General features: G+C 37.9%; 3 protein-coding genes across 4 annotated transcripts; 1 reads left to right on the top strand and 2 right to left on the bottom strand.

Moving 5' to 3' along the window:
* Positions 1-10,672: 10,672 nt before the first annotated feature.
* Positions 10,673-23,048, bottom strand: LOC121377216 (proteasome inhibitor PI31 subunit-like). Its single transcript, XM_041505123.1, has 7 exons — positions 22,865-23,048; positions 21,818-21,970; positions 19,486-19,565; positions 16,123-16,308; positions 15,246-15,404; positions 13,879-13,941; positions 10,673-11,244 (listed from the first exon to the last, which is right to left on the bottom strand). The coding sequence occupies exons 1-7, from the start codon at positions 22,997-22,999 to the stop codon at positions 11,193-11,195; spliced, it is 828 nt and encodes a 275-aa protein (XP_041361057.1). The 5' UTR covers positions 23,000-23,048; the 3' UTR covers positions 10,673-11,192.
* A 70-nt stretch (positions 23,049-23,118) lies between these two features.
* Positions 23,119-47,761, top strand: LOC121377157 (tRNA (guanine(10)-N2)-methyltransferase homolog). Of its 2 annotated transcripts, none has more exons than XM_041505061.1 (14): positions 23,119-23,256; positions 26,876-26,944; positions 28,309-28,382; positions 30,530-30,611; positions 31,441-31,533; positions 32,550-32,690; positions 33,920-33,980; positions 36,361-36,456; positions 37,828-37,908; positions 38,670-38,837; positions 39,739-39,811; positions 41,860-41,991; positions 45,636-45,756; positions 47,360-47,761. In XM_041505061.1, the coding sequence occupies exons 1-14, from the start codon at positions 23,176-23,178 to the stop codon at positions 47,513-47,515; spliced, it is 1,428 nt and encodes a 475-aa protein (XP_041360995.1). In that variant the 5' UTR covers positions 23,119-23,175; the 3' UTR covers positions 47,516-47,761. The 2 variants fall into 2 exon arrangements, with proteins under 2 accessions (XP_041360995.1, XP_041360996.1); XM_041505062.1 differs by having other exon boundaries at positions 23,188-23,325.
* Positions 47,762-60,276: 12,515 nt separating this feature from the next.
* On the bottom strand, positions 60,277-63,674 carry LOC121378147. Its single transcript, XM_041506249.1, is given in 2 exon segments — positions 60,277-62,726; positions 62,728-63,674. Coding segments are annotated over 2 exon segments (1,893 nt in total). The 5' UTR covers positions 63,551-63,674; the 3' UTR covers positions 60,277-61,656.
* Between the last annotated feature and the right edge of the window lie 7,458 nt (positions 63,675-71,132).

The raw sequence follows: 71,132 nt of genomic DNA, 5'->3' as shown, positions 1-71,132 counted from the left end.
GTGTATTCTAGTAATCAATATAATATCACCAGTAGAATCATTCAGCTCAATGTATACGATTTGAAGGTCTGGGACCCGTTCCACAAAGCGATCTTAGCACTAAGATCACCTTAAGTGCAGAGCTACCTTATGCACTAAGGTGATCTTAGTGCGACGATCGCTTCGTGGAACGGGGCCCTGGGAGTTTACATAAGTTACATATATAATTTCTATTACTGAGCTTCCTGGGTTATTAAATCACAGTAAAGTTAAAGTTTGTTTTGTTTACCGACACCACTAGAGTAGATCGATTAATTGATCATCGGCTATTGAATGGCAAACATTTGGGTAATTTTGATATAATGTAGTAGTCTTAGAGAGGAAACCGGCTACATTTTCCTATGTTTATTTCAACTTAATTTCGTGCTTATATCCAACTATGTTTCACGCAAGCTGTCCTTGGCACACACGTCAGCTATCTGGGCTGTCTGTCCAGGACAGTGGGTTTAGTTGTTAGTGGTTGGTGAGAGAGAAGAGGGTGTAGTGGTCTTACACCTACCCACTGAGTCGTTAAAACTCACTCTGGGTGGGAGCTGGTACCGGGCTGCGAACTCTGTGCCTATACCAGCCTTATGTTCGATTGCTTAACCACTACACCACCGAGACTGGTATTTTTCCATTAATAGCAAGGTATATTTTATATGCACCATCCCAGAGAGAGGATAGCACATACCACGGCCTTTGATATACCAGTCGTGGTGCACTGGCTGGAACCAGTAGTAACCCAATGGACTCACCGACTGTGATTGATGCCATACCAATCTGATTAAAATTGGCTCTACTGGGTCTACCCTGGTAGATCTAACAGCATTGCGTAGACTCCCATGTCCAGGTGACATTTCATCTATAAATAACAATTCAAATATCGACCAATTACACTTCGTCGTTTATAGCGTTATTCGGGAGCATAAAAATTCTAAAAATATCGGGCGAGACTATTTATGTAATAGGCGAACTTGTTCGTCTATTTCAACATAAAAAAACCAGGGGGGAAGTGCAGTAATAAACTTTAGATTGTATACTAGTATAAACAGATTTTATGGCTATACCATCACGGGTTTTTTTTCCGTCTTAAAACGAATTTTATATAAAATTTTATATTGAAATTAGTTTCCGGCATACTTCGTAATTCACCCGAATCATTTCGTATACCCTCGCCATAATCCCGAATGTTTTCAAATTCTTTTTAAATCACTGGCATGATTTTGCAAGTAAGGTTTTGATTGGTCGAATGAAAGGTCAACTGGACATGAGCTCCAACGAGCTGCTGTTAGATCCACATGTAATAGTGGAGCTAATTTTAATTAGATTGATGCTAGACCGACCGCGCATTAAGCCAGCGCTTTACCACTGGGCTACATCCCGCTCTCTCGAACAAATATAATTATACGATCATGATTATTTATATTAAAAAATTGAAATGGTGTTAAAGGGACATTCCTGACTTTGCTGCATTGTAAGATATTTCCGACATATAAAATATTTTCACGATTAAACTTAAATATTAAATATATTTTCTTGTTTAGAATATCAGTGTCTGTATATGCAATGTATTTTTGGTCGTCTTAATATTTGTAAGAAGCCCAAACTGGATTTTTTTTTAAAGCAATAAAATGAAATCTAACCTAATACAAGTATTAGAACGATCAGAAACACGTTTAATATACAGCCACTAATATTTTATGAAGAAAAACATATTTGATATGTAATTATAATCGTTAAACAATCTCTGTTAGTCAATAACTGTCTAGCTGTCTCTTTAAGGGGTTACAAGGATAAACTGCATTTGCACTACAAATTACCGCATGTAACAGATCACATTCGTCTTGCTAACACAGATATTTGCTTTCTTTTTCGCCTTCATCGTTTCCTCGAGGTAATTTTTAATACAGGTTTGTTCACAGCAACTGTAGATCAGCATGTGTCACATGGTAAAAAAAAAAAAAAAAAAAAAAAAAAATTAAAGATGTATCTGAAGTTTATTTTATTTTTTATTTATTTAAAAAAGAAAAAAACCAGAAACATGTCTGTAGTTTACTGTGCTGTAATGCAATCTCATTGTATAAAAAAAAAAAAAAAAAATTTTTTATTACTAGGCGTAAACCAAAAAGATTGTTTCCGGCAACTTGAAAAATGGCCGACCCTATTATTTAAATATGTATTTATTTGTATTATGTATTTATTTGTACTATTTATTTATTTATTTCTATGTATCATTAATTTATTTGTATTATTTATTTATTTATATTATTTATTTGTATTATTTATTTATTTGTTATTTTACGGCGTGTAAAGTGGTCCATACTTATATGAACGTCATAATTAAGATATTCAGTGAATGTTCAACGACACCCCAGCACACAAATTAACTTTGGCTATTTACATTAAAAATATGCACATGTATACTAAAACGCAAAAGAAACGCAGGTTCTCATTAAATTGGATATAAAATATTAAAAAAACAAAACGAAATGAAGATTTCAACATTTATTTTGGAGCTACACCAATTCGGCACACATTGGTGTTGGAAATGTTTGATTGAATTCCTTTTTGGCTATTGTTTCATGTCATAAAGTAGGGTGGGGGTCCATGTTAAAAATGTGAAAGAGACGACCTGTAGCATTGTCAAAGTCAGTATCGCGTGTGACCACCCTGGGCATTCAAACAGGCAGTGCAACGTCTCCTCATTGAGTTGACAAGCCGTTGAAAGAATGCCTGAGGGAGTGAGTTCCATTCATGGACCAATGCTGCCTCCAGCGCCTGCATATTCTGAGGTTGTCCGCGAGCCTGAAGGCGACGTCCGATTTCATCCCAGACGTGTTCGATAGGCGCCATGTTCGATTGGCAGCAAGCGCACACGTGGGTGAGCGGCAAAGCAAGGCAACGAGCGTGATTGTTGATGACGTCATTTTGGTACACGGCGGCATTAACGCGTTGTCTGAACACATGAAGTTGTGTTCTGTGGTTGAATGAGAACCCACCCCACACCATCACACTACCCCCGCCCCATCGGTCGGCCTGCAGAACGCAGCAGTCGGAGTAACGTTCATGTCGACGTCGCCATACTCGGATTCGGCCATCAGCGTTGGAAAGATTGTAACGGCTCTCATCAGTAAACAGAACTTGTTGCCACTGGCCACGTCGCCATCTTTGATGTTGTTGCGCCCACTGTTGACGTTGTTGGCGGTGCCGAGGGGTCAATATTGGTCCCACATAAGGACGGCGGTTACGGAGTCCTGCTGCCCTCAGACGGCGTCGGACGGTATCGGCGGACACTGGACCACGTGGACCACGCACCTGGTGAGCGGTGTTAGCTGCTGGCAGCATCCGATTCCTAAGGTGGGTCACCCGGATGTACCGGTCTAGGGCTGCGGTTGTCACCCTCGGGCGGCCGGTGCGTGGTCGATCGTTCACAGATCCAGTGATTTGGTGACGTTGAGAAAGGCGTGCGATTGTCGAAACATGACATCCCAATTGTCTGGCTACAGCAGTACGGGTCTGTCCGGCTTGCAACATCCCGATGGCCATCCCTCGCTGGAGTTGCGTCAGTCGCGGCATTTTTAAAATGTGATTCTGTTGTCTGTCACTACTCAAATTGAATTTATGCGATTAAATCCAGGTGTGTAGGCTTTATAAGCATTTCAATGAGTGTGTTTGCACTGGATTCATGATACGGATGATCCAGCACGTGCAAACAACGTGTTTTGAGAATTCGTGACGTCACACAGGTAATGAAATTGACACGCAGGTGGGACTGCGGTGTGGGTGTGTGCCATGTCCTTTAACACAGTTGAGGTTCAATTCCACCAAAGATACTGCTTTACAAAGTGCAATTCTTTCGCATTTTCAGGACCTGCGTTTCTTTTGCGTTTTAGTATATATATAATTATGTAAAAACAGTGTAAAGAGATGTGGGGGAGGGGTATAATAAAATACAAATATCAAAGTAAGTATATTTTAAAATTATATTATAGAGAAGTGATTTTAAAAACTTTAAAATTAATTCTGGGTGGTATTTAAAAGATTCTACCACATTTCTGTTACCAAATATATCTTTTCTTGTCGGCTCCAAATGAATGAATGAATTAATTAATGAATGAATGAATGTTTAACGACACCCCAGCACGAACAATACATCGGCTATTGGGTGTCAGACTATGATAATGAAAACAAATAGTGATGATCAACATCAATATAAAAATTCAAAATTTAAATAAAAACAGTGTAAAGAATTGTGCAAAAATACAAATATCACAGATAGATACTGACTTTTACACCGTCAATGTTCACACTGAGGGGCAGTGTTCTTTTTCATAATAAATAAATGCGTGAGATGTGTGTGGCCGATTGTGAGAACTTCATCCTTAATTTACCATCTATAGGAGGACTGCCGCTCTCACAGGACGCCATCCTTATTGACAATGGAATGAATGAATGAACGAACGAATGTTTAACGACACCCCAGCACGAAAAATACATCGGCTATTGGGTGTCAAACTGTGGTAAATGCAAACATGAAGTGATATTGGCAATGGATAAGAACACACACACTTTCGTTACAACATCCCAGCCGAGAGCATCGCCTACTAGTAAACAACGATGCAGATGACTCACATTTTCACTTCATGTGTTTCTCCGCTGTTTTGTGATCTTTTCTCTTACACACCCGCGGGCGGGACGTAACCCAGTGGTAAAGCGTTCGCTTGATGCGCAGTCGGTCTGGGATCGATCTCCGTCAATGGGCCCATTGGGCTATTTCTCGCTCCAGCCAGTGCACCACGACTGGTACATCAAAGGTCGTGGTATGTGCTATCCTGTCTATGGGATGGTGCATATAAAAGATCCCTTGCCGTTAATCGAAAAGTGGCGACAGCGGGTTTCTTCCCTCAATATCTCTGTGGTCCTTAACCATATCTCCGACGTCATATAACCGTAAATAAAATGTGTTGAGTGCGTCGTTAAATAAACCATTTCCTTCCTTCCTTCCTTCTTACACACCATTATAGTTCAACAACTTCTCTAACGTAGGCTTATCTTATTGATAAAGCAGCTAGGGATCTTTTATATGTACTTTGCCATAGACAAGACAGTACATACCACAACTTCTGATGTTGTAGGAGAAAAAGAAATCCTACAGTAAATTATTCATTAAAGGGACATTCCCGAGTTTGCTGCATTGCAGATGTTAGATGTTTCCAACTAATAAAATATTCTACGATTAAACTTACATATTAAATATATATCTTTTTTTTTTGTTTAGAATATCAGTGTCTGTATATTCAATGTGTTTCTGGTCGTCTTAATATTTCTAAGAAGCCCAACTAGATTTTGTCTTCAAATAATTTCGTACGTACGAAAAACAATATTTTTTTTAGAAAATAAAATGAAATTTAACTTAGTACAAATATTAGAACGATCAGAAACATGTTTAATATACAGCCACTAATATTTTATGCAGAAAAATATATTTGGTACGCAATTACAATCGTTAAAAGGTCTCTTAGTTGATAAAATCTTAAAAATTGCAGAAAAATCTGGAATGTCCCTTTAAAAAAACAACACATTTTTGTAGGAGGATGGGACGGACTATAGGTCAACATGGGTGGCTACGGTTGTGGGTTCGACACAGAAAGGAAGCAGGAGGTGCGGCTACGTACGAAATCCAAGGAAGGCAACTGGCACGTATCTTACCCACTGGTGGTAGGCTGAGGAAGTGTCAAAAGTACGGACTCTTTTGAGCTTATGATTGGAATGAGTACACTTTGAATAAAGTCCAAATCTGGTGCGGTAATTTCAACTCAAATAGCGTAGATTTAACAGTTGTTACAGTTTGAAAGCTCGGAATTTGATATGGCGAGAGAGAGAGAGAGAGAGAGAGAGAGAGAGAGAGAGAGAGAGAGAGAGAGAGAGAGAGAGAGAGAGAGAGAGAGAGAGAGAGAGAGAGAGAGAGAGAGAAAGAGAGAGAGATAGATTATCAAAATTATGAATAAAAAATGAAGTCTTTGAAAACATTATGCAATTCTTCACAATAACACCCTCCCCCAATAACGTTTAATAACGCATCTCGTCATCTCCCTCTCCTTGTCGGTGGTCAAGAGCTATACAATCTACTACCACTCTCTATGAAAGACTACCCAAACAGCACAAAGAAAATGAAATATAAACATTGATTTATTTAAACAAGAAAATGTAGCAGTTCTCAACTATCTATATGTAACAAATGTATTTACAGAATTCCATGTCACGGTAAAATATCAGTAGCATATGTACATCATCGTAGGTATCAATATTTACAGATTATTACTGGCCGTCAAATTAGGTGATGGCCAGTAAACATTTAACATATTTTAACAATCCATTGCTGGCCCGAAAGAACATTAAGTGGAGGGGAGGGGGTGCATACGCCCATGTTGGGCACATAAACAAGAACACGCACGCACATATGCACTCGCACACACACATAGAGATGAAAACGGTCAAGTGTTTCTGGCCTCATGTGGTGATTACAAATCAAATCTTTATTAGTGTGAATTTCACAGCTAATAGATATGAAATAATATACAATACATGTACATACAAATAGTGACAACACGGTGAAGGAACGTTGAAGAATATAAATACAAATGACTAACCAAATACGCCCCCCCCCCCCCCCCCCCCCCAGTTCCTACGAGCCTGCATTGGTGATAGACCACTGAAACAATCGAAGTGATGTAATTCTGTAAATAACTTACTGTAAATTGAAGGAACCAACTTCACAAAACATCGTAACTTTACATTTGCGGTTAGCAGTCAAGTATTTGACATCTATTTCAGGGCGTTCCAGCCAGTGCTCCACAACTGGACTGTAACAAAGGCCGTGGTATGTACTATCCTGTCTGTGGGATGGTGCATATAAAAGATCCCTTGCTGCTAATCCAAAAGAGTAGGCCATGAATGGTGTGTCACTGTGTGTGACATGAGAGTGGGTACTGCAAGTCCAAGCTTTACCCTGTACTGTGTTGTTTAGACTTGTAAGCAGCATCCAGAATGTTTCACAGTAAAAAAAAAAAAAAAAAAAATTTTATTTAACGACGCACTCAACACATTTTATTTACGGTTATATGGCGTCGGACATATGGTTAAGGACCACACAGATATTGAGTGAGGAAACCCGCTGTCGCCACTGTTTCACAACAAAGAAACATCCTGTCAACATCATTATATACTAGTCACAACTACATGGACACTGTGTCTGAAAGGGCTTGCCAGTGGTATGGAAACGCTCTTGCAGTTGATGGATGACGGAATGGCTGACGTGCAGGCATCTCACTACTTGTCACATGGATATGCTATCATTTAGACATGGCAAGGCTCGACCACGGTCCAGAATGTTCAGTTTATGTTTTGGTGACATCGTTATCTGAAGCCAGATTGCAAAGAAATGTATACCCTTCCATCCCTAATCAAACATGAAAAGTGTTAAAATAAAAAAGGAGTTTCACATGTATCATGCAATTTTCAGACAGCTGCCCTTCTTAGTCAGAAAAAAAGTTTTAAAAAGTCAAAAAATCTTAGATTTGTTTATGCATTTGCCATACACTTTCTACGGGCCACCAAACAAGTTGTGAGTAAAAGACTCATGTACATGCAATCTAAAATGCTTTATTCAAGTCTGTATCCTACTTTTCATTATTTTTTTAAAATAAAAAATAAGGTAAAATTTTATACTGGCCCTTAACTTGTTGTGACTAGTATAGGTAGCTGCTTACTTTGCAAACTTTGATTTGTCATTTCAGTACAATATAACTATTACATGTATACTTACAGAAATAAAAAGAGAATGTACACAAAGTAACACCAAAACCCTCATCCACAGTATCGGGAAGTTAACGGTCAATCTAAACCCTCGTCCACAGTATCGGGAAGTTAACGGTCAATCTAAACCCTCGTCCACAGTATCGGGAAGTTAACGGTCAATCCAAACCCCCGTCCACAGTATCGGGAAGTTAACAGTCAATCTAAACCCTCGTCCACAGTACCAGGAAGTTAACAGTCAACCCAAACACCCGTCCACAGTATCGGGAAGTTAACAGTCAATCTAAACCCTCGTCCACAGTATTGGGAAGTTAACAGTCAACCCAAACCCTCGTCCACAGTATTGGGAAGTTAACTGTCAATCTAAACCCTCGTCTACAGTACCAGGAAGTTAACAGTCAACCCAAACACCCGTCCACAGTATCGGGAAGTTAACTGTCAATCTAAACCCTCGTCTACGGTATTGGGAAGTTAACAGTCAATCTAAACCCTCGTCCACAGTATCGGGAAGTTAACGGTCAATCTAAACCCTCGTCCACAGTATTGGGAAGTTAACGGTCAATCTACACCTTCGTCCACAGTATAGGGAAGTTAACAGTCAACCCAAACGCTCGTTCACAGTATCTGGAAGTTAACAGTCAACCCAAACCCTCGTCCACAGTATCGGGAAGTTAACAGTCAATCTAAATCCTCGTCCACAGTATCGGGAAATTAACAGTTAATCTAAACCCTCGTCCACAGTATCGGGAGGTTAATGGTCAATCTAAACCCTTGTCCACAGTATCGGGAGGTTAATGGTCAATCTAAACCCTTGTCCACAGTATCGGGAGGTTAACGGTCAATCTAAACCCTCGTCCACAGTATTGGGAAGTTAACGGTCAATCTACACCTTCGTCCACAGTATAGGGAAGTTAACAGTCAACCCAAACCCTCGTCCACAGTATCGGGAAGTTAACGGTCACACTAAACCCTCGTCCACAGTATCGGGAAGTTAATGGTCAATCTAAACCCTCGTCCACAGTATCGGGAGGTTAATGGTCAATATAAACCCTCAACACAGTATCGGGAGGTTAATGGTCAATCTAAACCCTCGTCCACAGTATCGGGAGGTTAATGGTCAATCTAAACCCTCATCCACAGTATCGGGAAGTTAACCTTGTTACTGACTTTCAATTCCACATTACATCTGTATTTTATACAGGCATAACTACTGGTAGTAATGAAAGTTTAAGTTTGTTTTGTTTAACAACACCACTAGAGCACACTGATTTATTATTGTTAATTTTGACATATAATCTTAGTGAGGAAACCCGCTACATTTTTCCACAGTAGCCAGGGATCTTTTATAAGCACCATCCCACAGACAGGATAGCACATACCATTGATATACCAGTCGTGGTGCACTGGTTGGAATGAGAAATAGCCCTTATTTCTTTTCGCTAGTATATTATGAAACAAATTTGCCAGTCATGGTTTATGTAACACAGTCATATATATATTTCCACTTTTTGTTCAATAAATTGAATCATTTATCTAACCAGTTATTCTTTATGTGCAATGATAGGCCTGGGGGGTTAACATGTGATTTAGATAGTGCTTCATTGGTCAGGCCTCGTAACTTTTCATATGACAACTTGTTTGTGTACATCCGCTGTAAAGGACATGGGACGTTTCGTACCCGATTTGTTTCGTTCCTGGATGTTTCGTACACACTGCCATTTTATACCCGAGACGTTTTGTCCCCTGGTCATTTAGGACACATTTATATTTCTTAGTTAATGTATTCTTTAAAAATCTTTAATAGTTTAATCTTTAAAGCCGCAGACCCTAGTTTCAACTCGTAAAAATGGACACTAAGTTTAGTTAATCTACAAACCCGTAACAGATCTGGACCCATATTCACAAAAAGGTGTAAATTTACGTCTACGACTAGCACTTACGTCTGTCGTAGATTTACGTTTACGTGCAAGAAGCACCTTATTCTCAGACGGTCGTAAATGTAAACGTAACTTAGTTGGATGTAAATCCACGATTTAACACTCTCACCGGAGAAATTTAAAAAACAAACATTAGAAACGATGGCTACCGCATAAATAACAAATGCGCAAAACACAATTTCGTTTGTCTTCTGCGAACGGCGAACCATGACATTTTGGTATTGGTGAGGATCCGCGTTTTGGTACGAACTTGAGGATATTTCTTAAAAAGGAAAAGATAACTCAGGAGAAATTGGCCGAGTCGAAAACATCTGTTCGATCACCAACAAAAATATGTTAAATCCGTGGGCGTTCGCCATCGCAAACTGCTTCAATTATTGGAACTGCTGCCAGTTTTCGTAAATAATAGTAAATAACGGCGATCGTGCTTGATTTATTATATGTACATGACTTACGTGCAGCGTTAGTTGTAACCGGAGGCACTCTTATATTTACGTCCAACTTTACACGTAACTTACGTTTTCGTTGTTTCGTGAATAGCTCTTCAGTCGTAGATTTACGTTTACGTGTAAAACTAGGCTTACGATGTTTTGTGAATATTGGTCCTGGACAAAGTTACAACAGAGTGAAACAAAGAGTCTGTGATGTTAAAACTGGAAAATATCCTTTAAAATAGACTAGAACTTGAATCAATAGACAAACATGCATTTTTAAAAATATGAAAAATAAATTTTGTGATATTAGAAACAACAGGATGACCAGAAACACTTCGGTTCTACGGAAATGGATAATCTAAACAATATAATATAAGTAATGTTTGAGTTCAGTGATCATAAACGGCTCTAATAGCGAAAAATATGCTGCAGTGTTTAGAAACTCGGGTCTGTCACTTTAATACAATATCTGTTAATCTCAATAAAACATATTATTATAAACATAATTATTTGAGTTGTATATTACTGTTTAGTTACACTACATTAAGTCATACTCAGTCATTTAAATAATATGTGGATTGATCAAATATTGTCACGCAACAACCTATGTCGCAGAGATAATTAATTATAAAGTGTGTACCAGCGTGTAAATGACCAGAACATATTTAGAACAGTTTTTTAACGGGTTTTATTTTTAGAAAGTACTCTTTCCATGCCCACAGTAAGCATGTTTGAACCTTGAAAAAAGAAACCAAGTTAAAATCTCCCAAGCGAAGAACTAACTAAGATAGACCAAACAATATACATGTACAATTCAACAAAAAACATGTCCTAAATGACCAGGGGACGAAACGTCTAGGCTATAGAATGATAGTGTGTAGGTTAGGACAAAACAAATTGGGGACAAAATAAATCGGGTACGAAACGTTTCGTAACTGCTGTAAACACTTCATGTAGAGTAGCTTCCTGGCACAATGTCCAGCTCTCACATCTGCATGTCATCAAAACCTGGAGGCCTCATGTGATCCGGGTTAGGTCTGAAATAAGCAAAGAGCATTTTACAAGGCATTTAAAATACATACTGTGTGTCCCATTCTAACACAATCAAATAATGCACAAAGAAACAAAGAAAAAATCATCGCTGAACTAAGAGAGCCTTGTATCTGTATTATTTATGTTTTTCAGGAGATAAAAAAATACAGTTTTCTTAAAACCTGATTCATTGTAACAAATGACTTTTAATAACTAACTATAACATGAAGAATAAGCATTTATTTTTCAAGTTACAGTTCTTAAGAGACATTTGTTACACTGATTCAGCTTGTAACAAAGCAGGATGGGTTTTTTCTTTTGCCTCCTGTAATGCAGATACAAGCTTCAGTGATGAAATAAGCATTCTGAGAGTACTACTAAAGCAATACATGTCCCCAACAGGGCACAACAAATTGTCAAATCTCCTAAGTTCAAGGGCCATAACTCTATGGAAAAAGGGTAAATCCCCATGAAAGTTAAAATTGATCTGTAACAGTACATGATAAAGCTATACACAAAATTTCAAATCAATAACTTGAGGCATTGCAAAAAAAAAAGAAGTCATGTAAACAGATTTTTGTATCTCCTAAGTTCAAGGGCCATAACTGTGTTACAAATGTGCAAATCGTGAAATTAAAACTTGATTTGTAGCAGTACATGTACATGATAAAACTGTACACAAAATGTCAGCTTAATATCTCGAGGCATTGTGAAGAAAAACCCATCTGGAAAACTACATGTATATGTGGGACAGACAGACAAACAGACAGAAGGACGGAGATGAAACCTATAGTCCCCTCCGGTTGGACGAGTAGAGAACTAACACCTCACTGGTCCACCAGACTAGCACCAACCAAAGTTTACTGGTCCAACAGAATTTCTACTATAGTCCGTCCCACAGGGAACGCCTTTTTTTCATACTAAGAAATCTACTATTAAGTTATTTATTTATGAACTTATTTGTAAGTTGCACACAAAAATAGTAGTTTTTTGTTATTATCAAAACACTTTTACCTTTCATCTTACTTCAAACGAAAATGAAATTATGGACAAAAAATATTTTAATAGAATGATGGGACGGACTATAGTCAATTAGTCTACTGGACACTATATTCCATTTCTGCATGGATCCTGCTTTTACAAAATAGGTTCGCAGTTTATTCAACAGTTGTCTAGCATCATGGTAATTGTAACAAACGGTCTAGAGAAGAAACTCGCTCTCTTAACCATTAGTCTACAACGCTGAGACCTGTAGTGGCCTTTATATTAAATTCAAACTTTCCTCATCCAAGTTTGGTTATTCCAGCAATTATATACTACAAGAAAAGTTGGAAAATTAATTAATGAATGTTTATCAAATGAATGAATGAATGAATGAATGAATGAATATTTAATGACACCCCAGCACAAAAATACACACCGGCTATGGGTGTCAAAAAAAAGAAGTTTAAAAAGTACAACATTTAAAAAGTTCAAACATTTCTGAATCATTAACCTGGTTATACTTTATACCCAATGATTTGAAGGCATATGTTTAGGGGGAGGGTTTTAGGGATTGAAAACCATGTTCAAGCATATTTTCCCTTTTTAAAATATCTTTTCTGGGGAAGCATAACTCGACCCCTCCTATAAACTTCGGTCCCCACATTCTAGACCCTCCCCTGCTAAAATTCTTCGACACAGGCCTATTTAAGCAGCATCCAACTGTCTTCATCAGGAAATCTTCTGTCCATACCCGACCACTGGCCATGCCAGAGATTGGGTATAGGAGAGACGTGCCTAAATCTTAAATGGAGAGAGGCACATTAATAGAATTTAGGATTAGGATCATCAGGAAAACATTTAATCGTGAATGTCTATATAAAATTTTCTAGATAAGGGAATAACAGTCCCCTGATGAAGGCAGCTGGATATTGCTGAAACGTTGGGTAGAATTTGAAACACATTTAATCAAGTGGTTGGCAATTTCAGTTTCTAATAAATTGAAGGAAGAAACATTTTTTAACGAAGCACTCAACACATTTTAATTACGGTTATATGATGTTGGACATACGGCTAAGGACCACACTGATAACGAGAGAGGAAACCTGCTGCTACTCTTTTCAATTAGCAGCATGGTCTCATTATATGCACCGTCCCATAGACAGGACAGTATATACATGTGTACTACAGCCTTTGTTACAACAGTTTGGGAGTTGATAAACTGAATCAAATGCAAAACCAATTGGTTTCTGTCACCACTATCGGGAATGTGACACCTCTATATTGTCACAAGATAAAACCTGAAACCAAGAACATATCACAATATCTTTAAATTTACCCTGGAGACAGGACGTAGCCCAGTGGCAAAGTGCTCGTCTGATGCGCAGTTGGACTAGGATCGATCTCCGCCGGTGGTCCCATTGGGCCATTTCTTGTTACAGTCAGTACATCACAATTGGCATATCAAAGGCTATCCTGTTTGTGGGATGGTGCATATAAAAGATCCCATGCTACTAAATGGAAATATGTAGCAGGTTTCCTCTCTGAGACCTCATGTTAGAATTACTAATTGCCTCACATCCAATAGCTGATGATTAATATATGAATGTGCTCTAGTGGTATCATTAAACAAAATAAGCTTTAACTTTTTAATTTACCTTGATCCAGGACCAGGCACGGGACTAAATGGGTCGAATCTGGCTCCAGGTGGGACAGCACCACTTAAAGAAGAACAGAGAAAAAATATCTTGCATATATTCTTAGCAAACAAAATATAATAGAATCGTACTGATATGTAGTAACATTTGGATATCAGGTTGAACGGATCAATAAATAAAACATATTTTATTCAAAATACCATGATATAGCATACAGGTCTTCAAGAAAATTAACATCCTGTAATTTAGCATAGGCCTACAGGCTCCCATTTTTGTAGAGCAGCAGGCCGAGTTTTGCATCAATTAAATGAAAATGCCTGAATCTGGATAATAACATTAACATTTATTCATATTAACATTACGGTACTGTCAAACTTCTAAAAACGGGTTGTAAATAAATCACTACACAATTTTACATGGATACAACTAATATTGTGGGTAGAATCAGGGTTTCTATAATTTTTATAAAATCCATCAGTGATTTTTAAAATGTACTAGCCAGGATTAAAAATTTACTAGCCCTACTTTACTTTAAATTAATACAATTTTACTAAATAATAGTAATAATTAGATATAAATGTATGTGACCTAAAGAGGGAGATAGAGCTTAAAAACACTAACATTGGGTGGTGGTGGTGGGGGGGGGGGGGGGGGGGCCGAATATTCATATTTATAAAATAAGACTTAAATGCAACAATTATGTATTCACTAGCCATCGGGCATGGCAATAGTAGTGATTTACTAGCCCAACATTGAATATCACTAGCCATGGGAGTGGGGCTACCATAATGTAGAATCCCTGATAGAATGATGAAAATACATGGTGAAAAGGTTTCAGGCAAGCTCATTTTGCCCGAATATCACCAACTTTTTCCCCCGAATTTGAGAAATTGCTCCAACACAGAAGGACAATAGCCCCTGCCCTGTCCCCCTGTCTCATATGCTGATGTGTAATAGTAACAATACACTGTATGTTTACTTAATGCCTTTGTGGGGACCAAAGTTTTAATTTTTCTCTTTCATCATAACACATCTCCAATTTATAATATATATATCCACATTGTTTTATATATACGAGGATATACAAAAACATTCAAATTCCACCATTAAATAAATTATAAATTAAGTGCTTCTGACTACAATAAAAAAAAGCACAAAAAAGTTTTAGAATTACATTTGGTGTCCTTTTGTATATAAATTATATTACATACTATAAAATGTTTCAGTCAATGAGGAACTGAATGGCATTTTCTGTTGAATGTTGCTTATGATGGCAGGATCAAGATCCTAAGACATATATGCCTACAAATCACTGAGATATGAAGTTACTATAGAATTGGTTTTTGATGCTAAAGAGTTCTACTTACGGTGGTAACTGTACTGGGTAGGTACCACCGGGGCTTATGCCGAATCTGGGCCCCCGAGCTCCATGGGTCCCTCGGGGATCCATGATCATTCCACCAGCTCCACCTCCCAGAGGGTCAAGGTCACCTCGTCCATAGACAAACGGCTCTTGTCTGTCAGGCCTGTTAAACAAATAGAGGATGGAAAATATCAACTGAGTTTAAATGTTAATCGGTATTTGTCAAGGCAGAGCTGGGACAAATACAGGGATGTGAGAGGGGCTGGAACAAAAAAGCTTACTGCATGTGGCCGAGGTCCAGGGCCCCTGAAGGAAAATTGTTGTTTGCAACCCCTGGAACTGCCAAAAATTGCATTTAATGCTAAAAAATCTAAACTGGTTATAACTTATAATATACGGCACACATTATAAACTTGAAACCGTGAAAACATGCAACTGAATCTTGTGTGGTCAACAGTACTGAACATCATGTTTTGGGGTGGGTTTTTTTTAGACAAAATGGAAAAGCGCATTTACGCATAGCTCTCACATCCATGCAAATACCGAATTGGATTTACTAGATGAAGTTCATATTTTACATATTAAAAAACATGTTGGGTCCACTGATGGTGATCGATCCTAAAACGACCGCACATCAAGTGTACGCTTCAGTAAAATTACCGCTGGGCTACATCCCACCACTATATGTCTTACTGAGGAAACCCGCTATATTTTTCCATTAGCAGCAAGGGATCTTTTTCATAATCACTATCCCACAGGCAGGATAGCACATACCATGGCCTTCAACATACCAGTCGTATCAGACCAACCACACATCAAACGAGTGCTTTACCACTGGGCTACGTCTCGCCACAGCTACTGTATTAAATGCTCATACTTACCAGTTTGATTGGTGACCACGAGGTCTATCAGGCCCTTGTGTATAGCTTTCACCATACGGTGGCCGTGACCGTGTTGCTTTCTCATCTGAGAGATTTCTTGATTCTTTTGAACTGCCGGAGGCACTGAATTCGATCATAATCTCTTTCTTGAAACATTTTGTCAGCTCAGAAAGATTCCTAAAGGCTCTGAAATACAAGTTTGATAATGCAATTTACAATTTCCCCCAAAAAAGTCAAAAAGTTAAAGTTTATTTTGTTTAATGACACCACTAGAGCACACTGATTTATTAATCATTGGCTGTTGGATGTAAAATATTTGGTAATTTTGACATAGTCTTAGAGAGAAAACCTGCTTCATTATTCCATTGGCAAAAAGGGATCTTTTATATGCACCACCCTACAGACAGGATAGCACATACCATGGATTTTGACATATCAATCGAGCTGCACTACTACTACATGTATACAGGGGTTTCCCCCAGGGCCGTTAGGCGTAGCGGCCCGACATGCCTTGGTCCGTAAAGTAAGCGCTTTGACGGCGTGGAAGCACCTTAAATAAGTTGCCGCTACGCCTTGATTTGAAGTGCTTTAGAAAAACAATTATCACAAGTACGAGCGTGGCAGTCGACTACCTCTTGCAAACAACTTGTGTACCAGTATACCAAGCACACCTAATCACTATGACAGGTAAAACACTTCCTAAATACCTAACAATGGACCAGTCGTCTGCTCACAACTGGTGTTTAGTAATTTTACCACATCTACTGGGACAGCTAATCCATCAGGAAGGTGCTTATGCGTAACGCAATTCCCGTGCCGAGCAATCAAGCTTCAAGGATGAAAAGTTGGCAATCAGATTAGCCATTGGCTAATTAAAAATTATTTTTAAAAAAATGGCTAATAAAATTTGCAAATGGCTAAAATTTTGGCTAAACCCTTTTCTATCTTCTGATGAGAACAAACGGTTACATAATCTATCCGACAGCTCAAATAATAATCAATAATCATATTTGTTAGATAGTGTTAGATATATATTTGTACGACATTTAATAAGTTAGCTGGATTTTAAAAAGACCGTAAATTTTAATTTTATTAATTTTTTTTTTTTTTAATAAATGGAATATCATATGAAGTCGGCATTCTTAGCCTAGGTATTTAACAAGCAGAAATCACAACAAGCATTTAACACGATGCTGAAATCAACAGCAACAACATGGCACAAATTATGAAATTGATGGGGGTGGGGTTACTTTAGAAAAAAGAGCATGATTAGCTGGATTGAAGGCAAACACTTAACTATTTTCAACCCACTACCCCACTTATTTTGGCTTGATTTGTGTTATAGTGATGCTAAAAATGTAAGCGCCTTAAAAAAATCCTTGGGAAAGGCCTGGTATATATATAACACAAACTGATTTTTACCCGACACAGCATGACCAGGTCAGGTGCTCGACTCAAGACGCTAATATAATCAGACACACTAATTTCATGACAACGCCATACAAAATGTATGCGTGTGACGTCATTAGAGATTGAGTCTGGACTCTAAACATTTTATAAGCACAGGCCCTGATGGTAAACATTTATGCCATGGGGCTTTTTTGGGTCACTTTTTGTTTGACTTAGGCTCCATGTCACTATCGGCCATGTTGCTACCGCCAAAAGCATCCCAAAACACCCCATAGACAGGATGGTACCAGGCATAGCCATGAAAAGAACTGAGGGTAGTGATTAATTGCTACTTAGATTATTGGGAGCCATTTAAGATATTATCATACTGATACCATATAGTATTAAATTCACATACCAAGGGGAGATAAAAATTACTCTCCTTGAACTAGTCTCAGGCTAATGATGGGGAGCAACCGGCCTCGGTGGTGTTGTGGTTAAACCATCGGATATAAAGCTGGTAGGTACTGGGTTTGCAGCCCGGTACCGGCTCCTACCCACAGCGAGTCTTAACGACTCAGTGGGTAGGTGTAAGGCCACTACACTCTCTTCTCTTTCACTAACAATTAACAACTAAATCACTGTCCTGGACAGACAGCCCAGATAGTTGAGGTGTGTGCCCAGGACAGCATGTTTGAACCTTAATTAGATACAAGCACAAAAATAAGTTGAAATGAAATGATAGGGAGCAAGAGTGACAGCTCCCTTTAAATTGCAGGTTTTAAAGTACATGTCATGGCCTTTTTTTTTTTTTTTACACCAGTTACGAAGCACTGGCTGGAATGAGAAATAGCCCCTAATTTTTATCCAAAGTGGCTACAACTTTTAACCTTGGCCAATAAAATGTGTTTAAGTTACTAGTATTTACTTTTTAATAATTTTGAAGGGAATATATATCTGATAATTGGCTAAAACTAAATTATTTCCAGTGTGACCCAGGTCAGGTCAGGTCATAGGATTTAATGTGAACAAGCTGTTGTAGCACACGCCTGTCATGGGTGCAGGTGTCAGCTGTCGCTGGGTCCTCCGTCCAGGACAGGAGAGACTCAGGCCCAGAGGGTGCTTTAAATACCACCCTTCAGATACAACGAGTGGTTTATACACACACTGTGTCAGGGTTTCTGCCAGAGGGCAAATCGGATATGGCACCATACCCAAATGTTTTGCAGAATATAGCTTTTTTTAAGTTAACCTTTTGACAAAATTAATTATTCTTGTCATTACTGTATGATTTTCTTAACCCTAATCCTAAACTTAACCCAGTTTCTTTCTAGGGGAGGACCTCCATACCCCCATATCCCCTGTTGACTGTGGTTGCATTCAATTCCATAGCGCCATACCAACAAATTTCTTTCTAGCACCCCTGCGCGTGCTGTAACCTCACCGTGGTGCAGAGGTGTAACATTCTCTTTGCGAATGGCCAATACAGCACAAATTGAGTAAAAGTCAGTATCTATCTGTGTTATTTGTTTTTGCAAGGTTCTTTACATTGTGTTTTTGTTTAACTGTTGATTTTTTTTTTATTGATGTTGATCATCACTTTAGATTTGCATTTACCATAGTTTGACACCCAATAGCCGATGTATTGTTCATGCTGGGGTGTCGTTAAACATCCATTCATGCATTCATTCTTTCTTGCAGAAACACTGACACGGCAGAACTGGGCAGCCAGAGACATAGCTAAAATGTGATGTGCAGTGTTATCATTAAGTTTATTAATTTTACTATTCTACATAGGGTGGTTTTAGCTCATATATGTACCTCAGTTTGTTTTTGTTGTTTGTTTTTTTGCATTGATAATTTAAGCAAGACGTTAAAAGTAATGCATGATATAACAGTAAAAATCTGTAACAGCTGAAATATTTGACACTGCACTGCTAACGACAGGTAGGGCGAGTGCCTTTAAGAACTTACTCATCAAAGTCTTTCAGATTATCAGTTACATAGTCTCCCACTCTGATGGGCATGCTAGCCACTTTCTCATCCCGGTCTCTCTGGAAATAAACCAACATCATTGTTAAAGGTGCAAACTCTAGTTTCAGCCCGTGAAAATGGACAGTAAGTTTAGTTAATCTACAAACCTGCAACACATTTGGAAAAAGTTATAACAAAGAGAAGTTAAAATCAATGCTATTTAAACAGGGAAATATCATCTAAAAATAACTACGGGTACAGATTACTCGATAACCATTACTTCTCAGACACACATGCGTTTTTAGAATTATGAAAAATGCTTTTTGGGGTATTACAAAAACCTGGATGACCAGAACTACTTCAGGCGTACGAAAACAATTAAATGTAAGTACTTCCAATTTAAAGTATCAAAACGGCTTTTATAGTGAAATTGTATTGTTCAGCAGTGTTTAAAAACTAGGGTCTGTAACTTTAAGTCATAACTACACTGAAGTTAAATAAATGTAGTTTATACACCAAGGCAAATTTTCTTATAGCAATTTTGTAAATGCATGTATGTTAAAATAAAAGAACTTACTCTGCTGAAGGATTTGCTTTTATCCCTTCAGAGTGGGCGAAGTATTATAGTCTGCCATTTAAGATTTTGAAAGACCCAACACTGTTATGGTTCCAATATCAAATCCTACATAGAATTACAGCAACGAATACTTTCTTATATAAAATAAAATATGTTGATTCAAATCTCTGTAATTTCTGTTATCGCCAGCCAGAAACATTGGATCACTTGTTTTACGCTTGCCCCAAAATCGTCGAACTCTGGAATCTTATAGAACAATGGTTGCAACAAACAGGTGAAGACTTCCAGTTTGACAAAACTATGATTATTTCAGCTTTCTTCCCTTAATTTCTCTCCTTGCTCCATGGCATATTCTGTGTATAATTGCTATATGTACAGTAATGATTCAGGGCCCCAACCCTGACATTATCTATTGTTTTTCTGGGGCAATAAACTTTTCTTTTTTTTAAATAATAAAAAAAAATAATAATAATAATAATAATAATAATAATAAAAAATAATAATAATAATAATAATAAAAATAAAAACAATAACAATAACAAAAATAATAAAAATAATAACAATAACAAATAACAATAATAATAATAATAATAATAATAAAAAATAAAAATAAATAAAAGAACTTATAACTTTCAAAATTAAATCAGATACTGGATTCAATTGAAGTAACTTTTTTTTTTGTCTTAGTATATATGAAGAGGCAAATACAAGTAACTAAATGGTAGCTTTGTAGAACCTTTACTGATTTTAAAAAGCTAGACAATTTGATGCAGTTTGGAGTTTTCAAATCTCGTGCAATATTTAATGGAACTACTTTTAGTCCTGTCTGCTCACTTCTCCGTAGATTACTTACAAAAAGTAGTGACTTCTCTATTCTTTCCCCCGAGAGAACTGTCCCATGGATGGTTATTCACAACTATACTCAAAATACTCATGATTCAAAATTACAATCAAAATAAATCATAGAATATATTATACAAACAGCAAATTGCTGCAGTGTAATTTATATCAAACTGAACAATGTACTTTTTGTGGAGACACTAAAGAGACATTAATTCATTTAGTTGCTGAATGTCAGTTTGTTCAAACTGTTTGGTTTGGATTTTCTGAGGCACTAAAAACAAAATGTAATATGACTATACCTTATAGAACCGATACTCTTTTGTTTGGAATTTTTATTAATTTTCAAAAATCTGACATTATTAACATGTGTTTATTGTTAATAAAACAATATATACATATATGTAGAATGGAAAAAGTGTTACCAAATCTGAAAACATGTTTAGAACATATTACGTTTCATAAACAAATAGAATTATATTCATTACATTTATACCCTCCGGCAAAGGTTTCTAGAATAAGAAAAAGACGGAAAAATATTGAGCAGGCTTTATTTTCATAAATGTATCAAGCAATATCTGCAAGTTTGTATAATATTCATGGATATATATTTTGTTTTAATGTGATAATCATAGTTTTGTGTAGATGTACTGTATGTATTTAAACATGTGAATGCAAGTTCGAATAAAAATGAAAACGAAAAAGAAAAAAAGAAAACAACTATACTCTTGCAAACAGGGCCAGTAGACTTTTGGAAATTCTTTGTTAGCGTCATATTATTTTTGCAAGTTTGATTACACTGCATAGGTGGGGGATATTCAACTTTCAAGCACACAAATTATTATTTTATGAATGGGTCTGTAGATAAACACTGAATATGAAGAGTTCTGATTAAAATATGAATATTAGCTATACCATAAAGTTCACTATCAATGTGTCATCAGCTAAGATGGCTTTGAGTGTAAAACTTTCCTCCTGTTTCGTCGACTGATATTTCAAGACGTACACGTCACTGGATTGGTTCCACCCAGCAGGAAGTTTTTCTGTTTTCTTCTGTTTGTTAGATGGCTGCAAAAAAAAAAAAGTAATAATAATAATAATCAGAAAGAAACACATCCAGGTGTATTAGTAATGTTCAAACAACAAAATTTCAAAAGCAATTTTGCATTGGAATTTTTTCAACATTCTGAAAATGGAAACATCATGTAGGCCCTACCTAGTTTAGTGTTATTGTAAGATGATGTAAAGTGACATCATTGGATTACTGACGTCATTCAAATTTAAAATTAGCTGCTTTACTACAATGCTTCGCCACATTAAAATAAAAACTGGTCTACTAACTTTTACCTGTCAAAATTCTATATCGAGCAGACAATGCTGTTTACAGGTCGGTATGCTTTTATATTTCATAATTCTGGACAAAATATTATGTTTAACTTTTAAAAGATGAAAGAAATAAAAAGTACCTTTTGTCAAATATATCATGTGAAAAAATTACCGAACGTTGAATATAGGCCTACAGGGAACATTTTGTTTGAAAATCTTGATTAGCGATATTTCTAGTCAATTGAAAATTGATTAGCAACTACTGTTTAATGTTTCAAAATTATGTAGCGATCCATGAATGTGATGTGATACTGAACAAAATGTTCACCGATATATTATATTTATTGTGTATGAAGTCAAAAAGGGATGCAAAACGTGACTGTCATCGACCTTAGTTCTTTTGTTATGACACTTAAAACAGGGTTTTTAAATATATTTTAATTTTACAAAATAAAACTCCCACCAAAAGCCACACAAACACATCTTGAATTAGCCAGGATTTTTTCTTTTTTGCTTTTACACTGAATCAAAAAAAAAAAAAAAGTGTTATCAATAATTACAACACAACTGCTATGCTATTTCCATGTTTATTGTTATACGGAAATAAAAGGTTAACGATAACATGTTAGTGTGTACCGTATCCCCAACTCCGGTGCATTTGAAGCCGTTGCTGATGATATGCCAATGTAATACACACACTAATGCATCTTGTGGCTCTTTAATTTGATTTGTTATATGTTCATATAACAATTCCAGCCCGGGTTTATCCATTGTTGAAGTTAAAGCAGATAATGACAACGCTGATTTTAACTTTCGATTCGTAAAAAAATTAGACTGGTAATTGGTTTGTTGTTTGAACGATGGATCAAAGCGTAACAAATGCGGTCAGGGGATAATATTGTGTGTGCTCTAATCACTAGGGGGAAAACCCAATAAACAAGAACAAAATGGCTGCGCCCATAAAAACAACACATTGGAGAAAGTTTTTATTTCATTTTGCTGGCGAACACTTAGATTTTAAATTGCCAGTAAGTGGTTAGTTGTTATGGTCAAGATTGTTAAATCAGAAACTTCACGGGTCGAAATGTGGCTCAGTGGTAAGACGCTTGTTAGATGTTTGAGGTGCGATAGGTCGCAGGATCGATTGCCTCGATCGTCCCAATGAAAATTAGTTTTGTTAACAACATCACTAGAGCACATTAATTAATCATCGGCTATCCTGTCTGTGGGATGGTGCATATTCAAGATCCTTTGCTACTAATGGAAAAATATAGGGAGTTAAAGTTTCCTCTCTAAGAGTAAGACTATAGGAGAAGCCATGTGTTTAGGGAAGTGACGTCACGTATCAGCATGCGCGCGCATCTGGTAGGCAGAAGTCTATCATAATGGCCATTAGTAACAAAGCGAACTAGCGTAGCGTGAATAGCAAAGAATGGCCAACACGTGCTTAAATTACCGCTTGTAGCACGGGAACGCTATTCTACAAAGCTTCTGTATGGAGGAGATACATGTACTCTTTCCACCCATAAAATTTTACGATTGACCGAGTTCAAAACTATAGCAAACTTCCTTTTTTTTCTTTTTCTTTTCACCTGAATAAATATTTTTAGTCCATGTATTTTTAAAGCGTCTGGTCCATATTTCAAGTAACCCATATATATATATATATATATATATATATATGCATATATGTATATATACATATACATATATATGTACATATAGATACACATACACATACACATATACACACACACATATATATATATATGAACATTTGTTACAAATGAACAACCAGTAGACAATATATAGACAGTAGTTATATATAAATAACACATCAGACTTGTCTACTGGTTCATTTGTAAGGCAACAACAATAAATTTAAGCAAGTATCTTATTAGAAAACTTTACAAAAACTTTAAAACTATTAATTTTATCAAGTCCTTTTTTATTCCTTAAACTTGCGGATATCGGATACATATTAACACATTGTATTAAAATGGAGGAACCTAAATTTAGTTTCCATACATGTTCCATGACCACACATACATTGCTCCCTCTAGCTACAGCGTCCCTTTTTAAATATTAGTACAGAACTTAGCCTTTTAAACCGGATACATCTCAAATTTACTTGGTCCCTCACCTTTGTGGTTCCATCTTCAGAACATTTTGTAGCATTATTTTTTATATACATATACATAAAAATTGCCATTAATATTTTAATCGCCTAATCCCATGCAGGCCAGGACATAGTTTAATACGCAGTCGATCTAGGATTGATTCCTGTTGGTGGTCCTATAGGGCTATTTCTCATTCCAGCCAGTGCTCTACAACTGGTGTAACAAAGGCTACACTATTTATTATCCTGTCTGTGGGCTGATGCATATAAAAGATCCCTTATTGTTAATCGGAAAGAGTAATCCATTGTGTGACAGCAGCAGGTTTCCTCCCTAATATTATCTGTGTGATCCCTAAACATGTCCGACTCTATATATCCGTAATTAAAATGACTTGAGTGCATTGTTAAATAAAAGATTCCTTCCTTTCAAATCTAAAACAGTGTCAGTTACCTTTGACAAGAGGCACAGTTTCAAAAGCTATCACTTTCAACCTGATTAATAAACCAGTTAAAACAACAAATTACTGTAAATGGTAACAATACAATGTTTTAATGTAAGACACACATTAACACAATGCAAATATCATTTGATCATTGGTTTATAATGATAATAGAAAAAGAAAATAATAAATATGTGTTGTCTATTGTTTCTCGATATAATTTTATTGATTTTGTAAAGTCTGTTTTTATTAGAAAATAGAGATCCTGGTAAAAAAAGATTAAATCCAAGTGTTATCAATGTCATCATCACATACTGAATAGCCCCAATAATATTGCACATGGTAGTTTGGAAAGTCAGTGAAAAAGGTTCTGGTATCCTTCTTATGCACAGAAACATGAGATACTGTAGAAAAGAATCGCTGAATCTGATACCAGTGTTCTCCTTAGCATCCCTTAATTCACCCTAAAACTTAAACGCCCTTAATTCATCGTGAAGGGCCCATTTTTCATCCAAGAGTTGCCGGTTCTCTTTTTGTCCATAAACAGGGATCACTGATACCTAGAAAAAAATATGAAAATTGGTAAATTTCTATGATATATAAGTATGAAAGTTTTATATTGTGTATATTGAATATTATTGAAATATTTGAATACACATAAATGTATTTGTGAAGACATATTGACATCTGTCACTGATGACAATAATACTTATAAATACAATCAGCTCCCCTTTTCTTTCTTTATTTGCTGCAAACAAATTCAGATAACTTATATAATAAATGCATGTAACATAATTTATGTTTTTAATAAAATATGGTGGCTATCACCAACTTGTGGATCAATATCCAGTTTTATTATTAGTATTTATTTATTTTTAATCCCAAACAAATGATTTAATACATCTGATATCCCACCCTGAAATGTTTATACCTTTTATTTTATTATTAAAAAATCAACTTACACATTACAAATACACCTGTGGATCACTTCTTCAATAAAAAAAGTAAAACATTATAATTAACATATAATATAATTAATAAATGGAAATATTTCAGAACCATTTTCATTTAAAACAATATATATGCTTGATTGCACACACACACACGCACGCACACACACACAGCTCCCTGTTATTTAATTAAAAATATAAATACTCCAGCCACCTACATATTTTATGGCATAATACAATATAAAATATATTCAGATTTTTGTTTTACCCACTATAATGGATCTGTCAATACAAACAAAAAGTTACATAAAACGTTGTTTGTCGATTGACTGGGTAGGCCTACTGTTCACAGGGTATCTTTGTTTCCATGTCAGTTTGGTGGGGGCTTTTATTATTATTATTTTTTATTTTATTATCTTTTCAATTTTCATTTCAATAAATACTGACGTGTATTAGTATTACGAATGAATAACATACAACAAACCTTGTATAAAATGACGATCTCCTTTGTGGGATGGGCAAAGTTGATTGTTGTCAGCTTTAACTGTTCAACGTTTCGCTTCCACTGTATTTGATGAAACTAATTTCATAATCCTTACTACAGTGACTTGTGCATCTAACAACAACGTATGAAATTACCATGACAAAATACCATTCATCAAAACTAGTCTACACTGATTTAATTGACGGAAAAACATTCGATTGTTCATTACTACTAATGCCAGTATTGTCAACTGGTTTCTTGCCTACCAGCGCTCACGCGGTACCACATGATCAAAACATGTGACGTCACCGTGGCTTCTCCTATATCATAATACTAGTACATAGTACATAGTATATGTCAGAATTCCCAAATATTTGACACCCAATAGCAGATGATTAATAAATCATTGTGCTCTAGTGGTGTCGTTAAACAAAGCAAACTTCTTAAAATGAGCTTATTAAAACTACAGGTATATGTATTTCATTACAGAATGCCATTGTCATATCTTTTGAAAGTTTTCTTGTCAGGAACATGGATATCGGTGCAATTCAAGGAATTCAGACAATATCTCTGTATAGTTTATAGTATTATACATATATGTGCCACTTCTACATGCATATAGTTAGATTACAATGATTTTAATTCTTATTTTAGGAACTGAAGTCTATAGCTTCAATATTTGACATACACCTTGACATTGATGAAGCAGCATATTCCAAAGAGGTATGGGATTTTGAAAATAGGTGCTTTTTAACAAATGTAAATACATTTAATTAAATTATTAAAAGATATGTATATGTACATAAAGCTTTAAAAATATACCTTTGTACACTTAAAGGGACATTCCCTAGTTTTTAAACACTATGGTATATTTTTGACTATTACAGCCGTTTTTGATAACTGAAATCATACTTTACTTAAATTTTATTGTTTAGTTTATTCATTTCTGTACATTCGAAGTGTTTTTGGACATCCTGGTGTTTTTAATATCACAAAATGCATTTCTCATATTTTTAAAAACACACGTGTTTGAGAAGTAACGGTATGGAGTCGAGTTTTAATCTATTTTTAGAGGGTATTACACCACTTCAAAGTAACAGACTCATTTTTCATTCAGTTGTAACTTTATCCAAATGTGTTACAGGTTTGTAGATTAACTAAACTTAATGTTAATTTTCACGGGTTGAAACTAAGGTCTGTTCCTTTAAATCAGTATTTGAGTCTGACATACATGTGTACCGTAACTCAGTGATAATTCTGTTTGACAAAAAGATGTATGTCCATGTATACTACACGGCTCGAAACGGCCTGTGGCCAAGTCGCCAAATGCGACCAATGTCCTGTTTGGGAACTTGAATATTAAAAAATAATGGCATTAGTCGCCCAAATAATAATATTATTTGAGCGATCTACATTAGATCTATAACATATGACATGGCAATTTACCTATTTTTAACTGAGTTATGGCCCTTGAACTTAGGAGATGTGAAAATTTGTTTTCCGAATTTTTGCAATGCCTGGAGATATCAAGATGCAATTTTGTATATAGCTTTATCATTTGTATATAGCTTTACAGATCAGGTTGAAGTTTCGTGGTAATTTACCCACTTTTCAGAGTTATGGCCTTTGAATTAAGATACAAAACATTGTCGGGCCCGGTAGGGGACATGTATTGCTTTAGCAGTACTCTTAAAATGCTTATTAATATTAAAAATATAAATTACATAATAATGTAAGAACACAGTGTAAAGAACTGTGGGGGAAATACTATACAATACAAATTATATTACAAATACAAATAAGTATATTTTAAAATTTTGTATTGAAATAAAAATGTTTTAAAAACTTTAAAATTATTTCTGGGTGGATCATTGAACATATGTTTGAGTGTGTTGGGGTGAGCGTACACTTCATAACCAAACAAAAATGTTGATAAAAATATCCCTTGATTAAACAACATTTTAATATATATAATGCTTTTAGGATTGGGTGGGTGGATAACAAACAGAGTATTCTTTTTAAATTTGTGAAAATGTTGCCAATTGTGAATGCCCTCTTTATAATGCTGACATGTTAAATATTTTTAGAATCCATTTTTGGTTGTTCGTTTGTCATCTGAGGAAGATGCTAAGAAGATTATGACACGGACTGTACTAATTAGGTAGCCTGCTTATGTCTACTTAGTCTTTGTACTTATCCCATCATTTGGAATGTTTCTAAATTCTTTTAAATTAATATATAAAGTTGCAATTTATCAGTTTGATTCAGTTAAGTTTATTGTATTAATACACTCCACGGGGAAGCACATAGTGTAAACATAAATTTAAACATGTAACCAGTGGCGGATCCAGAAAATCCATTATGGGGGGGGGGGGGGGGGGGGGGGGGGTGACATGAGGTGGAATGCCAAGGGAACTTTGGGGGAGGTTTGGAGGGGGAAAATTAACATAATAAAATTATAACTATCACAAAATTTAGTTGGGAGATCGGCCCTTGCCACCCTCCCCCATGATCCGCCTCTGGATATATGTATTACTGGTAAAATGTATAACAACACATTTTCAGAGTCATTTGTATACAAAAGCTTTATATTTGAATAAGGCCATCCTAGTACAATGTGTTTGTTTTTGTTTAACGACACCACTAGATCACATTGATTTATTAATTATCAGCTATTGGATGTAAAACATTTGGTAATATTGACATATAGTCTTAGAGAGGAAACCTGCTACATTTTTCTATGAGTAGCAAGGGATCTTTTATATGCACCATCCCACAGGCAGGATAGCACATATCACGGCCTTTGATCTACCAGTTGTGGTGCACTGGCTTGAACAAGAAATGGTCCAGTGGGTCCACCGACGGGGATCGATCCTAGATTGACCGCTCATCAAGCGAGCGTTTTACCACTGGGCTACGTCCTGCCTTTCCTAGTACATGTTCATTAGTGCATCTGTCATTTAATTTCATTTCAACTTATTTTTGTGCTTATATCCAATTAAGGTTCAAGCATGCTGTCCTGGGCACACACCTCAGCTAACTGGGCTGTCTGTCCAGGACAGTGGGTTAATTGTTAGTTGGTTAGTGGTTAGTGAGAGAGAAGAGGGTGTAGTGGCCTTACACCTACCCATTGAGTCCGTAAGAACTCGCTCTGGGTTGGAGCCAGTACCGAGCTGTGAACCCTGTACCTACCAGCCTGTAGTCAGATGGCTTAACCACTGCACCAAACCAATGCGCCACCGAGGCCAGTGTGCATCTGTCATTAGTGTTTACAGAGTTAGAGGGAAGTAACTCTGTATGTATTGTATATGCTTTTAACCATTCGTGAAACTTGTACTCAGTTAATTAATCAAATGGATACAGCATAAACACCACCATTCCCTACAATAGGTCATTACTTTGTGTAGAAGCTAAACATACATGTAGTCTGGTTTAGGAAATGGGTCTTCATTAGAATAATTAATATAACATACTGATATTCCATTTCAAATCTATTTGATGATGACAACTAGGTAGACCTCTGTAGTATATAAATAACCCATTGGTTTGAAGTTACTTTTTATTTTTATTAACAAATGATAACAGCTGTGTAAAGTGATATGCTGCCACTTGCATAACAGCAAAATGAGGTCGTGCTCTGGTATACGGGTTGATAACAAAACATTTTCATGTTCATTTTTTTTCATGGAACTTACAAAGCTGGATTTAGTCTTTCAAAAAATTAAATGGGGTAGGGTGTATAAAAAAGCTAAATTTTATGTCACATACATGTGTAATTGTTGGATGACCCCTTAGACCACTACTACATTGCCTTTTTTTTTCATTAATGGCAAGTGTAATGTTCTGGTTTAACAAACTCATTTCAAAAATGATAGTGGCTTTTATTCACTGAGAACATAGACTTAATTGTCGTCTGCTTGGCTATGACGTAACTCTAGGATACACTTCCAGTAATTGTTATATTAACACTTGTGGTAATAGTACGTTAACTAAACAATAATAGTTTCGATATCGCTATTAGTATTAATGCTATATACATCACAGCAAGCAATTTATTTGAGTTTCTGTTATAAAGCAGACATTGTCAAAAACCACAGTTGTTTAAGTTAGAAAACAAGGATGACACATTCTCTGACAGGGCATGCTCTGAAAAGTTTTTCATCGATATGAAACTAATCTAGCTCTTTAAATAATACATTTTTGTTCTGGTAAAATAAAATACATATTATATGAAACAGAAAAAGTTTGTACTTCTGAAATTTATGTAGGTGGGTGACTTTAAAATTGATTTTATTTGTATTTATTAAGGTCAGCATGTGAACTGTGGGCCGAGGGACGAAATTATACAGAGCTGTGTCACAACATTGAGAACATTCCTAAAGCGTTCATTGTGAGTGAAGACTGTTTCAATAATGTTGGTAAACTTTGAAGGTGATTTTTTTCATGAAGCATACCTTTGGAGTCTTAAAACTAATGAAAGCAGTGTTTGATATTATAGCCAAACTTGCTTAAATGGCAACTTCCATAAAGTCATAGACACCAAAAGTGAGGGAGGGAGATGTAGGCAATACACCCCCCCCCCCCCCCCCCACACACACACTGCAGTCTTCCTATGCCTATGCAGGTATTGGTTAAAATAGTAAACTTTGTTAAGAGACCACCTTACTAATCTCTTACTGGTAGAATGAGAAGGCATCTGATTTCTTCTCTGAGGATATTCAATAAAAAGTAATGTTAAAGGGACATTCCTGAGTTTGCTGCATTGTAAGATGTTTCCAACTAATAACATATTTCTACCATTCAACTTAGAATATCAGTGTCTGTATATTCATTGTGTTTCTGGTCATCTTAATATTTGTAAGAAACCCTAATTGGATTTTGTCTTCAAATAATTTCGTACATATGAAAACAAATATTTTAGGAAATAAAATGAAATTTAACCTAGTACAAATATTAGAACAATCAGAAACACGTTTAATATACAGCCACTAATATTTTATTTGATATGTAATTACAATCGTTGAAAAGTCTGTTATCAATAACATCTTAAAAATTGCAGCGAACTCAGGAATGTCCCTTTAAGATAAAATATATTAAATAACAAGTTATGGTGATGTCAAACTTTGACCCAGTCCAATGCTTGTTGGTGTACTATCTACATATGCATATTCTTGTGCTAAATACATAACTTAGTTAATTTGTGGTTTTCTTTATTTCAGTCTCCATTCCTGTCTACAAAATTTACATACAAGGTTCATGTTGGCAGTTTCAACAAAAAGATTTCAAATAAAGAAAAGGTTAAAAAGATAGAGGTACCTTCATATGTATATATACTATAATTAATTATCGTAATTTTAATTAATTAATGTACAGATCATAATTTGCTTTCTTTTGGCTGTTTTAATTTCTTTTTTCAAAAATATGCAGTGGCGGATCTAAATTTTGCGCCAGTTATATTCATATTTTTTATGTTGTAGAATCTGCGGAATTCCTTCAGGAATGTTTGGGCCTCCGCCTCTAAATGGATTTTCTGGATCCGCCACTGATAAGGGTCTTGGATTACTGTTTGTGTTTGTACATGTTTCAAAGTAACCCAATTAGTCCTCTGATTAGGTCAGGCGGGACGTAGTCCAGTGGTACAGCGCTCGCTCGATGCACGGTCAGTGTGGGATCGATCCCCGTCGGTGGGCCCATTGGGCCCTTTCTCGTTCCAGCCAGTGCACCATGACTGGTATATTAAAGGCCGTAGTATGTACTACCCTGTCTGTGGGATGGTGCATATAAAAGATCCCTTGCTGCTAATCCAAAAGAGTAGTCCATGAAGTGGCGACAGTGGGTTTCCTCTCTCAAAATCTGTGTGGTCCTTAACCATATGTCCGACGCCATATAACCGTAAATAAAATGTGTTGAGTGTGTCGTTAAATAAAACATGTCTTTCTTTCCTTCTGATTAGGTCATTTGGTAGATTTATTTAGAATTTTAATTAGAAATTCTCTGATGATTTTTTTTTAGAAAATGTCATTGTAGATCTATTTTAGGAATCACTCTGGAACAAATTTAGTTTGAGCCAATTTTCAGATATATAGAATATTTCCTTGAAAATTATTCAAAAGTGGTTAATTTTAAAAATACTTAGTAGCCGCCAAAGACTAAATGTTGAAGCCACTTTGTATGAAAATTAGCAGTTGACTATTTTGGCAATGGACAAGGTGAAACCTGTATTGAGAATTTCTATTTTAAATTCTATTATGTTTTATTTTTGTTAAGATTATGTCAAAGTGGATTTATTTAGAATTTGTGTTGTAAGAGATTAAAATATTTCTTGTAGAGTCTCCCCCTAGATGATATCACCCGGTATGGAACGGTCAATTTGTCCGCCCCGGACCACACCTTTGTTCTGCAGGAGTACTATGGTTACGGGAAAACAAATGCTCCAGACCATCCCTACAATATTTATTTTGGTAGATGGGTATGTACATGTATTCATTTTTTCATATACTCTTACCAGGGCTTCTAGATTATGATAGCCCCACTCCCATGGCTAGTGGTATTCGATGTTGGGCTAGTAAATAAGTACTATTGCCATGTCTGACGGCTAGTCAATTGTTTTGGTCAAATGTCTATTTAGAAAATATGAATATCCTGCCTCCATTCCAACCCACCAATGTTAGTGTTTTTAAGCTTTATCTCCCTTTTCAGGTGACATCTCTGATTGTTACTATTATTTAGTAAAACTGTATTAACTTAAAGTAAAGTAGGGCTAGTGAATTTTTAAAATCACTGATACCATGGCTAGTGGATTTTATAAAAATTCTATAAGCCCTGACTTTTACTGTATTTTGGATATGCAATTTTACAACATCGATTATTAGATATGGGTTTGTTTTTACTCATCATGGCATTCATTAGCAGAGCTATTCTGATACTGATATGTTCATCATCAGTCCAACAAACTTTCCTTGATGTCTATCTTCTAGAGTTTTGATTGGTTAGTTCCAAACTTGGTTGACTACAGTCATTCTCTGGGGCAATCTTCACAAGCTAATAGAAAGAGATATTTAAATTTAATTCATATCATTGTTACATGTAGCTACACATATAATTAAATAGTGGTGTGCGTGAAATGTGATTGTTCTTTTACTGTCTCTTTTTATAAACAAATCAGATATACTTGATTAAATATATATATGAACCATCACTTGGGGAAAACCTATTATGCAAAAAACATCTTCTTTTTTCTTCTTTTTTCCTCAAAATAATGGTAATAACCTTGAAAAACTATATCTCAGGTTTTATCTTGTAAAAATACAGCATCATTGACATCACCTTTTCAACATCAAATCAAACAACATGAAACTCTGAGCCATGTTTTTTATCAGTTTTTGATGTCATGCTACATTGTAGATTTTCGCGTCTGGCACTCCATATATAAATTGTAGATTTTCACGTCTGGCACTCCATATATAAATTGTAGATTTTCGCGTCTGGCACTCCATATATAAATTGTAGATTTTCACGTCTGGCACTCCATATATAAATTGTAGATTTTCACGTCTGGCACTCCATATATAAATTGTAGATTTTCACGTCTGGCACTCCATATATAAATTGTAGATTTTCACGTCTGGCACTCCATATATAAATTGTAGATTTTCGCGTCTGGCACTCCATATATAAATTGTTTTACTTGTTTTACAGATAACAGACGGACAGAGAGACAAGATTCAAGATTACCATTTACAAAACAGACATTTTCTTGGTGAGATGTGTTAAAGGGACATACCCTAGTTTTTAAACACTAAGGCATATTTTTTGCTATTATAGCCGTTTTTGATAACTGAAATCCTACTTTACTTAGATTTTATGGTTTAGATTATCAATTTCCGTACATTCGAAGAGTTTTTGGTCATCCTGGTATTTTTAATATCACAAAATGCATTTCTCATATTTTTCAAAAAGCTCGTGTGTCTGAGAAGTAACAGTTATGGAGTCTAGTTTTAGTCTAGGTTTAGAGGGTATTTCACTATTTCAAAGTCACAGACTCATGTTACACTCAATTGTAACTTTATCCAAATGTGTTACGGGTTTGTAGATTAACTAAAATTAGTGTTAATTTTCACGGGTTGAAACTAGGGTCTGTCCCTTTAACTGAAGCATTTGTTGGACTTTAGGGGCGGGACATAGTCCAGTGGTAAAGTGTTCGCTAGATGCGCGGTCGGTCTAGGATCTGAATGCGCCATTGGTTAGGTATAAAGAAGGCCGTCGGCAGTACAAATCAAAAGAGAAGATGGATAATTTTTAAAACAGCCTTGCATATTACATTTCATTCTATAACTTACCCTAGGGCGACATGTAGCCCAGTGGTAAAGCGTTTGCTTGATGCGCAGTCAGTCTAGGATCAATCCCCGTCGGTGGACCCATTAGGCTATTTCACGTTCCAGCCAGTGCTCCACAACTGGTTTAACAAAGGCTGTAGTATGTACTATCCTGTCTGTGGGATGGTGCATATAAAAGATCCCTTGCTGCTAATTGAAAAGAGTTAGCCATGAAGTGGCGATAGCAGGTTTCCTCTCTCAATATCTGTGTGGTTCTTAATCATATGTCTGATGCCATATAACCATAAATAAAATGTGTTGAGTGCATCGTTAAATAAAACACGTCCTTCCTTCCATGTTGGAGTTTACTTGATGCATGCCACTAGATTTAAAGGGGCAGTCTCAAAATTGCACCATGACCAAAAATCTATATAGAGGATTCATCACAAGTGTTTCTTACTGTGGAAAATATCAACCACAGGGTCTTTTGATTCGTACTGCCGACTGCCTTCTTTATACTTAACCAATGGCGCATTTCAGTAGGATCTATTTCTGCTCTGGTCTAGTCAACTACCATACACACATCGTGCTAAATGCTGCGTACAAAGATGAATTCCATCAATAATGGAGGTCACCATATTTGTTACTTAACACAGAAATAGCTATAGACATGGCGGCCGTGTATATAGCCTTCGCTGGCTATCTACACAGGGATCATATCCATTACAGGTGACCAATAGGTTAAAGAGACATACCCTAGTTTTTAAACACTACAGCATATTTTTCACTATTGGAGCCGTTTATGATCACTGAAATCAAACATTACTTATATTTTATTGTTTAGATTATACATTTCAGTACAACCGAAGTGTTTCTGGTTATTCTGGTGTTTCTAATACCACAAAATGCATTTTTCATATTTATAAAAATGCACGTGCATCTGAGAAGTAACTGTTATGAAATCGTGTTTTATTCTATTTTTATGGGTATTTCAAAGTCACAGACTCTTGTTTCACTCTGTTGTATCCAAATTTGTTACAGGTTTGTAAATTAGTGTCCATTGTTACGGGTTGAAACTAGAGTCTTGGTGAAAATTATGCCTTAGTGTTTAAAAACTGGGGTCTGTCCCTTTAACACGTGACCGGCCTCGGTGGCGTCGTGGCAGGCCATCGGTCTACAGGCTGGTAGGTACTGGGTTCGGATCCCAGTCGAGGCATGGGATTTTTAATCCAGATACCGACTCCAAACCCTGAGTGAGTGCTCCGCAAGGCTCAATGGGTAGGTGTAAACCACTTGCACCGACCAGTGATCCATAACTGGTTCAACAAAGGCCATGGTTTGTGCTATCCTGCCTGTGGGAAGCGCAAATAAAAGATCCCTTGCTGCCTGTCGTAAAGAAGAGTAGCCTATGTGGCGACAGCGGGTTTCCTCTAAAAACAGTGTCAGAATGACCATATGTTTGACGTCCAATAGCCGATGATAAGATTAAAAATCAATGTGCTCTAGTGGCGTCGTTAAATAAAACAAACTTTACTTTAACACGTGACATCACAGTTTAAATTTGAATTTCATCACAACTGATCAAAGGCCGTGGTATGTGCTTTCCTGTCTGTGGGAAAGTGTATATAAAAGATCCCTTGCAGCATTAGGAAACATTTAGCAGGTTTCCTCTGATGACCACGTGTCAGAATTACCAAATGTTTGACATCTAATAGCTGATGATTAAATAATTCAGTGTAATCTAGTGGTGTTGTTAAACATCATCATGAATATTAAAAAAAAATGCATATCTTTTAAGTTATTTTACCATTTTTATTATTTCAGGAAATACAAGTATGGAAGCTGGTCTTTCGTTGATCATGGCGAATTTGGCTAAAGTGGACAAAAATTCTTTGGTCTTTGATCCTTTTGTTGGTACAGGTAAAGGGAAAACTGATTTCTTCAAAATATATTTGTATGAGTGAATTCAGTACATATTATTTTATATAATATTATTGTAATTTTATCAATCAATCCATCTCCTTAAAAAATATTGATTCCCGGTATATATCTGCCCAAAATAATTTCTTTCTAATATTACTTGAATTTCTTGCTGCATATACTGAATCGATCTTCATAAGCATTTTTCTCTCCCCTTTATGAAGTAAAAAGGTGATATATAGGTATTAGTTTTTCAACAGTGTCAACTTTTGCATTCAGCTCAACATTAAATCAGTATGCTCTTAAAACAAAACAAACTTTTCAGCTCAACATTAAATCAGTATGCTCTAAAACAAAACAAACTTTTCAGCTCAACATTAAATCTGTATGCTCTAAAACAAAACAAACTTTTCAGCTCAACATTAAATCCGTATGCTCTAAAACAAAACAAACTTTTCAGCTCAACATTAAATCGGTATGCTCTAAAACAAAACAAACTTTTCAGCTCAACATTTAAGGTTCCTATTTAGATCTATTTCTGTAAATCTATAAATCCTAGATAAATGAAACTTTATAGACTGCAAACCAAGTTTTATTGATATATAGATATTCATCACAATGCATGTGGGAAAAAACAAACTAATTTTTAAATTAAAATTTTAAAGTATAATTTTCTAGCATGTTATGGATGTAGTTATCAATGACATGGAATATATTTATGGTAGCCAGTAAAACCATCAGAGTTTTCTGGACTTTGCAATGCCTTAAGCTATTGAGCTGAAATGTTTTGTATAGCTTTATCAGTTACCAATCAAGTTTGACTTTCATGGGGTTTTAACCCTTTTTGACAGTGTTAATTTGTTTTTGTTTCATTGAGATTGAATGCATAAAAAGCACAACCAAGCACTTTGTATTCAGTCTTATCATATAGTATATTGATGGAAAGATATTTAATTATTGTCCACATGGTTAAACATAATCGAGTTAATAAAAATCATATGAAGCACACATGTAATGACGTAATTTTGAGAAGTGATGTCATAACATGATATTTCTTCCCCAGTCCTAGCTCAGACTCTGCATGTGAATTTAGGAAGTCATTTCATCATCTCCTTCTACTTGTGGTTGAAACATTTTGAAACGGTCCTTGTTATTCATAAAAAAAAATTAACAACAATAATATGGATAATAAAGAAATTATTACACTCACGTGTTTATTGTACTGATATTACAAAACTTGTGTTAGGATTTATGTATTACGCTTGCTCTTGCTTGGGCAAAGTCCTGACACTCGTTTCGTAAAATCAGTACAACACACAAGCTCGTATAATAATGTCTATTTATTTATGTGTGTTTTATGTTTTATTTCAGGCAGTTTGTTGGTTGCTTGTGCTCACTTCGGGTCTTATGTGATGGGCACCGATATAGACTACCCTCTCCTTCACGCAAAAGGTAATGACCAAGATTAAGTCTCCTGTCGTAACCATGCAGATCTTTTAACCAAAGAGATCTTTTTCGTATAGTAAATAATTTGTCAATAAAATGTGATATTTCTTTTTATAACTTAGCCGTAGTTTAAATTAGAGAATTCCATAAATCAGGTCTAGATCTGGGTTGCTATTTTTGTTCCCCAAACAGTGTGTGTGTGTGGGGGGGGGGGGGGGGGGGGGGGGCAGTGACATGAGGTGAATTCACACAAATCTAATTTTGTGTAACCTAGATTTTGTTCACACAAATTTTTTAGCACCCTTTACATGGATATAACGGGTTACGCAGAAAGGAAATGGGTTACATGGATTTATTTCTGCGTAACCGATAAATGGGTCATGCAGATTTTCAATTCACAGATACCTGTGATCAGAATGATACAAAAAAAATCATATTGCATTGTTCACGGTTTTTGAAAAGTAATAGTTTGATGTCACAGGTATGGATTAATTAGTGATATTGCAGTAAACATTATTTATATTTGTCAATACTAAATAAGTTCACTGGCGTAGGAAGCAGGTGGGGGGAGTTTTCAGATATTTTGCTTTATGTTTGCTTTATAATAGTGTAAAAGTGTGTAAATATAAAATTGTGCCCCCACCCCACTTTTTGGCACCTTCCTGAAGTTTACAGTATCAATGTATTTAAAATTTGTGGTTTTCAACTTAGATGTCTGGTCTCAGCCATATGTTTTTAAATTGGTGATCTCTCACTTTATGTTTCAGCCAAACCGAGTCGCCACAAACAAAAAAAGCGTGCAGCGGACGAGAGCATCAGGTCTAACTTGAAACAGTATGGTTTCGAGAGTCAGTACATTGATGCACTGGTGGCCGATGCGTCGAAGCACCACATGTGGAGACACCAGTCTATGTTTGATGTTATTATTACTGATCGTAAGTTACAGTTGAATTGCTTCCCTTAAAAATATATTGGTTGCTCACATATATTAGAAGTACTTCGTAAAGGTTATGATATGTACTATCCTGTCTGTGAGATGGTACCGGTACACATAAACCATCTCTTGTGGCTAATCAAAAGGAGTAGCCCATGGAGTAGTCTTTAATCATATGTTCTTCACCACATAACTGTAAATAAAAATGTATTGAGTGTATCATTAAATACATGTAAAACATGTCCTCTTTTCTTTTTTGTCCTCTGTGTAGCATTTTATAGCTTTTAGTCCATTTGCATGAATTGGCATATAACTCTATAATGAATAGTTAAAATTCATATAAAAATATATTAGTAAGTTTTAAACCCATAACAACTGAAATAAATGTTCTTTTTTAAAATCATTGTAAATAAAAAAGTTTCTTTACAAATTATCGTCAAATTGCATCTAGACTAAATGTTATTCTACAATGCAGGTATGAAGATAACTGATGGAACAGCCAACAGAGAACGCACGGTTCTACCTTTAGTCTCAGTGTACTGCATCATCGATTACTTCAGTAGCAATGCAGCTAAGGCTGTCCTAGCATTTTGTCTTCACCCCTGTATTAAAAATGAGATTAATCCATATAATTTGATGGCAGTTTGTTAAGAAACTTTTTCATTTACACAGAAATATTTAGTAAAAAAATTGTGTTGAGATGGTATGGGTTTAAAACTCAGTAGTATGTTTTAATATAAGTTCTAACATTATTCATTATATATTATATGCCAATTCATCAGATCCCTTTTCACACAAACAGACTATAGTTTCCCTACACTACAGTTTCCTTATGTAAATGTATAAGCACAACCAACCACAAACATAATAAAATTATAATAAAAGTATGTTTAAAATTTCAGCACCTTATGGTATCCGTGAGGCGACACAGAAGATAGGACCAGCCACAGAAAATTACGTTATCGAAGATGATGTGTAAGTGTCTATTATTACCACACATTAGAAAAGTGTTTATTAAAGCACTCAACACCTAAGATATATATTACCACGCATTAGATCAGCGTTTATTAAAGCAGACTCAACACCTAAGATATATATCAATTATTGACCATCTCTGAGGGCAGTATCAGGTTTTATGGACGGAAGATACTGATATCAATATCAATTTCTTCAGTCCATAAAACCTGATATTGCCAGAAAGGGGTGATCAGTAATTGTTTTATTACATAATTACATAATAACATCCATAAGACTCGCACATTCCTGCTAAACCAGATCATACCAGCCAGTGGCAGATCCAGAAAATCCATTTAGGGGGTCCCCAGTGACATGAGGTGGAATGCCAAGGGAACTTTGGGGGAGGTTTGGAGGGGGATCGTAAAAAAAATAAAAATTAATATATAATAAAATTATAACTATCGCAAAATTTAGGGGGTGGTGGGCCCCTGCTACCCCTCCCCTAGATCCACTTCTGTCGGGGGACCTAATATTTGTCCAATTTAGACAGGATTCAGTGTTCAGAGGGTCATGTTTTAGAATTTAGAAAATTCGGGACCATGTAACATGGCTGGTTTTGACAGGATTCATATTTGTTCAGGGTCCGGTTTAGACAAGTTTCACTCTATAAATTACGTAAATATGACGTAATGATTTTGTTTGCATCATAAATCACAATATGCAAATAACTGTGCTGCCATTTTGATACGAGGAGTCTTGTTGTTTTTGTGTTTTTTGTTATTTCAACAGCAACTGATGTCATTCAGGTATATAAAGCAGTGTTTAAAATAGCACTTAGCAGAAATGTTTTTAGTGTTTAATAAACATCAGTTTAAAACAAATACATGTAGTAATACCAAGTATTATTATCCACATAGTTCAACATAACTGAGTTAATAAAAATCATACGAAGCACATGTATAATAACAAATGTAATGACATAATTTTGGGCTCAATTCAAGCTGTGCATGTGAAATATGACGTCATTTCATCATCTCTTTCTAGTTGTGGTTGAAACATTTTGAGATAACCCTTGTTATTCATTTAAAAAATAACACTAATAATCTGGATAATAAAGAAATTATTACACTCGCATGTGTGTCATACTGATTTTACAAAACTCGTGTCAGAATTGTATTAACCCTTGCCCTCTCTCATGCAATACAAAAACCTAACACTCGTTTCTTGAAATCTGTACAACACACAAGCTCATATAATAATCTCTCTTTATTACATACCTATTCAATCTTACTATAGTGATAAAGAGATTTTGAAACTGATAATTGTATCTGGTATCACACATATGTGCGATCTAGACAGGAACTTGTAAATGGGGAATTCCCTTTTTATTTTTAATGGAGTTAGCGCCTTTTTATTACTGTCGTCAAGTCTGATTTACAAATTAAATGTACATCACATCGTATTTGAAACAAGATTACCACTGAGAATGATTTTTAATGTTACGTAAATCCATAAAAGTATGATTGATTAATAGATTTAAGAAAGTGTAGTTATGACGTTAAATTAAAAACCATTTTTGTAAAAAATTAAAGAAGGTATGTAATAAATACAGAACTTTGTGTACATTGTTTTCGCTTCCTATTTATTGCACTCATTTATTTTGTGCAAGAACATACCACAAGACCGCAATATATACTGATAGAAATAAATAAAAGATCACACAGATAGCAACAAGAAATAATGACTGTATCAAAAATCAATTCATATTGTCAGAAGTTGAACATATAGGCAGCACATTCAACACTACAGACATTCAATCCCACATTACAACTTGGTATGAAATACAGACATTGCTACGCTAGTAGTGAATTAAATTTGGTCTACAAATTGATGTGTTCCCTTATTTCTTTTCATTAGTATATGTAGTCTTACGCAAAATAAACTTGTGCAATAAATAGAACGCGAAAACAATGTACGTGAAGTTCTGTATTTATATATCAGTTTGTCACATACACAGTAGAACATTCCTTATCTTTTCTTGTTCTTGTTTCTATGGTTACTTGCAGACGAGAGGGCCACGTGGCACAGCGGAGTCAGTATGGGTTGTCCGACATTTTTAAAGATCTCCTCAATTTTGCCGCCAGATATCTGCGGCTTCACGGAAGAATTGTTTTTTGGTTTCCAGTGGTCAGACGAGAGTAAGTTGACGAAACTTTAATTTTAAATCTTCCTTTTTATTTTGCACCAAAGATAAAGTTTGTTTGGTTTAACAACACCACTAGAGCACATTGATAGGGTTTTATTTTGAAAATTGGACTTGACACCCATGGCTCTTACTTTGGGATTTTTGTGTCGTTTTACAAAACTGAAGAGGGAATTTTCATCTTATTAAACCAAGTTAGATTTTAAAAGAGTAATACTATATATATATACATGTACTTGTTTATTCAAATTAATATATCTATTTTGCATTATGAAATTTCATGGTTGAGGGAAGGGGTGTTTGTCAAATGTTAAGTATCAGAAGGAAGGAAATGTTTTATTTAACGATGCACTCAACACTTTTTTTATTTACGGTTATATGGCATCGGACATATGGTTAAGGACCACACAGATATTGAGAGAGGAAACCCGCTGTCGCCACTTCAAGGGCTACTCCTTTCGATTAGCAGCAAGGGATCTTTTATATGCACTATCCCATAGACAGGATAGCACATATCACGGCCTTTGATATACCAGTCGTGATGCACTGGCTGGAGCGAGAAATAACCCAATGGAGATCGATCTCAAACTGACCGCTTTACCTGCTGTTGCCACTTCATGGGCTACTGTCGTGGTGCACTGGCTGGAGCGAGAAATAACCCAATGGAGATCGATCTCAAACCGACCGCTTTACCTGCTGTTGCCACTTCATGGGCTACTGTCGTGGTGCACTGGCTGGAGCGAGAAATAACCCAATGGGGATCGATCTCAAACTGACCGCTTTACCTGCTGTTGCCACTTCATGGGCTACTGTCGTGGTGCACTGGCTGGAGCGAGAAATAACCCAATGGAGATCGATCTCAAACCGACCGCTTTACCTGCTGTTGCCACTTCATGGGCTACTGTCGTGGTGCACTGGCTGGAGCGAGAAATAACCCAATGGGGATCGATCTCAAACTGACCGCTTTACCTGCTGTTGCCACTTCATGGGCTACTGTCGTGGTGCACTGGCTGGAGTGAGAAATAACCCAATGGGGATCGATCTCAAACCGACCGCTTTACCTGCTGTTGCCACTTCATGGGCTACTGTCGTGGTGCACTGGCTGGAGTGAGAAATAACCCAATGGGGATCGATCTCAAACCGACCGCTTTACCTGCTGTTGCCACTTCATGGGCTACTGTCGTGGTGCACTGGCTGGAGTGAGAAATAACCCAATGGGGATCGATCTCAAACTGACCGCTTTACCTGCTGTTGCCACTTCATGGGCTACTGTCGTGGTGCACTGGCTGGAGTGAGAAATAACCCAATGGGGATTGATCTCAAACTGACCGCTTTACCTGCTGTTGCCACTTCATGGGCTACTGTCGTGGTGCACTGGCTGGAGTGAGAAATAACCCAATGGGGATCGATCTCAAACCGACCGCTTTACCTGCTGTTGCCACTTCATGGGCTACTGTCGTGATGCACTGGCTGGAGCGAGAAATAACCCAATGGGGATCGATCTCAAACCGACCGCTTTACCTGCTGTTGCCACTTCATGGGCTACTGTCGTGGTGCACTGGCTGGAGTGAGAAATAACCCAATGGGGATCGATCTCAAACTGACCGCTTTACCTGCTGTTGCCACTTCATGGGCTACTGTCGTGGTGCACTGGCTGGAGTGAGAAATAACCCAATGGGGATCGATCTCAAACCGACCGCTTTACCTGCTGTTGCCACTTCATGGGCTACTGTCGTGGTGCACTGGCTGGAGTGAGAAATAACCCAATGGGGATCGATCTCAAACCAACCGCTTTACCTGCTGTTGCCACTTCATGGGCTACTGTCGTGGTGCACTGGCTGGAGTGAGAAATAACCCAATGGGGATCGATCTCAAACCGACCGCTTTACCTGCTGTTGCCACTTCATGGGCTACTGTCGTGGTGCACTGGCTGGAGTGAGAAATAACCCAATGGGGATCGATCTCAAACCGACCGCTTTACCTGCTGTTGCCACTTCATGGGCTACTGTCGTGGTGCACTGGCTGGAGTGAGAAATAACCCAATGGGGATCGATCTCAAACTGACCGCTTTACCTGCTGTTGCCACTTCATGGGCTACTGTCGTGGTGCACTGGCTGGAGCGAGAAATAACCCAATGGGGATCGATCTCAAACTGACCGCTTTACCTGCTGTTGCCACTTCATGGGCTACTGTCGTGGTGCACTGGCTGGAGTGAGAAATAACCCAATGGGGATTGATCTCAAACTGACCGCTTTATCTGCTGTTGCCACTTCATGGGCTACTGTCGTGGTGCACTGGCTGGAGTGAGAAATAACCCAATGGGCCCACTTGATCGATCCCAAACCTACTGCACATCAAGCGCGCGCTTTACCACTGGGCTACGTCCCGCCCCTGGTTAAGTATCAATTACAAAATATATCTGTATATAATAATAAACAAAAGGAACATCTACGTTCAGATTGGGAATGTTTTAGTCTAAAATTGGGAATAAAAAACTATATAGCCTTTTGTAAATGGTGGCCAATGATCGGAGTCTACTAACATGGGTGATAAAACCCTGATTGATTAATTAATCACTGACTGTTGAATGTTAAACATTTGGTAATTTGTAGTCATCAGAGGAAACCCGCTACATTTTTCCATTAGCAGCAAGGGATCTTTTATATGCACCTTCCCACAGACAGGAAAGCGCATACCACGGCCTTTGACCAGTTGTGGTGCACTAGATATAGCGAGAAAAAACCCAATCAGTTGAATGGATCTACCAAGGTGATTCAATCCTGCGACGAAAGCACTTTAGGCAAGAGCTCAACCGACTGAGTTAAATCCCAGCCCCTTACACCAAAGATTTATTATCCTAAAAATATAATTATCTCTTCAGTGATGAAGTTAGTCACCTTTGAGACAATTGCAAAACAATTTGGGGGTTGAAACCCCTCACCCGACCCCACTCATGCAAATTTTAGGTTTTTTTTCCAATCTTTTCCAGGAGAGCGTGTGTCAATTCCCCATTTCTCTATACACTTTGCTTGACACAGTCCAGACCCCCCAAAAATCCTGAACAAGCACTTGACTCCATTGAAAAGGCACCACCACATCTTCATTTGTTATTGCTATAGGGTGTGAGGTAGCTATAAAAGACATATTAACCCTAACCCTTGAATACATGTTTTGGTTATGTCTTGTGTTTGTCACTTCATATTGTTTTTGTTGCATGAGAGGGTCGGGTTGTAGCCCAGTGGTAAAGCACTCACCTGATGCGCGGTTGGTTTAGGATCGATCCCCGTTGGTGGGCCCATTGGGTTATTTCTCGTTAAAAAGTCAATGCACCACGAGTGGTATGTCAAAGACCATGGTATGTGCTATCCTGTCTGTGGCAAAGTGCATATAATAGATCCCTTGTACTAATGGGAAAATGTAGCGGGTTTTCTCTCTGAAAACTATATGTTGGAATTGCCAAATGTTTGACATCCAATAGCCAATGATTAATAAATCAGTGTGCTCTAGTGGTGTAATTAAACAAAACAAACTTAAACTTATTGTCTTTGTCACTTCATTTTCTCTTTGGATGCTCATTCAAATTCCAATTTGGTTGAACCCTAAACACACAGCTCAAGTTCTTGTTTATCTTCCTTTCAGATACTCGGAGGCTAACATTGCCAAACATCCATGTCTGCACCTCATTAGTAACTGTGAACAGATCCTCAACACAAAGGTTGCTAGGCGACTCATCACCATGGAGAAAATGGCAGAATGCACAGTAAGAATTTTTTTTTTTAATTGTTTTTAAGAATATATTTATTTTCTGTCAGAAAGGAGGGAGGAAATGTTTTATTTAACTACGCATTCAACACATTTTATTTATGGTTATATGGCGTCAGACATATGGTTAAGGACAACACAGATATTAATACAGGAAACCCGCTGTCACCACTTCATAGGCTACTCTTTTCGATTAGCAGCAAGGGATCTTTTATATATGCATCATCCCACAGACAGGGTAACACATACCACGGCCTTTAATATACCAGTCGTGGTGCGCTGGCTGGAACGAGAAATAGCCTAATGGGCCCACCGACGGGGATTGATCCCACACCGAATTGCATCAACCGAACTCTCTACCACTGGGCTACGTCCCGCCCCTTTTCTGTCAGTAACTTAGAACAATCTTCGCCAGGAAAGCAAGTGATCACTGATGTTCGCCAGGAAAGCAAGTGATCACTGATGTTTTTAATGACACTCGCCAAGATGGTTTTTGTGTTTTTTTTGGAAAATATATTAGTTTTCTGTCAGAAAGGAGGGAGGAAATGTTTTATTTTAACGATACATTCAACACATTTTATTTATGATTATATGGCATCTAACATATGGTTAACGACCACACAGATATTAAGAGAGGAAACCCATTGTCGCCACTTCATGGGCTACTCTTTTCGATTAGCAGCAAGGGATCTTTTATATGCACCATCCCACAGACTGGGTAGTACATACCACGGCCTTTGATATACCAGTCGTGGTGCACTGGCTGGAACAAGAAATAGTAAGTTTTAGGAGTGTGGCAAATTGGATTCCTTGTTACAAAGTTTTCATAGCATTTTATTTTGAAACTTCATGTGATTGTGGGGCATGATGTAGCCCAGTGGTAAAGCACTCGCCTGATGCACAGTTGGTCTAGGATCGATCCTTGTCGGTGGGCCCATTGGGTTATTTCTCATCCCAGTCGGTGCATCCAGTATATCAAAGGCCATGGTATGTGATACCTTATTTGTCGGATGGTGCATATAAAAGATCCCTTGCTACTAATGGAAAAAATGTAGCATGTTTCCTCTCTAAGACTATATGTCAAACTTATCAAATGTTTGACATCCAATAGCCAATGATTAATGAATCAGTGTGCTCTAGTAGTGTCGTGAAACAAAGCAAACGTTTGTCTTTTCTGAGTGCAGGAAAGTTGTTTTAGTTCAGTACTGCCATTAACAGTTGCTGTACAGTTGTCAATATTCAGAAATGCATTTCATTTTATTTTAATCTAATTAACCTTAATGTTTCAGTGGTTTTGAGGTAAAATATTTTGAGGTCAGCTGTTTTGTAGCTAATTTTGGGCATAATGTATTTTGGGTACAAATGTATTTTGGGCACAATTGTTTATCACAAAGTTTTAGGAGAGCAAATTGGATCCCTTCATACAAAGTTTTCAGTGAACTTTATTTTGAAACTTCATGTGATTGTGGGGTGGGTCTAGGATCGATCCCTGTTGGTGGGTCCAATGGACAAAGCAACGAAAACAGAAGCCCACGAAAATAAAGGATTTTACAAATTGTTGGCATTAATCTAATTAGTCTTGATTTTGTTTTCCTCTTCAGGATGTTGAAAATAGTGCGGACTACGACATAGACCATTATGGAGAGGCTTCATTCAGAGAACGCTACTTCCACAAGAACAAAGGACACGACACTATCACTGATGACGTGGAACATTCTCAAGTGAACATGGAACGCGTAACAATCAAAGATACATGATCACACATTACATAGTCACAATTTAGGGATATTTTACGCTCACTACTTCCACAAGTCACAAGAATATGACACTACTGCTGATGATGTTGAATATTCTCAAATGAATATGGAACATGTAACAATCAAAGATCATGATCACACATTACATGGCCATGGTTTAGGGGTGTTCAACAATTGGTGACATTGGGAGGCAAAAGTCAAATGTGTATACCATCTGCTAACAAAATAAAATTTTATTTTTGTCAAGTGTCAAGAGAGAAAAAGTTGTAGTAGGCACATCAGGCATAAAATAATAACAGTGCTTCTTTCATGTGATTCCTCTCGGAGAGTGGCGCCTAATTCAGCCAAGTTAGGTAAGCTGACGTTGACGTTCTCGGAGACGTCGTCCGATGATGTCCCACATGTTTTCAGTGGGTGAAAGGTCTGGGTTTGGGGCTGGCCACGGTAGTGTGGTGATGTTCTGTTTCTGCAGACACGCAGTGACCAGCACACTCCGGTGAGTATGGGTGTTGTCGTCCAGAAAAATAAAATGGTGTCCAGCTTGGCGTGTGAAGGGCACAACGATTGGTGCAAGGATGTTGTCACGGTAGTACTGCCCAGTGACCCTCGCATGAACAATATGCAGCTGGGTTCTGGCAGTCATGGTGATTCCGTCCCCACACTATAATGGACCCTCCTCCAAATGGATCATGAGGACCAACGTGGTAGGACTTTCTTTTGGCACTGTCAAGTATAAAGAATATTATAAATAGTGATTTCCCAAGAAATTATTCAAGGCATGGTAGACCAAACAATTTTGGGGCATTTTCACCATTTTCAGGGCACTTGTATTTCATTAAAAATACACAAAAATTAATTGAAATAAACATTAATGTAATTTATGTGCTTGCTTTAAGAAATGAATGGCAAAAGATATAAAAGGCATATTTTATTAATTAATACCTTTTTGGGTGTTTTATAAAGGTAATTTTAGAATTTATTACTGAAAAAGGCTTGTTTAATCTCAGGGCAGCATACTAGACTACTGAGGCATGGTGCCGCACCATGCTAAAACAAGCTAGGGAAAACACTAATAAATACTTATCATAACTAGTTAGTGTTGGGGAAAGTGACAGTCCCAAAGGAAAGTCCTTCCTAACACGGAGTTCTCGTCCGATTTGATTGGCCTCATTTCCTCAACGTTTAAGTCCTAATGAAGGGGTCCTGAACCAGAGTTGTGGCCCTTTGCCATCCTGAACTGAGACGATCATCCACATTTCTGGTTTGTTGATATCGGGCCCACAATCGGTTAATGACTGATTGTGACACATTAAGTCTACGGGCCACAATTCGCTGGGTGGTGCAAACTTGGAGCATGCCTACAGTCCTGAGATGTTCCTAATGTTGGAGACGTCGCATTGTTCAAAAGGGTATAATATCCGCCCGGTTTTCTCCATTATTATTTTTAGTTAGGGTTAGGGTTGGGGTTGGGGTTGGGGTTAGGGTTAGAGGAGGGGGGTACCGGGCGGATATTTTTCCGAAGCAACTAACAGCATAGACCAATTAACTAAGAAAACACTCCGTGTATCATTTCAGTACGTAGGTTAATGCATGGACAAAACATTGTTAAATTATTTCGACTTGTTGTGTAGCCACTTTGACAATGGTATTTTATTTTGTATTGAAAACTAATATATATAGTGCTGGATATACTTATTGCTGGCTTACTGGGATGTGTATTATTACAGAACATTGCAATGTATGACTATTTATCATCCCGCAAAAACAAGGTAGATTGTGTTTCTCTAGTTCTAAGGCTCATTCCTGAAGTTACGCGTTAAGTATTACGTAACCACCAGCTCGCCAGAGGGCGTACTCACTGAGATGGTACAAAATGGCTACGCCCGTTATATATAATAGCCGTCACATTTAACCGTTTTATTAATTAACTATACGATTATACTTGTTGATATTAAGCAATAATGTGCATTATATATCGTTGAATATACATACCAGGCCAAATGCCTTAATTGTCCCTTCCTGGTATCTAACAGACAGGAATGTAGTATTCTATTTCTTACATATCCGTAGTATGTGCTATACTGTCTGTGGGGTGGTGCACATAAAAGATCCCTTGCTACTAATGGAAAAAATGTAGCGGGTTTCCTCTCTATGACTGTGTCAAAATGACCATATGTTTGACATCCAATAGCCGATGGTTAATAAATAAATGTGTTCTAGTGGTATCGTTGAACAAAACAAACTTCTTTATGTCCTATTTAATTGTAGATAACTTATGTGCGCAGGGAAATCAATTTCATGTTAATTAAGACATCACAGGGCTATCATTGTCGATTGTTTTGGAGTTGTTTTGATTGGACGGTATGGCACTGGCGACCTGGTCATCACCTAGCAGCAGCCAGTCGTATGTATATAAATTGTCATCACATAACGAATGATGTTCTCATCCACGCGTATTTAATATCTATCACGACGAAGTTGGCTAACTCAACGGCTGCGTTGTAATTTCCCAAACTTCCGACTTACGACGTGTTCGCTCAGAAGAACAACTAATGGGTTATACGACGAGAATCGAGGGCTCAAATTAGCAACTGGGCAGTCGTAGAAGTGGTGCCAGCAGAAAGTTGGCCAACTTTGTGCTGGCAGTTGGTAGTCTGAACTTAGCATAACAATAACATTCTTACACACCCGTTGGTGAGAACATCGTTCGTTATTGTTGATAACACATATACGTGCGATGACATTTTAAAGACGTAGATAGGCTGCTTCTAGCTGATGACCAGCTCTCCACGTCCAGCCAGCTAACGTTTGCGAACTATTTGATTGGTTCCCGACGTGCCCGTTTAGTTTCTGCTCGGTGTGGCTAAACTGGCCTACGGTCACCAATGTCATTCCATTCAATGAAAAGAAAGCATTGTCAAAATCGATCACTCGAAATTGACTCGAAATTTACTTATCTTTGACGCACAAGTTAACTATATGTATAAGCGCCGGGGCCTTGTTCCACAAAGCGATTTTAGCGCTAAGATCACCTGAAGTGCGTAACTACTTCATACACTTAATGTGATTTTAGCGCTAAGATTGCTTCGTGGATCGGGGCCTTGGGCCGTAACTTGGTTTTAGTTGGGAAAGGCGTTTAAATGTATTTCGAAACTGTTTTTGAGGATATCTATGGAATAGAATACTACATTTCTGTCCGTTGGATACCATTTATCTTACAACTCGTTGTTTAAAAACGTATCAAACTCGCTTTCGCTCGTTAGATGCATTTTAAGATAACTCGTTGTGAGATAAATGGTATCTAACGGCCACTGTATTATTCTCTATATATTTCATGCCAGAACATACACTGGCAGTTATAGGTGTAAACTGTCACAATAGTAACACGAACAGTGAATTATTAATGAGTTATTAAACTGCTTTCGTCTGCTCTAACCACACTGGCACAGATAAGTTGGAAAAAAAATGTTTTATTTAACGACGCACTCAACACATTTTATTTACGGTTATATGGAAGGAAGGAAGGAAATGTTTTATTTAACGACGAACTCAACACATTTTATTTACGGTTATATGGCGTCAGACAAATTGTTAAGGACCACACAGATATTGAGAGAGGAAACTTGCTGTCGTCACTTCATGGATTACTCTTTTCGATTAGAAGCAAGGGATTTTTTATATGCACCATCCCACAGACAGGGTAATACATACCACGGCCTTTGATATACCAGTCGTTGTGCACTGGCTGGAGCGAGAAATAGCGCAATTGGCTCACTGATGGGGTTATATGGCGTCAGACAAATGGTTAAGGACTACACAGATATTGAGACAGGAAACCCGCTGTCATCACTTCATGGGCTACTCTTTTCGATTAGAAGCAAGGGATCTTTTATATGCACCATCCCACAGACGGGGTAATACATACCACGACCTTTGATACACCAGTCGTGGTGCACTGGCTGAAGCGAGAAATGGCGCAATTGGCCCACTGATGGGGATCGATCCCAAACCGACCGCGCATCAAGCGAACGCTTTACCACTGGGCTACGTCCCGCCTCTGGATGTATTACTATTAATGAAACAACTAAAGTTACAGTGAACAAAGATACCCAGACTCCCGGAATCTGGCGTTAAACCACGTTATAGAAAACCACCAACATGCCATCACAAAGAGTTGTCAAGGCCAAAGGGATTATAAATATGATTCAAGTTGGGTAAATGCATTACAGAGAATAAGAGTTCGTTTGATGCGCTGTACCACTGGGCTCGCCCCCACAGTTGAGTTTACCAGTCGACCAACCCACGATGTCCGTCTGAAGCAAGTGAAATCCTCATTATCTTTGTCATGCCAGGATTGCAATAACAAGACTGTGTGGATGACATCTGCACTGTTTACTTTACTGATTGCTTTTTGACAGAAAAAAATGTTACAATAACAAAGTGTGGGGGGGGGGGGGGGGGGATCACTTCTTGTCTGCAGTTTTGTCCTGCTTCATTCAGTCACTTGACCAAGAAGTCGCACATTTCTATAGTAGGCTTAACAGTTGATTGGAATAGCTAATACCTCAAATTAATAATTGCCAATAACGTCAGAGCTTAGGCGGCAATATATATATATATATATATATATATATATATATATATATATATATATATATATATACTCTTCAAAAAAAGAAACGCAAAAGGGTACAAATGGGTTATAACTCCGATTTTATGTTTCCTACCGGTTCATGTTTTGTGAATATAAGGTCATTGCATGTCCCAAACACATTCCCACGGTTACATTCGATAAAACGCAGCTACTGTACAATAAAGTTCCAAAATGTGAATATTCGCAAAAACGCAGCCACGTGCAAACCATGTCACCACTGCACGTGCGTTGTCTGCACGTGCAACATGAACACCGACAGTATAAAAGTGCAGGGTGTTCGCTTGCCTGGCCTCTGTATCTGGCCGACAGTTGACAATCCAGGACATGCCACGTCTCAGTGAACCGCAGAGAAACAATGCCATCGGCCGACTAGACGCAGGCGAATCCAGAACGGCCGTTGCCAGGGCATTCCATGTGTCCCCAAGCACCATCTCCAGACTGTGGGACCGTTACCAGCAACATGGATCAACACGTGACCTCCCTAGATCCGGTCGACCACGGGTCACTACCCCCGGGCAGGACCGCTACATCCGGGTACGCCACCTTCGGGAACGATTGACTACTGCCACCTCCACAGCCGCAGCAATACCAGGTTTGCGCAGGATATCCGACCAGACCGTACGGAACCGCCTACGTGAGGTAGGAATTCGTGCCAGACGTCCAGTTCGAGGTGTCATCTTAACACCACAACACCGTCGACTCCGACTGCAGTGGTGCCAGATTCATCGACAATGGCCTCAACTGCGATGGAGACAGGTGTGGTTCAGTGACGAGTCCCGATTTCTGCTCCGACGTCATGATGGAAGATGTCGCGTGTATAGGCGTCGTGGTGAACGTTATGCGGCAAACTGCGTGCAGGAAGTGGACAGATTCGGCGGGGGTAGTGTCATGGTGTGGGCAGCCGTCTCACACACTGGCAGAACTGACCTGGTCCACGTGCAGGGCAACCTGAATGCACAGGGCTACATTGACCAGATCCTCCGGCCACACATCGTTCCAGTTATGGCCAACGCCAACGCAGTGTTCCAACATGACAACGCCAGGCCTCACACAGCACGTCTCACAACGGCTTTCCTACAGAACAACAACATTAATGTCCTTCCTTGGCCATCGATATCACCGGATTTGAACCCAATTGAGCATCTATGGGACGAGTTGGACCGACGCCTCCGACAGCGACAACCACAGCCCCAGACCCTGCCCGAGCTGGCAGCAGCCTTGCAGGCCGAGTGGGCCACCATCCCCCGGGACGTCATCCGTACTCTGGTTGCTTCAATGGGCAGGCGGTGCCAGGCAGTTGTCAACACACGCGGAGGCCACACCCGGTATTGACTCCAGATGACCTTGACCTTGGTGGTGTGTCCTATCACTTACTCACAATGGACTAGAGTGAATTGTGAACAATCCTGCAACATTTGGTAATTATCGGACTCACCATTCAATAATTAAATCAATTCTCCAAATGTTACGACAATGTGGTTTTGCGTTTCTTCTTTTGAAGAGTAATATATATATATATATATTTCCTTCCAGCCAGTGCACTACATGGTATATCAAAGGCCGTGGTATGTGCTATCCTATCTGTGGAATGGTGCATATAAAAGATCCCTTGCTACTAATGGAAAAAATGTAGCGGGATTCCTCTCTAAGACTATATGTCAAAATTACAAAATGTTTGACATCCAATAGCCGATGATTAATAAATCAATGTCCTCTAGTGGTGTCGTTAAACAAAATAAAAATTTTTTAACGGAAATTTAGATATAACGACAAAGTGGCCATGGTACGAACGTGGTCGTTGTAACTAGGTCTGACTATATATATATATATTATATATATATATATATATATATATATATATATATATATATATATATATATATATATATATATATATATATATATATATATATATTGAACAAAATAAGAAACTTCCGCTAACTTTGCTTGAACATAACTTGATGAAAACAAACCGGGGGAATAATCGTTATATATGAGTTTAAAGAGTGTTCCATGATGCATCGTTTGGTGCAAAAATCATGGCCATAGGTTAACAGAAACTGGGAGAAATTTTGACCAAGTGTGGTAGGGGTTAAAAAAAAAAAAAAACCCACTTAATAACGGGTATGACCACCTCTTGAATTGACCACTGCAGTGCATCGCAGGCGCATAGAATTGACTAAAGTGTTGATTTCTGCCTGTGGAATATTGTTCCATTCCTGAATGAGCGTTTGACGAAGTTCGTTGACGTTAGCGGGTGGGTTGGGACGAAGCCTCAATCGTCTGTTCAGACTATCCCAGACATGCTCGATGGGGTTGAGATCAGGACTTTTAGCGGGCCAGTCATCAATGAAATCAATGTTATTTGTCCTAAGAAAATTTACAGTGTCTCTAGCTGTATGAGAGGTGGCATTATCATGCTGAAAAATAGAGATGTTGGCGTTGTTATGGAACAGAGGAATGACGTGATGAGCGAGAATGTCATCGCGGTAACGTTGAGCATTTAAATTGCCATCAATGACGACTAGTGGTGAACGATAACCATGGGCAATGGCTGCCCAGACCATGACACAACCCCCACCCCCCGAAACGATCTCGTTCAAGAACACAACAGTCAGCATAGCGTTCATTTCTCCTACGGTAGACGCGCACCCTGCCATCACCACGTTGTAAAGAAAATCTGGATTCATCCGAAAAACAGAACACAGTTTGCCCACTGATTCGGTTATTATGAAGCCCAGGTGTGTTAGCAGCAGTAGCAGTGGCAGTTTGGAATCGATTGCGCAAATGCGTGTTCATGATATAGCGGTCTTGACCACGCGTTGTAACACGCGGACGTCCACGACGTGTCAAGTCGTTGGTGCTTCCTGTCGTTCGAAATCTTACGCGAAGATTTCGTATCGCTCGACTAGAACTCCCAACATGCCTTGCAACGTCTTCTGTCGACATGCCAGCATCAAGCATGCCAATCGCCCGTTCGCGTAAATTATTGGGTATTGGCATACTAAAAATGCTACAATGTAACAAACGTTAATATTTTTTACAAATTTTGAAGCGTTTTCGTTCACTTGACAACAATGTCAGTAAGACAAAACAAATTGACCGAATACTACACGGGACATGTCGAACCATGCATGCACGTGCACATTGAATTTCACGTTGTCGACGATTAACAGTGCAAAAATAATCGATAAAATTAATGAATCCTGATAATACAGCTCAAGGCTAATACTACCTATATAATTTCATTACACAATGAATTCTTTAACACAACAAATACTATATGCACAAATCGGAAGTTTCTTTTTTAGTTCAGTATATATATATTTATTTTTTTTCCCTTAAAGGGACACACCCTAGTTACGGCTAGTTGTTAACCATTACGGCGTTGTTTTTCGCTATTAAACCCATTTTTTCACAAATAAAATTGCACTTTACTTACCGTTTATAATTTAGAATATACATTTCCATTCACCTGAAGTGTTTTTTGGTAATCCTGGTTTTTGTAATACCACAAATAAAAATTTCCAGTGTCGTTTATTGTGGAAGTTTAGTGGACATTGTGTTCGCTAGCTGTAAACGCTAGTATAATACACGTTTGCAAGTTATAAGAAAGGCAACTTTCGGTGTCACATGAACAGTACATATTTTTGTGTCATTTTTGTTTAATATTATGACAATATATCGTCCGAAAGTAAATATCTTTGAAAATGTTTCAAGCGGAAACACCCCTGCAGCACCATCTGTTAGAGGTGGACACCCCTCCCACAACCACCTTCTCCGCCGCCCCACAACCACCCTCTCCGTTGTCCCTGTGTCAAATTCCTTCCAATCGCATACACAACTTAATATCAATGTTCTTCGCTATTCAACTTCAGAAAGTGGCACGTGCCTTTTTTTCCCTTTTTTTTTTGGGGGGGGGGTTGTTGTTTTTGGAAGGAGTGATCACCCGATTATAAGAGAACAATTTCATAACATTTGTATGTATGCATGCATCTTACAATATATTTAAGAAAACAATATCATAGCATTTGTATGTATGCATGCATCTTACAATATATTTAAGAAAATAATATCATAGCATTTGTACAGGTTTTATAACATTTGTATTTATGCATGCATCCGTACCGGCCTCGGTGGCGTCGTGGTTAGGCCATCGGTCTACAGGCTGGTAGGTACTGGGTTCGGATCCCAGTCGAGGCATGGGATTTTTAATCCAGATACCAACTCCAAACCCTGAGAGTGTTCCGCAAGGCTCAGTGGGTAGGTGTAAACCACTTGCACCGACCAGTGATCCATAACTGGTTCAACAAAGGCCATGCTTTGTGCTATCCTGCCTGTGGGAAGCGCAAATAAAAAATCCTTTGCTGCTAATCGGAAGAGTAGCCCATGTAGTGGCGACAGCGGGTTTCCTCTCAAAATCTGTGTGGTCCTTAACCATATGTCTGACGCCATATAACCGTAAAATAATGTGTTGAGTGCGTCGTTAAATAAAACATTTCTTTCTTTCTTTCTTTATGCATGCATCCATCATATTAGTCTTTAATAAAACGGTTGTATTACTTATTAGTATTTATGCAAGAAAACGATAATATCAATATCTATTGATACCGTGGTGTGGATCGTAAAAGGGGTTGTTTCCAATTGCCAATATTTTCTCGAGGGTGCAAATCTTTATGCAGCTTTATACACTGATGTAAATAAAGAACAACATATTTTTTAATGTACTTTTCATCCTTATTTATACTGCTGTTGCTGTCTCTCTCTCTCTCTCTCTCTCTCTCTCTCTCTCTCTCTCTCTCTCTCTCTCTCTCTCTCTCACACCCTATGCGTGTGTGTATGTGTGTGTATCCCTCGCTCCCTCCCACCCTATCTCTATCTCTCTCCCTCGCTCCCTCCCACCTTCTCTCGCTCTCTCTCTCTCTCTGTCTTTCTTCCGCTCTCTCTTCCCTCGCTCCCTCCTACCCCCCTCCCTCCCTCTCTCTCTCTCTCTCTCTCTCTCTCTCTCTCTCTCTCTCTCTCTCTCTCTCTCTCTCTCTCTCTCTCTCTCTCTCTCTCTCTCTCTCTCTCTCTCTCTCTCTCTCTCTCTCTCTCTCTCTCTATTTTTCCTCTCTTTTTTCAATCTCAAAACCAATATTCTGCAAGCAAAAGGGTGGCAGAAACAAAAATACTTCTAGACGTAATACGGTAACGTGTCAAAGTCCATTTGCATTCGTTGTGCGCATTAGTTTATTGACTTCAGTCGGCTTTCATTTCAGCAGTAATCTGTTCAACGTTAACTGGTTCATTTTACAGTAGTTACTTAGCACTCTAAGTCAATCACAGTAAGGCCCGAAGAAAGTGATGTAAATGGACTTCAAAGTAAACGAAAAAAACAGCAAACAAAAAACGAGTTATATGTTGTCATATCATTATCTTGTGCTCGCACCCCCCCCCCCCCCACTCTCTCTCTCTCTCTCGCTCTCTCTCTCTCTCTCTCTCTCTCTCTCTCTCTCTCTCTCTCTCTCTCTCTCTTCTCTATTCAACTTCTACCTATCTCGTCTCTCTCTCTCTCTCTCTCTCTTCACCAGGCTCAAAGGGGGGAAGAAAAGAAGGGAACCGGGACTTCAGAGATAAACGGAGAAGGCAGCACAAAGGGAGAGGTAAAGAACATCTGCGAAAAACTCTCTCTCTCTCTCTCTGAATCTCTCTCTCTCTCTCTATTCCACCTTCTACCTCTCTCGTTCTCACCAGTGCTACATGGTATGTATTATTCTGTCTGTGGGATGGTGCATATAAAAGATCCCTTGCTACTAATCGAAAAGAGTGTGTCCGACGACATATAACCGTAAATAAAATGTGTTGAGTGCGTCGTTAAATAAAACATTTCCCATTCCTTGTGTCTGCACAGTAATATTTCTTTCTTTTTTAAAATCTTTTTTTTTATTCAACATGACAGGAGCGTTTCTAGCATGACTGCTAACAAGTTTGTTATGTATTGCTGTCACAGTGATTTAGATCTGTTTTTAAAAGTTAACTTTTGTAACATATATTAATTAGCCTGACCTTGTTGCCAAAAATAGATGTTTTGGCAGGGCTAGGGGAGAAAGGTGTTAAATTGAAAAAAACCCTGACTTTTGATCAACTGTACTGGGATTACCTTTCAACTAAACAATTTATATATTTTATAATCCCCATCCCCATACCCCCCCCCCCCCCCCCCCCCCCCCCCCCCCCCCTTAAGTTGTACTCGGTACCCTGGATAGGATTAGGCCTACAGAAAATAATTTAATGTGGATTTCTTCACTCTGTAATGAGTGTTTAATTTGCTTGGCATGCGTCTTGTAATACGACTTTCATAGTTGCTGAGCACGTTTTCGTGGTGGAAAACCACTTACGAACATCCAATATGGCGGAAATCCAATATGGCGGCGTAAGTAAAATTCAATATGGCGGACACAAATAAGCATAATATTATTTGAAATAACACGTAGCTTGTAATACATGTATATCGTTTTGTTAAGTCTCTAAATACATTTCTGGGGTTTAAAGTATATTTTGACATTTTACCATATACCGTAATCAAAGATGGCTGCCCAATAGGCCTACAAGACTATACGGCAATGGACTGAGAATCACGAATTACTTCAAACATAAACAGAATTAATCATTTCTTGACACCAGTACAGCAAACCTTGAGCAAATTTTAGTCTAATAAAGTGTTAACGCTTCATTGAACTAATTTAGATTGACATCAGTTTTACAACCAACGCTATCCTGGGGTGGGTTTTTGTTTATAGTCTTTCTTTAGACGGAAAATGTCACTTGTCTTAGAGACTGAAAGTCTGATGACTGTCACATAAATCTGAACGACAAAAGCGTTATCCGCGATCAAGACCGTATCTCTACACAACGCAGAGTCGAATGGGTATTTGGCAAAATGGTTGCTTCTAGTTCCTCGTCTATACGTCAGCCACTATCGAGGAGATACATTCCTAGACAATGCATTCTTCGTGAAGACTTCAAGGTACATTCGGTCTGTCATTGTAGAATCTTCAGTGCTTAAGTCGTCTTCGCATTAGGGGGGTAGGAACCGCACCCCACCAACTCAGCCACACCATTTGAAGGCGAAAATGTGTTGTTGTTATTTGTTTTTATATATTTTGGATGGGGGTCCTACTCTACAAATATGGCTTGTGTCTCCTCCCCCTCCTATCACTAAAGTAGGCTCCTTACAATAGAGTGTGCCCCCCCCCCCCCTCCATAACAGTTAAAAGTTTGTTTTGTTTAACGACACCACTAGAGCACATTGATTTATTAATCATCGGCTATTGGATGTCAAACATTTGGTAATTGTGACATATAGTCTTAGAGAGGAAACCCGCTACATGTTTCCATTAGTAGCAAGGGATCTTTTATATGCACCATCCCACAGACAGGATAGCACATACCACGGTCTTTGATATACCAGTTGTGGAGAAATTAGTTCAGATGTAACCAAGGTTTTTGCAATGTTGCAAAAATGTCTTTGGTTTCGGAGCATATGACGACTCATCAGCACACGCTCTCTCACACATGCACCCTATGAAACTCGGTAAAGAAGGTTTGTTTTGTTTAACGACACCACTAAAGCACATTGATTTATTAATCATCGGCTATTGGATGTCATACATTTGGTAATTTTTACATAGTTTTAGAGAAAAAACGCGCTACATTTTTTCGATTAGTAGCAAGGGGGGGGGGGGGGGGGGGGGGGGTTTTATATGCACCATCCTATAGACCTACCTCGGCCTTTGATATACCAGTTGTGGTGCACTGGTTGGAACGAGAAATAACCCAAATGTGTCCTCCTACTGCTGGCATCGATCCTAGACAGAACGCGCATTAGGCGAGCGCTTTACCACTGGGATACATCCCGCCTCTTGCGGGGGGGGGGGGGGGGGGGGGGGGCGGACGAAGATGTATTGCAAGCTATATGTTCAAATATGACTGTGTCAGCCATATTGAGTTTTATACCGCCAATCTTGGATTTTCCAAAGTCGTTATAGGGGCCTACATCACAAGATCGTGCTCGGCGACCTTTAAAACCCTATACATAATAAATATATTACAAGAAAAACGATCATCATAGAGAGAAACATTCACATATTCCGTACACGGGGGACCCTGCACAAATTCAGGGGGTATGTACAACAGCTGAACACGATTAGCAACTATAATGTAATGCGCAAGGCCGTTTAAATAGTTTCTCATCGTTCTGACCGTTTCTTCTTTTTGGAGTTGTACTGCCGACGGCTTCTTTGTACTTGACCGATGCCCCATTTCGTAAGAATCCTTTTACACTCAGGTCCAGTCGACTACCATACACACATTATTAAATATTGCGTACAAAGATGAATTCCACAAATACAATCATAATGGAGGCCGCCATATTTGTTACTCACAAATGGCTATAAACGCGGCCGCCGTATATATATTCTCGGCTAATGAGGGCTGGTCGTATGATGGGTAGGGGGAGCCTGGTGTAGGGCCAACACACCCTATTTAAACTTTCCTGTCAAACATATGCAAACAATAATTACAGAACATGTTATGTTATGTCGAGTTATATTAGGAAAGATCGTTTAATTCTGTTTGATAATCGGTTATAAAGTAAATAGACTGATTAAACAGCCTACAGGTTTGCAGTGAAAGAAATGCTGCGTTTAAAATCCAACAAATGTTACTATAATAATTAATAAATTAAATAAAGATTATATTTTAGAATTGAAATTTGTTTGGTGCAAATTCAGTCACAATTTGAAACGTTCGTAAGTTACTTCTCATGTGTTTTTTTCAGTTCTAGATTAGAGCCTGTAGTATACAATAAAATAAAATAAATTTTGTTGATTCACGATTATGAAAGGTAATTCTGTATTTTGAGATAGTACAGACTATCAAAAGTGATTAATACATCCCCTCGGGCAGATTCACGGAGTTATTTCAAAACCATGTACATGCATACCAGTGTCTTTCGCGTAGGTGAGAGGCAATTCCCAAAGAAGGGGTGCTTCAATTACATTGGGGGAGGGAAATATGCTAGAGAAAAATACTTAAAGGATTTGTCCAGAGTTTGCTGACATTATAAAAGTTTATTTCACTTCTAAATATACTTGTATGTATACATGTTCGCACATACAACATTATTGGAAGGCAACAGCTAGCCTGGGCTTCTAAAATCATGTAGGTAACCAGAAACGCCTTGTATATACAAACTGATATTTTAAAGAGGAAAATGTACTTTATACGTAATTTTAGTCATCAAAAATGCTCTGTCAGTCGGAAACTTGTTACTATAGCAACAAACTCAGGACAGTATCTCTAAGTGTGAACAGCTTTTAAATTAAAGTATTTAATATTTTTGCTGTTTTATATCTATTTTGAATACAACAATATTCCGCTTTAACAGCTATGTGGTATTAACCGAGTCTATATACAATGTTTATATACAATATGCTTTGAATTGTTATTATACATATCTTGGCAGTTCGTTTTTGTATATCACATTCTGCCACAGGTCGTTGAAAAGGAATGGCAGTGGCTTGCGCGTGCGCGTTAGTTCTAACCGGATATCCGGACTAAGAGTCAGGTGTTTGGACTCGCACCTTCTGAAAAACATGAACGACTTTCCTTGTGTGTACTTCCACTTCTCCATGATGTTGATGACGTCAGACCCGTCCACTGAGACGCTGTCACAGTCGGAGTTGCCGTCTTCCACGTACATAGAACGGAAGGTAGCAAACGGAAATCGTCTGCTGGATTCGTGAAACTGGAGATCTGAGACTATGAGTTCAGTTTTGTCCAGTTTGGAGACCAGTGTTAGTTTTGCGGTTTCCCCATTTATGTAATGCAGTGTCATTTCACGAGAAACTGTGCTAATATCTACTTGGTGAATACCAGCAGAAGGCCTCAGGAGGTTAGGGTTGGAGGTTCCAACCACGACAGACGATCCGAAAGGAATCCAGTCTAAACCGGAAGGAGGTAGTGGCAGAAGGCGCACGTTTCCGTCCTGGTAAAGAACAAACACCTGCGCGAAACCGTCTGCCCACGGAACGGGAAGCGATACTCTAAAGAAATGCACGTTATAGAAAACCTTGTTACTGTTCTGCAGCCACAGGGTCATGGACTCCGGGGCCCTCCACCAGAAATCCACCTTAACTGCTTCTATTATGAGATCGTCACTGTGGTAGACGGGGAATATCTTATCAGGTTTCAAAGGACGTCTCTCCAACCTGATTTCTTCAATAAGCAGCGGAGTGGCCGACACGGTATGCACTGAAATAGTTATTACGTTTTCAGTGTTGTCCGACCATGTAAAATCGGGAATCGTCCATGTACATTCGCGTTTTCCTGGCATTAATGCAGTTCCATTGAGGTAGGAAAGTCTTTTGCTTCGTCCTCTGTAGGTACCCAACAATATTACTGTAGTATACACCGCCTTGATTTTTAACCTCAAGACCGAGCCAATTTCTGCATCGATGTGCCCGTTTGATCTTCCTTGCAGAGTAAACAAAATGCGAATACTATGAACCGATCCAAAGAGTCTAGGTTGTCTGAAGATGTTCAATGTAGCAGAATTCGAATTTTAAAGTAACATTTTTATTGGTGATGTTGAGGTTGATAAAATTCCAATAATGCGGGGATAGGAAAGGACATCCAGTAGTATTCTGGTCTCGTCTGTTGGCAAACGACTTGTACATTGGTAATGTTGCCGACAGTTTGTATTCTTCTATATCATCAAGATATAGTGGTACCTTAACGTTATCTTCTTCGGCGCACTGGGTTGGATAACTTCTTTGAGATATCACTGCTTCCCTGAAGACACTGGCGCTTGGTTGGGACTTCCGGTAAGGTAGATTACTCGAGCACTGGAGTTTACAATTGAACATGTCTTGTGTTAACTTGTCGTCTGCTATATCAAGAGTTACTGAATCAAGTTCAACACCGTCGGATTCGTGAACGATTATTTTAAAAATATGCCACCCTTTTTCCAAAATGGTCGATCCGAGTTTACTGCTTGACGAAAATATATTCCAGTTATCGCCCTTCGTAGATGGCGCATTCGTGATGACGATTCCCACTTCGATGTCGTTCAGGAACACGGAGCAGATGTCTGCATCGTTTCCGTTCGAGTAGCGAAAATCAGTTATCGTCACAGACGTTTTTTTTCTCAGACAAAAGTAAAAGGAAATGCTGTCGCCGTTTTTCAAAAACACCGTTTTCTTTTGGGATGCGTTCGAGCGCGAGTGCTCCAGATGCGCACCGCGTGCAGAGGATGCCTGGAATGAATACTTCCTGCCAAAGCCACTTTGACAAAGGGCAACGAACAGAACAGCTCTAAAAACGAACTCTGTACCAGTCATATTCGCGATAGTTGTGTGGGTTTAAAACACGGATTTTTCATTCACGGTAGTTTTAATTTACTCCGCTCGCGTGACCTCTCTCCGCTTTTGAAGTAAAAAAGTCCAACTTGCTAATACTGACCCCTATGCACGTGATCCTGTTACAAATAAACGTTTTTTGTTTTTTTTAACCGACTTGAACTCAGGTTGATATTCTTTAGAAGTGGTCGCGTAGCCTAGTTAAAACGAGTCTTCTTCGTTGGGTGTATATCTCGATGATTTATGTTTTGTTACGCGGACGCTTAGCAACTCGTGCTCGGCTGTATATCGCAAGGTTAGACTAATAAAATAGCTGTAAACTACTACAGGTGAACCGTTTACACTCGCAATTACATCGCTGGATTAGCCATTACACAGTAGCATCTTGATTTAGGCCTATAATCCTTCCCACAAAGAACACCTGTTTTTTCATACTATGGAATTTACTAAAAGTTATTTATTTCTGAGCTACTGGAAATGTGTAAGTCGTTGTGATAATAGCGCAGTGTTTTCCATTGGCCCAATAGTCAGTTTCAGAGTTGGTCTCATTAGTAAATTGTTCATTTTATGTTTGAAGTTCATTCTAATGAATTTTTTCCAAGGAATCCGATGGAGCAAACCGATTTTTTTTTTATCAAATGAGCCCAACATGACAACCCCCTTCCCCCAGGTTCTCAGTTATTTGTTAGGGGGTCAGCTTCACATATATATTTAAATATTGGTAAATAATTTTTAGAAATCCAAGATGGCCACCATATTGATGAAATGTTTTAATGGGTTCACCCAAAATAAAAACCCTTAATGTTTTTATCTTGTACAGGTAAAAGTCTGGTTTTGAGGGGTATCCGGTTTACAGAGGTTTCAGTACTGAGGTAAACCGTTTGTTGGTTGGTGTTCTCTACTGATATAGTAAGATATAGTAACTATTAAAACTGCCCAAAAAAAACCAGGTACACTTTCAAACTTTTGAATTATTTTAAGTTTATCATCAAGTGATAATTCAACATGGTGGCGTTTTGCTGGACGTTCCGACATGACCAAAGTAAATACTAAAATGGAACACTGTTGACAAATTTTCCATCAAACCAAGCTAAACAATTGTACTCTTGGTCACTCTTTATTTTGTTAAATAAAATTTGCAAAGATAAAAAAAAAAAAAAAAAAAAAAAAAAAAAAGGTTCAAACAATTGGAAAAATGAATTAAATTCCTAGTTGCTTTGCCGTTCATTGCGGTAATCATGGTAACTGAATAACTCATGTCACAATGAAAACTGAGCTCATATCAATTATTCGTATTAGTTAATCTAACTTTGTACTACAACTACTACTACTCTAGAATAAACTACTACTACACTACTGTGTTACAGTTATTATCCAGTTATATTATACAAGTAAAGCATGTATTATGTATTAATGTTATTATTTCATCCTCCTGTAATCTTGTCACGTTTATTATTCATTATGCACATCAACGTGATATTGGAGCACGCGCTGAGTGTAATAAAGTTCTGCGTACTAATCACTGTTATCGAGCTGATGTAGCTATGGGGATTCAAATTCGTAAGTAATGCAGTAATGATTGCTCGGAATGCGCTCATACCGTCCGCAATCACGTTATCGGCTGAGTGGGTATTCAAAGTATAATTACAGGTAATGCAGTAATGATTGACGTCAGTGTGACCGTCCGGTTTTCTGAGGTAAAATTTGCATTAAAGGAACACAATGGGACAGGATAATTTTGTCTGGTGCAGTTTAGAGGGGTTTCCGGTTTAGAGGAGTAAATTTTAGTGTTAAAAGATACGCAAATCACGGGACCGTGTAAAACGTCCGGTTTTGAGAGAATTCCGGTTTACAGAGGGTCCGGTTTTGAGGGGTTTCACTGTATATGTATTGTCATAATATTTTAACAGGTGGATAATCAGATTGGAAATGACCCAAAATGGCTGTCATAAATACATGTAGAGAAATGTTATCAGATATGGCATCTAATAATATTATACAGACTTGGTAAAACATGTTAACAAAGAAACATGATACCTAGACTCAGTGTGTTAAAATTATGAACGTATTTTGATATTTTTATCGGAAAATAGTTGATGATTGGCATAATTCATGTGGACATTTATCAATGATCTAGTAGTAGTTTCATAAATTATAATAATGAATTCTGTGGGGGGGGGGGGGTGGGGGGGGTTGGGGTAAGGGGACCGATGAACTATTTGATTAATAAATTATGGAAATGGTTTTTATTGGGGGAGGTGTTTTTTTGTGTGTGTGGGGTTTTTTTGAGGGTTTTTTTTGGGGGGTGGGGTTTAACCTGCACTTTTTTTCTTGTAAATATAGGGGGTAAAATGTTAAATAACGTATACGCTAATGCAACAATTAAAGCACTTCTAAGATCAACTTTAGATATATTTCTGTTTAGATAAGACTTCACATACGATGCCCCTCATTCAGCTCCAGAATGAATAAACTTGTTTTGTCACCTTGTCAGCAGACGCGAATAGTTCTAACAATTTGGAAAGTGAGAATGGTTCTCCAAAGATTGCCCTTTAAAGACTGAACGAGGAACAGGCATCAGATACACTTGATACCATAGTAAACAATCGATACCATGGAGGAATGGCTACATGGATGCACTCATCGCTGAAATGTGGATCTCCTAAATACGGTCCACTTGAAACATACAAAAAAAAATGGGGAAGGATTCCTTGAAACAGTTTACCAGTTCCTATTATGGTGTATTGGTTTTAACTGCCAAATCTTTGACCAAAACATGAGTTAATTTTTATGTAGAGATGAGAAATATTCAAAAGCTCTGACTCCCTGCTGTTTATTAGTAACTCTTGAATGAAGAACGTCAATGTCTTTCTGAGTGGTGATAGACATGTATGAAAATACCAGTGGATTAGATCATGGAAATACCCATCCACAGATTCTCTAAGAAGACAGGTGGTCTATTGAGTTTGTGCTAGTGAATGAGAGATGTACATAAATAATTACTTGGCTGCACTTAACAACATTTTGAGAAATGCACAAAAGCAGCAAGTATATTGAACTTGGTGCAAAACGAATGCAGAACAAATGCGAATCACGAAGAATTTCACTTCTGAGTCGCAACAACAATCTGTAACGGTATTCTACAGAAAAATAAAATACAATGATCGTGTTGAGAAATAACAAGTAACATTTAACAAATTCACAGAAAAGAAAAAAATAGACAAAGGGATAATTAGTTGCTATAATTTTTGCTGATTTTTGATGAGAAAAAACAACAAGACTGGATGTGCGCATTACAATATGGAATGGCTCACCACAAGCAAGCCACAGGCTATTCGTGAAGAGCGATTTGTCCACAGGACATCACCAAAGTCATTGTTAAGAAACAATACCCAGCTTCTTTCCACACAACCACTAACATCGGTTTCACCCAGTATTGTAGATGCTTTGCGAGTAGTATGCATATAATTCCTATCAATTATCTTGCCCCTCCCACTTTTGAATCTTGGGCAGACAGGGTTGTGGACTACCTTAATTCACTTCCAGGTACTACTCTTGATCTTGTTTTTAATGGTTATCATTCAGAAAGGAGACAGCTGTACTTGTCCAAAGAATGACAAAGGTGTGGAGCAAAGAATCTCTAATCTCTGTCAAATCTTTCTAAAGCTGAGATAATAGGATGACTTTCTTACATACGTAGCCCAGTGGTAAAGCGCTCGCTTGATTCGCGGTCGGTTTGGGATCGATCCCCGTCGGTGGGTCCATTGGGCTATTTCTCGTTCCAGCCAGTGCATCACGACTGGTATATCAAAGGACGTGGTATGTGCTATCCTGTTTGTGGGATGGTGCATATAAGATTCCTTGCTACTGATGGGAAAATGTAGTGGGTTTCTTCTATAAGACTATATGTCAAAATTACTACATGTTTGACATCCAATAGCTGATGATTAATTAGTCAGTGTACTCTAGTGGTGTCGTTAAAACAAAAACAAATTTGTTTTCTTACAAATGATTCCAACTACTTGTTGTCTGGTCTTTTACATATGGATAGGACATTTATATGACAAAGGCAATCTGATTAAAGTAGCTGATTTTAATCAGATTGAGACATACGTGACCTCTATCCATGCTTCTTAGGGGCATACATGCACATGTGTTACAACTGATGACACTGATGGGTATGGTACTCATACTCTTTATTGCTACCAAATGCTGAGGGACTTTATACGCAGACAAAATAGCACATACCATAGCCTTGATACAGAGCTTTTGATTCACCCTGTGATATAACAGCTATGGTCAGTAGTTTAAAGCACGTGGAGTAGTCGTGCACTATGCAATCAGTGGCGGATCCAGAAAATCCATTTAGTGACATGAGGAGGAATGCCAAGGGAACTTTGGGGGAGGTTTGGAGGGGGACTGAAAAAAAATGAAAATTAATATATAATAAAATTATAACTATCGCAAAATGTAGGGGCGGGTCCCTGCCCCCCCCCCCCCCCGATCCGCCTCTGGCTATTGTTAAATATACAATGTAAACACTGGTTTCCACAAACTCTGTAGCAGATCAACAACTGACGCAGACGCAAGAATTGTTTTTTTTAATGGAAACAGTCGCACATGATCTGTATGGGATGTGTATCGGATATGTCTGTCCAACGCAAACTTTCTGTGACTGTATTCCCATAAAACGTTACTTTAATATAGCCTACGTCTGTCTGCGTCGGCCGGTGACCCGCTTCCGATTTTATGTGAACCGAGCGTCACGCGATATAGGTCAGTGGGAGGGAGTCGCTCATCTCCGGACAGACGATTTATCAAGCTGTGACATGATCTGCGTGTTGATGACCCGCCGACAGCACAAAGATGACAGCAGTAGCTGTTGATTGCAGTAGCTAGATGTAGGGCCTACGGTTGTACCGTGATGAACCGCAAAATACACAAGTTTACAGCGCGGAATGTTGAGCCGTCAGTGTAAACATGCAAAAGTGTCGTGGTTTAAAGGCATATTGTCACAGACCACTGACCTATTACATGGCCTAACGAAGTATTACTTAAAAATATATATAATTGATTTGTCCCTAAATGTACTTTATTCAACCATCTACGTAACCACCATACTCCACTTATTAATGATATTTTGAAAAAAATAATTGAATTATGGCTATGGTCCATAATTCAAAAACTAACATTGCTGAGAGGGTTGACATGGATTACACTCCATCATGGTGTAGTTAAAGTGATGCAATAGCTAGGTTTGGTCTGTAAAAAAATAATCCAATTTTGATTTATTATTCATTTTTAGAGAAATAAGGTCCCTAAATCTGTGACAGTAGGCCTATGCCTTTAATGGTTCCCTTTGTTTTGTTTTTCATTCTTTCTTTCTTTCTTTTTCTTTGGGGGATTGGGATTTTGTTGTTGTTGTTGTTGCTGCTCTTGTTCTTGTTGTTATTGTTTGGGTTTTTTTTTTATAGTGATTTTATACAGACGTAATTTTTACATTCACCGAGAAATGAACAAACTCCCATTGCTACGGCTGGACCAATGGGATGACGTTATATTCTAATGAATGTATCGGAAATTTAAGAATTGACCGCAATCAATGCGTATAGATCTACATGTCTACTCTGCTATAGCATTTTCCATCAATTTACCGTATACATTTAAAAAAAAAAAAAAATTATTGCTTTTGTAGCTTCCACGTGTATTTTCTTCAAAATATCTAAATATGGTTGCCTGAATAATCCGGTTTGTTGCACAAAAGTAGTGCGAGTCGAGTCAGTGGGGGGGGGGGGGGGGGGGGGGGGTAGTAGGCGTGGCTTAAATTTTTACAGTTCATTGAGATATGAAAGGAAAAAAAGTAACCACTCTGGACCAATCAAATTGCCGTAAAGTGTATAGACGCAAAGAATTTTTTTTTTTTTTTTTTTTTTTGGTATATTTCATAACAACTAAATCATAGACTCTTACCAATGTAGACGAAAAAAATTGTCTGTTATAAATGGTTAAATAATGTATACATAACAAACAATGGATTATTACCCCCAATTTACCGTATGTATAGCCCTGTGCTAGGGACGGGACGTAACCCAGTGGTAAAGTGTTCGCTTGATCCGCGGTCGGTCTGGGATCGGTCCCCGTCAGTGGGCCCATTGAGCTGTTTTTCGCTCCAGCTAGTGCACCATGAGTCCGACGCCATATACCCGTAAATATAATGTACATATTAATAAAGAATACAAGAAATGTTCTCTAGGTTAAGTCAGTTCAGTTTAATTCAGTTTTTGGGGTTGTTGTTTTGTTTTGGGGTTGTTGTTTTTTTTGTGTTTTTTTGTTGTTTTTTTTGTGTTTTTTTTTTGGGGGGGGTTGCTGTTGTTGTTGTTTTCTGGGGGTTTTTGGGGTGGGGGTTGGGGGTGTATGGGGGGGGGGGGGTTGGTGGGGTATCCCACTGCCCCCCTGTCCTTTTACTCCTTTGAATTCCATCTCATTTCATCCCGACCTGGCAACTCCTCCTATCGTTCTAATTCTTTCGCTGTCCACCTCCACATCCCAGTCCTTGTCTCTCCAACCACAACAGGTGCTAATTTAGGTGCAATTCAGTTTATTGTGATATTTAAAATCACTGTAAGGGGCAAATTGAAAGCAGACTTGTCAGCGAGATCTGCTTTTTCGTTGTCCTTAAAGGGACATTCCTGAGTTTGCTGCATTGTAAGATGTTTCCGACTAATAAAATATTTTTACGATTAAACTTGCATATTAAATATATTTTCTGGTTTAGAATATCAGTGTCTGTATATTCAATGAGTTTCTGGTCGTCTTAATATTTGTGAGAAGCCCAAAATGGATTTTATCTTCAAATAATTTCGTATGTACGAACAAATTATATTTTAGGAAATCAAATGAAATTTAACCCAGTACAAATATTAGAACGATCAGAAACTTGTTTAATATACAGCCACTAATGTTTTATGCAGAAAAATATATTTGATATGTAATTACAATCATTAAAAAGTCTTTGTTAGTCGATCACATCTTAAAAATTGCAGCAAACTCAGGAATGTCCCTTTAATTCCAACATAACATTTTTATTGGCAACCTAAACTAAAGAACTAAAACTACACACATCCCAATCAAGGGATGCTCCGGCCGGATGTTATAGTTAATGAGCCAGGACCACGAGAACCCAATTAGTGGTCAGTTGGTATCACCTGGGGCGACGAATGCTCATAGTGAATTTTGTCAATACCTATAACCCTAGAGATGGAAAGAGTATGATGGCATTGCAGGACTTACAGCTTTCTGTGTGTAACTACCAGTTTTGTTACCCTACTCCCATTTCCATGACAGCTATATTTATATCAAAGTTCCAAAGGGGTGACTACACAAAACGAATTGTAATTTTTTTTTTTTTTTATCAAGACAATTAGGGTGACAAACAATAAGAATGACGAATTAATTGATCAGGCAATTCAGATATGTTAACGATATTGAAATCCTGGGTTGGGGGTAGGGTCTGACATAATACTTTATCTGTAACGTTACAAGTCACAATTGGCACAATTTTTTT

The sequence above is a fragment of the Gigantopelta aegis genome, chromosome 7 (genome assembly GCF_016097555.1).
Source record: "Gigantopelta aegis isolate Gae_Host chromosome 7, Gae_host_genome, whole genome shotgun sequence".
NCBI classification, from domain to species: domain Eukaryota; kingdom Metazoa; phylum Mollusca; class Gastropoda; order Neomphalida; family Peltospiridae; genus Gigantopelta; species Gigantopelta aegis.
This window is presented reverse-complemented; position numbering and strand designations above follow the sequence as displayed.

Coding starts and splice junctions, on each gene's coding strand:
- LOC121377157 (XM_041505061.1), top strand. CDS start 23,176: ATGGCTGCGCCCATAAAAACAACACATTGGAGAAAGTTTTTATTTCAT. Junction 26,945..28,308: donor AAGCAGCATATTCCAAAGAG/GTATGGGATTTT, acceptor AAATATTTTTAG/AATCCATTTTTGGTTGTTCG. Junction 39,812..41,859: donor TACGTTATCGAAGATGATGT/GTAAGTGTCTAT, acceptor GGTTACTTGCAG/ACGAGAGGGCCACGTGGCAC.
- LOC121377216 (XM_041505123.1), bottom strand. CDS start 22,999: ATGGATAAACCCGGGCTGGAATTGTTATATGAACATATAACAAATCAA. Junction 15,405..16,122: donor CGTGGTCACCAATCAAACTG/GTAAGTATGAGC, acceptor TTTGTTTAACAG/GCCTGACAGACAAGAGCCGT. Junction 11,245..13,878: donor GTGCCTGGTCCTGGATCAAG/GTAAATTAAAAA, acceptor TGCTTATTTCAG/ACCTAACCCGGATCACATGA.